The 60948-nt window shown below is 38.7% G+C and overlaps 2 protein-coding genes across 4 annotated transcripts in view; both read left to right on the top strand.

The window, feature by feature from the left end:
• Positions 1-232: 232 nt before the first annotated feature.
• On the top strand, positions 233-32960 carry LOC128702386 (ATP-dependent DNA helicase RecQ). Of its 3 annotated transcripts, none has more exons than XM_053796627.2 (19): positions 233-454; positions 2874-3086; positions 3528-3671; positions 7081-7221; positions 9302-9419; positions 11379-11490; positions 12451-12558; positions 15862-16058; positions 16421-16506; positions 18920-19107; positions 19409-19588; positions 20967-21078; positions 21890-22031; positions 23201-23363; positions 24004-24129; positions 26879-27038; positions 28040-28181; positions 30558-30682; positions 31427-32960. In XM_053796627.2, the coding sequence occupies exons 2-19, from the start codon at positions 2886-2888 to the stop codon at positions 32300-32302; spliced, it is 3321 nt and encodes a 1106-aa protein (XP_053652602.2). In that variant the 5' UTR covers positions 233-454; positions 2874-2885; the 3' UTR covers positions 32303-32960. The 3 variants fall into 3 exon arrangements, with proteins under 3 accessions (XP_053652602.2, XP_053652603.2, XP_053652604.2); XM_053796628.2 differs by lacking the exon at positions 233-454 and adding an exon at positions 2069-2157; XM_053796629.2 differs by lacking the exons at positions 233-454; positions 2874-3086 and having other exon boundaries at positions 3535-3671; positions 7066-7221.
• A 14997-nt stretch (positions 32961-47957) lies between these two features.
• LOC128702441 (serine-rich adhesin for platelets) overlaps positions 47958-60948 on the top strand; it is a 405069-nt gene continuing 392078 nt past the window's right edge. Inside the window, exon 1 of the mRNA XM_070102124.1 lies at positions 47958-48893. Coding sequence (XP_069958225.1) covers positions 48160-48893 — 734 coding nt within the window. The 5' untranslated portion in view covers positions 47958-48159. The remainder of the gene's footprint in view (positions 48894-60948) is intronic.

The raw sequence follows: 60948 nt of genomic DNA, 5'->3' as shown, positions 1-60948 counted from the left end.
AAAATATTATAACCTTTATATTATAATAATAAGGTAAAAGGACCCCAATGGGAATAAGTCACTCTGTCTGACTTTTTGGGTTATCCTAGGTTCTCTACACATATTCTGCTATGTATGATAATTCTATGTAACTGTATTTGTATATACCTGAATAAACTTACTTATAATACTGACACAGCTCACAACCCTTGTGGTTTAGCGCTTCTTTTTGACTATAATAATAATACTGCCACAGCTCACACTCACCTAGCCAGTAACACCAACACTGGGTTTATGTTGAGTTTTTATGTGCCTTTTCGTACACAAGTTTGATTTATTTTTACAGTGATTCTGTATAGAATTTAAGTTGAGGAAACTCATGTGGAGCCAGAAACACACAAACACTTACTGAAGAGATTATTTCAGTTGTACGTCTCAGATGATCTTCAGCAGTGAACTTCTCGGTTGGAATTAAGTAAGTTTATTCACCTTTACACACCCTTGAAAGAAGGTTCCTTGATGCTGGTGAGGGGCTCTTGATCTAGGGAATTGGATCTGTTCTGCAGTTCCCTGAATTAAACCTGAATATCTTCAACATCCCCCCACAGGCGCTGTATAATCCTACGGGTTTAGCGCTTTCCCCTTGATTATAATAATAATCAGGTATACACAGTTAACATTGATTATCATATATAGCAGCATATGTGTATTATTATAGCTGTATAGCCCTTGTGGCTTAGCGCTTCTTTTTTATTATAATAATAATGTGTGTTATTATAATTAAACAAAGCGCTAAACCGACAAGGGTCATGCAGCAGCATGTGTAGAGATCCTGGATGACCCAAAAACAAGTCATAGTGACTTATTTCCACTGGGGTTCTTGTGGTGGTTATTATTTATATTTAAAAGTTAAAAGCGGGTAAAATTAGTCATTTTCATAAAAGAAATCGCTCTCCTTCCTTTCTGTAGCCTTATTCATGAGGTACATTTTGACTCTTCTTGAACTGGCTCATATTATGACAAGTTTTGACATGTGCTGGCAGTCTGTTCCACTGTTTTATTGCTAAATAGAAAAATGGTCTTTAAAGCTAAGATTTTGTTCAGATTTTTAACCCAGATTGTTATCCACCCGGGGTAACCCAATAAAGTCAGTGTGTCATCAAGGACTGTCCTTATTTCCATTGTGGTTTTGTAATCTTGCCCCCCAGGATGCAACCCACACCAGTCAACTGACACCCAGGTACCTATTTACTGCTAGATGAACAAGGACAGCAGGTGTAAGGAACATGACCAATGTTTCCACTCTTGCCAGGGATTGAGCCACAGTCGCTCATTGTATCAATCGCAGCTGCTAGAAAAATGACAGGATGGATAATGAGAACCTTCAAAACTAGGGATGCCAAGCCCATGATGACACTCTTCAGGTCACTTGTTCTATCTAGGCTGGAATATTGCTGCACACTTAACAGCACCTTTCAAGGCAGGTGAAATTGCTGACCTAGAAAATGTACAGAGAACCTTCACGGCGCGCATAACGGAGATAAAACACCTCAATTACTGGGAGCGCTTGAGGTTCCTAAAACTGTATTCCCTGGAACGCAGGAGGGAGAGATACATGATTATATACACCTGGAAAATCCTAGAGGGACTAGTACCGAACTTGCACACGAAAATCACTCACTACGAAAGCAAAAGACTTGGCAGACGATGCAACATCCCCCAATGAAAAGCAGGGGTGTCACTAGCACGTTAAGAGACCATACAATAAGTGTCAGGGGCCCGAGACTGTTCAACTGCCTCCCAGCATACATAAGGGGGATTACCAACAGACCCCTGGCAGTCTTCAAGCTGGCACTGGACAAGCACCTAAAGTCGGTTCCTGACCAGCCGGGCTATGGCTCGTACGTTGGTTTGCGTGCAGCCAGCAGCAACAGCCTGGTTGATCAGGCTCTGATCCACCAGGAGGCCTGGTCACAGACCGGGCCGCGGGGGCGTTGACCCCCGGAACTCTCTCCAGGTAAACTCCAGGTGTGAGGCGAGTATATTTGAGGAAGATAATATGTAGCATCTTATCTTTTAGCTCCTGGAGTTACTGTGCTCTCGTCTGTAGTTCAGTCCTCGGCTGAGTGTAAACGTTGGACATATTTACTTACACCTGTTGTCCATGTTCACCTAGCAGTAAGTAGGTACCTGGGTGTTAGTCGACTGGCGTGGGTCGCATCCTGGGGGACAAGATTGAAGGATGGCGCACTGATTTTCCTTGGGTTAAAAATCCAAACAAATCTTATTTTATTTTTTCTTACATACTTAGCATTTTGTGGAAGTTGAGCTGCAGCTACTGGAGCTGCTGTATGTCTTATTTTGAGGGAGTTGAAATACTAAATCATACTAATTGGCTTTGTTGGGTTATCTTAGGTTTAAGAGTCATTGTATTATACTGTAAGCCTGTAATGTAACTGTTGTAAAAATTTAAAAATAAATATTTAAAATATGTTTAATTAATTTAAAATAAAGCTTATCTTTGTATTACAAAATGGGAATTTTGCAACATGGTCCGTGACCTGGTGGCAAAAGCTCTTGCTTCACACGGTGAGTGTCCAGGTTCAGTTCCTGACAAAGGTTGAAACATTACGCATGTTTCCTTACACTGGTTGTCTATGTTCCCCCTCAGTAAAATGAGTACCTGGGTGTTAGTCAACTAGTGTGGGTTGCATCCTGGGACAAAACTGACCTAATTTGCCCAAAATTCTCTGCATAACAAGTGGCTTTCTAGATAGTAGTATGTCATTGATGTCAGCTAGTCTTGTATACCTTGTACATGTACTTGTAGAAATAAAGATATTATTTTATATTATTATTATTATTATTATTACTGTTAATGCCCTATTCCATAGGTAATCACCAACATGACAGCTATCGAAGACGATGAGGAAATAGCTGGAGCTGTAGATGCTCTTTTAGAGGATGACTATACAGAGGAGATGGCTGAAGAGTTTGGTGATGAGGGGAATTACCAGGATGACATCCCTCAAGATGAACTGGAGAACATCTTTGCAGATTATGATATAGACATGCCTGATGCTCCAGAATATGATGAGCTAGCACTGGTAAGTAGAGTAATGCACCCTTCAAGGGGGTTATCTTGATATTGGTGAAGGGTTCTTTTGATCAGAGGAATTGGAGCTACTTTCCCATTCCATGGACCAACCCTGATTGCCTCCTGTTCCCCAGGTGCTGCATGCTCCACAAGATTTTAGCACTCCCCATGCTTACACACTCACTATACAGTGGACCCCCGTTTAACGATATTTTTTCATTCCAGAAGTATGCTCAGGTGCCAGTACTGACCGAGTTTGTTCCCATAAGGAATATTGTGAAGTAGATTAGTCCATTTCAGACCCCCAAACTTACACGTACAAATGCACTTACATAAATACACTTACATAATTGGTCACATTGGGAGGTGATCGTTAAGCAGGGGTCCACTGTATTAGTAAAAAAAATTGCATTGATAATAATGTAAAATGAATGTCTTTTTATTATTTTAGAACCAGACAACAGTATGTGATGATGATGCTCTTCCTCCCGGAATTCCCGCACCAACTAATGACCACTTACATGTCCTTCAAGAATCATTTGGTCATAGTGCCTTTCGCCCTATGCAGTGGAAAATAATCTATGCTGTATTGCAGGTACATACATTGTTATTTTTCCAGTTATAATTTTTACTACCAAGCACTTTATTGTTGACAAACCTGAAGCATTACTTTTCTGTTGTTCATTTTTTGTGTCAAAAGGTTGAAAATTGTGAATTACTGTATTTTAATTGTAAACAGTTCTTTGAAAGTTGACTGCAAATTCATACACATAATCGCATAGGTAACACTGTACATATTTATGAACTTCTAAAAAATAATGCATGCCATTATGTGAACAGGTAAAGATGACTTAAGAAATCGTAATGACACGATTGCAAATAAACCATACCCCCGGCCGGGATTGAACCCGACGGGCTGGAGTTTTGAGACTCTATGACCGCGGGTTCAATCCCGGCCGGGGGTATGGTTTGTGAACAGGTAAACTTTGGTCATTGTCTGTTTTCTTTTAATGCAACTTAAAACAAACTAATACTGCAAGCTTATTAATTTACTGTAAAGCACTGGGCAACATTTAAAATTTTGGAACTCGAATGATATGTAAATACGGACAAAGTAGACTAAATGGTACTTAGATGCAGAGGATATCTTTATTAATGACATTTCATCCACACAGTAGGCTACATCAGGTCAGTAGATAATGAATAAGGAAGAATTTTTGTTTTTAACACACTGACCATTTCCCACAAAGATAGCGTGACCCAAAAAAGAAACTTTTTCATTATCATTCACTCTTGCCAGAGGTGTGCAGATGCTGCAGTTCAGATGCTTCTCCAAACTGCGATTATATATACATATAAAAGAAGAGTGTATAAATCTGTAGGGGAAGGAAGGCTGGGTAGGGGTCATCCCCAAAAAGGTTGGAGGGAGGGGGTAAAGGAGGTTTTGTGGGTGAGGGGCTTGGACTTCCAGCAAGTGTATGTGAACATGTTAGATAGGAACGAGTGGAGACGAATGGTTTTTGGGACCTGATGAGCTATTGGAGTGTGAGCTGGGCAGTGTTTTGTGAAGGTATTCAGGGAAACCAGTTAGCCTGACATGAGTCCTGGAAATGGAAAGTAAAATGCCTGCACTTTAAAGGACGGGTTTGGGATATTGGCAGTTTGGAGGGACGTCTAAGTCGTATCTGAGTGTCTCTGCAAAGACAGTGATTATGTATGAGTGATGGTGAAAGTGTTAAATGTTGATGAAAGTTTTTTTCTTTCTTTTTGGGTCACCCTGCCTCAGTAGGAAACAGCTGACGTGTTAAAAAAATAATAAAAAATAAAGGAAGGTGAGGTGCATGGGAGTATCTCAGTGTGAGGATGTGCACTGAAGAGTGTATGCTGGATACTATATTATATTGGCTCCTGGACACCTGGATGACTTGCAAGTAAGGTGTAAGCTAAATGTTTGGCTAACATGAATCTACTCTGGTTTTCTGTAATAGTATTAGAGGTGCTGATAAGTGCAGATTTTAACCCTTAAACTGCCAACACGTAGATCTACGTGCACGTGCACGTGCACAGCGCTCCGAGCGTAGATCTACGTTTTTTTACATGCTTTCAAATGGAGAAAATAAAGGTTGGAGCACTATGCATGTAAACATAGATCTACCTTTGGACAGTTTAAGGGTTAAACACCTTGTGTCTGTCTCGTTCTTTGACAACAGGTATAGCATCTGCCCATATCATGAGGTGGTTGTCGGTGTTTCAATGTATAATGCATGCATTATTTGTACTTATTGCATTCTGCATACATTATTTGCATTGTGTTCTGTATACATACTAGTATTCTTTGACCCATGTGACAAGGTCCTGTAACATTTGCCACATCAGTTGCATGGAATGATGTAGACTACTGCTTTTTCTATATTATAGTGTCTGGCTCTTAGTAAGGTCCTTGATGGTAGTGGAAGTTAAACCTTGCATTCAATTCACCCTGTAGGAGGAATGCAACGTGCTCTCTTTTGTAGATGTTCTGTCCTGCAAATCAGATACACAGCTGAAATTCAAGGTTTACCAGAACCTTACTAATTGACATGACCTTGTCCATTCCATGTCCCACCTCAATGATAGAAACAAGAGAGGGATGCTAATAGGTTTCTTCAGAGTATACAGAGTATACAGTCTGGAGTATACAGTCTGAAGGAAAAGGCTGCTTTTAAATTATGAGTACATCCAAAACGAATGGATAGGTACTGTACTTTACTCTTCACACAAGTAATATTTGCACCAAACACGCCAACATGCTGTTCAAAAGCAACGTTACAGTCATCACTTCCATGGCCATCAAGGATGACACTGGGGCTAAATAAAGCCACCATGATGCAGGAAGAGCAGAAGTCTGTTTCATTACTAGTAATGGACATAACAAATGTTACATAGGGAAAATTTCACAGAACATTACCACACGAGTCTGAGAACATCAGTGTACATGCAGAACCCACAACACAGCACAAACAAGGCATGTGTTATACATATGGATAGACTTAGAATCTGCCCATATCAGAACCAGGATATTTTTTTTTTTATTAACACATCGGCCATTTCTCACAAGGCAGGGTGGCCCAAAAAAGAAAAACTTTCATCATTCACTCCATCACTGTCTTGCCAGAGGCATGCTTACACTACAGTTGTGATGAATGGTTTTGAAAACTGACAAGTTGAAGAATTGAGACATTAATGCAACATATGGGAATCTTTATTGAAGAAACGTTTCGCTACACATTGGCTTCATCAGTCTTATACAAAGCAGGAAGATTAACATTAACATGAACACCCCTCCTTCAGAGTGCCAGCACTGTACTTCCCATCTCCAGGAATCAAGTCTGGCCTGCCAGTTTTCCTGAATCCCTCCATAAATGTTACCTTGCGTACACTCCAACGGCACGTCAAATCCTAAAAACATTTGTCTGCATTTGCTCCTGTCTAATATGCTCACTCACGCTTGCTGGAAGTCCAAGCCCCCTGCACGCAAAACCTTTACCCCCTCCCCTCCAACCTTTCCTAGGCCGACCCCTACCCCAACTTCCCTCCACTACAGATTTATACACTCTCAAAGTCATTCTAGCTTCTTGTTATCCAAACGTTGACCTGACATCATACTTTCAAGTTATCTAGGTGTCTGGAAGTCAGTAAAATAGACTGGTGTCCTCCTTGCAGTGACTTACACTCCAAGATAATCCTATTTACCTCACCTTCCTTTGTACCTGTATACATATTCCTTTTTTGCATTTGTTTTCTACTGACTTGATAAAGCTCACTGTGTGGGCCAAACATTGTTCTTAATGAAGATATCCGTGCATCTAGGTGTTATTTAAAATTATGATATAACTTTCTTACATAGTGACAGACAAGCAATATAAATTCAATTTGTGTCTAACTTATTGTGACTAAAGCTGTTTTAGATTTGTTGAATGTTATATCAAGTTTCTACAGTGCTTTTTTAGCATCATTTATTCTAGGGTCGTGATAACTGTGTAGTAATGGCAACAGGATATGGCAAAAGTCTTTGCTACCAGTTCCCTGCAGTGTACACTAGTGGAGTGGCAGTAGTTGTGTCACCACTCATATCTCTTATGCAGGACCAGGTGTTGGCCCTCAAGGTAAGCATTTAATCTTTTATAATTACCTATGCTGTATTTGTTATCTGTATGGGTGCCTTGTGGAGTTTTATAATGCTGTTTCCCATTGATATATTGAAAATTGATTCTTTGTATTGATTTAAAACTTGAATGATGTGACATTGAATAAGTGAACTGATACCAAAGTCACTACAAACAGATCCTTCCACCACCCCAATTTGTGACACATATCCCTTTGATGACATTTTTCTTCTCATAACTATCTGCCTTTTTCTCTCAAACAGAAAGACTCATCCACTTTAATAATTTATCCTTTATTCCTCCTATCTTAAAGTTTCCAAATTAGTCTTTCATGGAAAACTATGAAAAACATTCTTAACATCTAGATAAATGCAATCTGCCCATCCATTCTGTGAACAATTTCTGAGACTGTCATAATAACTTATTAGATTTGATATATACTGTACATGAATTTCCAGGTGGTAAGTTACTAAATGCTGTAAAGAGCTTTTATGAGGATAGTGAGGATCAGGTTAGGGTGTGTAGAAGAGAGGGAGACTACTTCCCGGTAAAAGTAGGTCTTAGACAGGGATGTGTAATGTCACCATGGTTGTTTAATATATTTATAGATGGGGTTGTAAAAGGAGTAAATGCTAGGGTGTTCGGGAGAGGGGTGGGATTAAATTATGGGGAATCAAATTCAAAATGGGAATTGACACAGTTACTTTTTGCTGATGATACTGTGCTTATGGGAGATTCTAAAGAAAAATTGCAAAGGTTAGTGGATGAGTTTGGGAATGTGTGTAAAGGTAGAAAGTTGAAAGTGAACATAGAAAAGAGTAAGGTGATGAGGGTATCAAATGATTTAGATAAAGAAAAACTGGATATCAAATTGGGGAGGAGGAGTATGGAAGAAGTGAATGTTTTCAGATACTTGGGAGTTGACGTGTCGGTGGATGGATTTATGAAAGATGGGGTTAATCATAGAATTGATGAAGGAAAAAAGGTGAGTGGTGCGTTGAGGTACATGTGGAGTCAAAAAACGTTATCTATGGAGGCAAAGAAGGGAATGTATGAAAGTATAGTAGTACCAACACTCTTATATGGGTGTGAAACTTGGGTGGTAAATGCAGCAGCGAGGAGACGGTTGGAGGCAGTGGAGATGTCCTGTCTAAGGGCAATGTGTGGTGTAAATATTATGCAGAAAATTCGGAGTGTGGAAATTAGGAAAAGGTGTGGAGTTAATAAAAGTATTAGTCAGAGGGCAGAAGAGGGGTTGTTGAGGTGGTTTGGTCATTTAGAGAGAATGGATCAAAATAGAATGACATGGAAAGCATATAAATCTATAGGGGAAGGAAGGCGGGGTAGGGGTCGCCCTCAAAAGGGTTGGAGAGAGAGGGTAAAGGAGGTTTTGTGGGCGAGGGGCTTGGACTTCCAGCAAGCATGCGTGAGCGTGTTAGATAGGAGTGAATGGAGACGAATGGTACTTGGGACCTGACGATCTGTTGGAGTGTGAGCAGGGTAATATTTAGTGAAGGGATTCAGGGAAACCGGTTATTTTCATATAGTCGGACTTGAGTCCTGGAAATGGGAAGTACAATGCCTGCACTTTAAAGGAGGGGTTTGGGATATTGGCAGTTTGGAGGGATATGTTGTGTAACTTTATACGTATATGCTTCTAAACTGTTGTATTCTGAGCACCTCTGCAAAAACAGTGATAATGTGTGAGTGTGGTGAAAGCGTTGAATGACGATGAAAGTATTTTCTTTTGGGGGATTTTCTTTCTTTTTTGGGTCACCCTGCCTCTGTGGGAGACGGCCATCTTGTTGAAAAAAAAAAAAAAAAAAGAATTTCCAGAGGGAAAAATGAATTGTTTACTCATTAGTGGGTGTTCTCTTTTATGTGTTTTATCCACTTTAATAGCTTTTTCCATTGTTTTTACAGCAACATTTGTCAATGAAACTGGCCTGTAATTGAAAGGGTCTTCCCTGTCACCTTTTTTCCAATAATGGCTCAGAGTGTGCCATTGTGAATCATAGTCACATCTTTTTAATAAAGCATTATCATTCCTAGTTGTGTATATGACATTCTTTGCTTTCAGGCATCCAACATTGAAGCATGTTACCTTGGAAGTGCCCTTAAGAATAAAGGGGAAGTGTATTCCGACATGTTTACTGGCAGATATAGAGTCATTTATATAACTCCAGAATTCACTGATGGTATGTGTAATTATGTTTTGGTATACTAGAAGATAACAAAACATTAACAGGAAATTTTGGAGATAATAATAAGGTGTTTCTTTTTCTTGGGTTACCCTACCTCATTGGGAGATGGCTGGTGTGCTAAAAGAAATAATAATAATAATTCTTAATAATAATCAGAAATTGTAAGAGCTGCTAATTAATTCTATAGTTATGAGGTAGATACATGCATATGTTACATGCACATACTGTACTCGTATAATATTATTAGTATGTGGAGATGATTTCCATGTTTTTCCTGGTTTGGTATGTTTGTCTCTAGTCTTAATAACCCTTTAAAAGGAAATACTGTTCAAAATTATTTTCTTTCTTATAAAGTGTTTTATTTATAGGTAGAGCTGAAGAAAAATTCATGTGCAAACACTCAATACAGTGGACTAATAAGGGGGACTGTCTGAATATCTGTTAAATCAGAATAATGTATAAAGAAAAAAAACTGTTTTCTGTTATATTGCAGGAAACCTTGGAAATAAAGATGTTAAAGGTACAAGTTACCCAGTGGATTTTGTCTATTATTTTAACAATTTGAAGGTCCAAGCCAGAGATCTGTCTTGTCCACAGGGTAAAGGCCATAGTTCTAAGCCATGAGCTCAACTCACTCAGATTAGCTGTGAGCAGTAAATTTGGGCCTAGATATGAGAGAATGCATTTATGTGGTAAGTGTGCACCATATAAAACAAATCTGCAGCATGTAGTGCATAATGAGATAAAAAACCAACCATGTTTTTCGATTAAAACACTGAGTTTGCAGTGCATTTTCATATGGTTTTTACGGGTGTATTTATGGTTTCTTGGTCTTATTTGATAGAATGGAAGATATATTACAGAAACAGAGATGATTTTGATTGGTTTTGGTGCTGAAAACAGCTTGAAATTGAGCTCAAATTAGCAGGAATGTTTGATTTTCCCCAATGTTCATGAGTAAACAAATGACGTCATGTGTCCAGTACACACCAACTGGTGGGTCTAATATACATTCATGAATGCGCTGATATTATTTATACAATTAGTATTATAAAACTGCATAGCAGTAAATATTCTATTATTTGGTGTGAATAAAATTCCTTTATGTAAATAAAAAATCAAAATGAAATTCATCTGTAAAACCTGGAAATGTAACTGATAAACAGTGGAAATGTTATTTTAGTGCCAGGAATGCCTGCATTGTTTATTCTGGACCTTATTTTGAAATTGGAACATTTTGAACTTTGTGTGAAATTGGGCAAATTACCAATTTCTGATCATTTTATTGGGTAGTTGAAATAGTTGATTAGGCAGTTTCTTGTGCTCAATCGATAAAATAGAAGTAATACTAGCAAAATAGCTAAGAATTTGGTCAACTGGAGTAATGTAATTGGCCTAAAATAGGAGTCAGAGTGGGCAAAATTGCCGACGTGTAAATATCATTGATGCAGTAAAATTTGCATGTGTAATTTCGTCAATTTTCCATCAAATTTTGTACTTTTTGTTTATTACCTTCAGAAAATGATTCTCTAACATTTCATAAGAAAAAATAAAAATTATTTTTGACAATTCTTGGACCCTGTGGACAAGGTGTAGATCTACGGCTTGGACCCCTCAAACAGTTAAATGTCTGTTATATCGAGATTTACTGTACAGTACTACAGACTAATTTGATAGAATTTAGAATTAACTATAGAGGTCAAAGAATGGATAAAAGAGTAAGCATTCTTGTGCAAATTGATGTAAATCTTATGGGATGAAGAATGTATATTTCTTTTCAAATAAAAGTTTAATTAAAAAATTATTTTCAGATTATTTTTACAGAGTTCTTAGTAATATTTTGTCTTCACTGAGTATATACAAAAATTATTTTATTTTCTGTGTAACATTCTGAAATGTCATTCATATTACAGTAATAAGAATAAAGCAAAATACCTTTTTCTCTGTGGGCAGCATGTTCAGATATCCTGGTCACACTCAAGAACAGAGTAGGGATTTCCCTCTTTGCAATTGATGAAGCTCATTGTGTCAGTCAATGGGGACATGACTTCAGGGCTGCTTACAGGTTAGTTACTCTTTAGTAGTGTCAATTCCAGTAATTTTTATCCTAGAGTTATGGGTTATAATTTTCTTTTTGAAGAGACTATAAATTGATATGGTCTGCTTTGTAGCATGAATTCCCCATGACTGTTTTAAGCCTTCCATGATTGTATGTTCTAGCATTGTCTTTTTTTGTTTGTCTCCTCCACAGCTCTCCTTGTTATTTTTCCCAGCTTATTTAGCATTTATGTATAGAATGTTTAGAAAAGAATCATTTTTAGCATTACAAAGTTTTGTAATTTTTTCTTAACATATAATTTATATATCCACAGTAGCTTCATATATATGCCGGGAGCAAGGGGCTAGTAATCCCTTCTCCTGTATTGATTACTAAATTTGAAAAGAGAAACTTTTGTTTTTCTTTTTGGGGGCACCTTGCCTCGGTGGGATACGGCCGGTTTGTTGAAAAAAAAAAAGCTTCATATATATGTATGGTGTATTGCATTGTAGTAGTATTTTAAATTCTAATTTAAAGCTTACCTACTTTTAACAGCTACCAAAATTATTGTTCTTAAATTTTAATAAGAAAATTTGCCCTCAATTTTGATTAACCAGTGAATAAAGCATTTGTTCAGCATTCATATTTTTAATTGCAAAAAAATTCAAGATTAAGGTTTTAGAATTCACTCCTGGCTACTGAAGAAATTTGACTGACTAGGAGGAAGCTATCTTGCTTCTGCAAAATAATGACCTATACGGGTTTAGTGAGGTGGGAAGTACATTGCCTCTACTCTGAAGGAGGGGTTTGGGATATTTGCTGTTCTGAGCGATATCTAAACTGTCGTAACTGCGCACCTCTGGAAAGACAGTAATAGTGCGAATGATGGCAGAAGTGTTTCTTTCGTTTTTGGGTCACCCTACCTCGGTGAGAGACGGCCAACTTGTTAAAAAAGAAATAATAATAATCATACATGTACTTCCCCAGGCGGCTTGGAACTTTGAGAAAGCAGTTTCCCAAAGTCCCAATTTTAGCGCTAACAGCCACTGCAACTCAGCGTGTACGCAAGGACATATGTTCTTCACTTGGACTGCGGTATGTTTACTATTATATTTTTCTTTTTTGTTTATGCATAAAACTATGTACTATATACATCTTGAGATTTTTCTGTATCATTTTAAAAGCACTTGTCAACTTCCTGCAAATACCAGTTGTCAGCAGTCTTGCCCACTCATCTGACTGGACGTGTATGTGTTGTCTATTTTATTGCACAACAAAATTATGTATGTACCATAAAATATCATTTGATTCAAACATTGCACATATTATTCTTTAAAAGTGCACTTACTAATATCATATGTTATTAATTATTCATGTTTGTTTTTATTTGTGGCACATGAAAAATTTTGCCATTCTTCAACCCAGTGAGATCAAATAGAATTTTGAAAGTTCTTTATATCCAACCTATTATTTTCCTTACAGCTATGATCAGTATACATTGGAACCTCAGCACTTGAACTTAATTGGTTCCAGAGGGCTGTTCAAGTGCCAGTCTGTTTGAGTACAGAACAAATTTTCCCCAGTTAATTTTCTTTATGGTTGGCTGTTATCACTAACCCTCTTAGGCCCCATGGTGACTTCTTTATACAAATAATATAAAAAACATGAAAAAATGCGAAGAAACACGAAATAGTTTACCGCGAAGTTCTGGCAGATTGTGTTTGTTTGGATGAGTGTTGAGCAAACGGTTGACTACCGAGCGATTTGTTTACTGAACAAAGAATACGAATACCGAATTGTTCGAGTACAGAGCTGTTCGAGTACTGAGGTTCCACTGTAAATCGTGGTATACAATACTGACAAGTAGATAAGTAAGACACATGTGCAATAGTTAGATATCTTTATTCCAGAAAGATTTCACCTACATAGAAAGCTTCTTCAGTCAAGTGATGAGGAGATTAATTTGGAGAGGGCAGAGGCATTGGAGAAGTAAAGATAATGTGATCAATCCATCAACCTTAGAGCCTACTGTGTAAGCAAAACGTTTTGAATTAAGATACTTAACTGTTGCACAGCTGTAATGATAACATTATTTTATTCTCTGAATGAAGTATCTTCCAACATGTTTACCCTTAAGTCCTTTATTTATCTCCTTTGCTATTATGAGTGGTTGCCCTACATTTTGTATACTGTTTCAATTGAAATGGTCTAGCAGTTATCAAGTTGAAGGAGTGTCCTACTGAAACTCCATGTTTTCCTGGGTTGTGTAATTGTTATAATGTCATGCGTACGGCAGCTTCTTAGCAATCTTTCAAAGATTTTGATAAGGTGTGATGTCAGTGCTATCAGTCTGTGGCTTTGTGCAAGTGCTTTGTTACCACTTCTGTGGAGGGGGCTATGACAGCGTTTTTTTTTTTTTTTTTTTTTTTTTTAAGCTTGAGGTGATGTTGAGTTCGTAGGCTATCTCCATGGTATATTTAAGGTAAAATGGGGGTTAGAGAACCAGTTAGTGGCTTACTACAATCTGGTTATTTCAGATAAAAAATCATTACCAAGGTTCTAAACTTTTCATGATTCATTTGGTAATTTCATTTATTTGGTATTTTCAGTATAATAGAGGAAAAGCTGTTGCTTGGCATTTCTTTGTGTTACAGAAATAATTGGCTCAGTGTTTTAAATTTTCTTTTCGCTCTATTTCTGCTTTTGGCCAAGAGTTTATATATTTTATTTTAATCCTAAGAATTATTCAGTTGGCATTTTTAGTTTTTTTATGGCCTGGTTTATTAAACAAATTAAAAAGGAGAAAATAAAAGACTTCATTTTGAATTCTGATAATTTTGCAATAATTTTTTATCACATTGGCTGTTTCCCACCAAGGTAGGGTGACTTAAAAAGAGAAATATTCACAGTTATTAATTCAGTAGAGCTGTTACCAGAAATGCACAGACATCACAAGTCGTATGCTCCTCGAAACTGTAGCATCTCCACCTTTCCTTTAGAGTATAAGCATTTTACTTCCCACTTCCAGGTTCCAGACTCAAGTCTGCCTAACTGATTCCTCTGAATCCCTTCATAAAGGTTACTCCTCTCACACTCCAACAGCCTGTGAAAGCCTTAAAACACCACATGTGCCCACTCACACCAGTCTAACATGCCTACATATGCCAGCTGGATGCTCAAGCCCCAACTACGTAAAACCTTCTTCAAATCCTCCTTCCAGCTTTTTCTGGGATGACCCCTATTTCTCCTGCCTTCTACCCCTGATTTGAAAGTTAAGACACATGTGCAACATCGGGATATCTTTATTGTAGACGTTTCGCCATCCAGTGGCTTTATCAATACAGATTCTTGGACATACTTAGAAGAAAGTAGAACTATATACAAAAGATGAGGTAATGAGTTCCTCAGCCTTGGAGTTGGTGTTGAGAGCGCCGTAGCGGTGGAGAATCTGGAGCAAAGGCAAAGAGACTGGTGGTTATATAGGCGTCAGTGGATAGGGACACGTAGAAGATGAGGGCATAGACTATGCCCTCGTCTACTACACGTCCCTATCCACTGATGCCTATATAACCACCAGTCTCTTTGCCATTGCTCCAGATTCTCCACCACCACGGTGCTCTCAATACCAACTCCAAGGCTGAGGGACTCATTACCTCATCTTTTGTAGTATATAGCTCTACTGTCTTCTAAGTACGTCCTAGAATCTATATTGATAAAGCCACTGGATGGCAAAACGTGTACAATAAAGATATCCAGATGTTGCACATGTGTCTTAACTTTCATATTGTCGGTATTGTATACCTTTCTTGCACTACCCCTGATTTATATACCTTCTTGATTATCCTATTCTTTTTCATCTTCTCAGAAGCCTCAAACCACCTACACAATGCCTCTGCCCTCTGAATAATACCTTTTGAAACCCCCACGCTGTCTTTTGATTTCTCATAAAAACACTTTTAGCAAAGAAAAAGTGATCATTATTATTGTGAAGGGATTCAGGGAAACCAGTTAGCCAGACTTGAGTCCTGGAGGTGAGAAGTACAAAGCCTGCACTTTAAAGGAAGGGTTTGTCATATTGGCTGTTTGGAGTGACATTTAAACTGTTGTATCTGAGTGCCTCTGCAAAGACAGTGATTATGTGTGAATGATGATGAAAGTGTTTGTTTTGTTTTTGAGTCAACCTGCCTTGGTGGGAGAGAGCCGACGTGTTAAAAAAAAAATTATTGCTCCACATCATATGAGCTCTCCAGCTGTAATAAACACTGTGAGAGTCCACTGGCACCATAACTATAGTCTGACTGCCAAGTACATAATTTGATTGCCAATTGTTTTGTATGTTTTGTGGACTGTCAGCAATACCTAATGATTACTTATGTATATATTTTGTTTTATATTTAGATCACCAGAAGTGACTATTACAAGCTTTGACCGACCAAATCTCTATATTGAAGTGAGGATCAAGAAAAAAAACATTTTATCTGATCTTCTTCCCCTCATGGCAAAAGATTCATGTGGAAAATACTATCCAGAGGGATCTACCATTATTTATTGCCCCACAAAGAAAGCAACAGAGGAAGTAGCACTAACATTAAGAGGTTAGTGTTCAATAAAAACAAATGTTTATGAGTGATGAATGTGTGCGTACAGTGTTAATTATATATAATTAGGGAAACAATATGATGAAATGGAGTGTAGAAATTATTACACAGGTAAACTGGTTGTATGAAACCTGCCTTGAAATTTTGTCGTGCGAGGGGTTTATATAGTTTTACATGCTTTATTTGCATCAACTTTTCAGAGGTGACGAATAATCACATTGACTTTAATATATTTCTTCTATTGATTGATATACGTATTAGTTTAAATTTATGTATACTTTATATTATGCTCTTTGAGCTTACTTTTCTTGTTTTAGAAGCTTTTAGTGATGATTATTTATAATGAATTTATACTGCAGGTTCTGGAATAAATTGTGAGATGTACCATGCTGGAATGACGCCAGATCAGCGAAAGAAGTCTCATGAAAGATTTGTTTGTGACAAGGTAATGCTAAAATTTTAAATTAAATGATTATTTGATTTCACCTAAAGAATGTATTAATGTATCATAATGCACTCAGTAGAAATTCAATACTGCATTTACAGTCTTGTCATTAACAACTCCTAGGTCAATTATCTGCATTAAATCAAATCATTTTTTGGAACCTTTTATGAATGTTAGTAATAAATAGATAATAGTCACTCATCATAGTGTACCATCAAGGTTTCTGGAAGCTGCAAGTTAGAAACCTTCTTAACCCTTTCATTGTAAGTGCCATAGTACTATGGGTTTGAGGTCATTGTCTGTGCTGTAGTTCTACGCCATGAGCTCAGCTCACTCAGATAAGCTGTAAGTGGTAAAATTGGGCCTAGATATGAAAGAATTGGTTGATGTGGTAAGTGTACACCATATACAAATAATCCTGCCCCCACATAGTGCTTAATAGGGAAAAACTGCAACCATGTTGTTGGTAAAAATAGCAACTTTGTGGTGCATTTTTGGGTGTTTTTTATGGCTGTATTTTTGGTTTCTTGGTTTCATTTGATAGAATGAACGATATATTACAGAAATAGATGATTTTGATTGGTTTCAGGAATGAAAGTAGTTGAAATTAAGCTCAAAGTAGTGAGAATGTTTCATTTTTGCCAGTATTCTGGAGTATGTAAATCACCTCACTCATCCAATGTGCAACCAACTGGTTGGTCTAATATGCGTTCATTAGGGTCTTTAACCCTTTGAGAGTCCGTCCCATAGTTCTACAGCTTTGAAGCCTGGGTCCAAGCTGTAGAACTACAGCTTGAGCTCAGCTCACTCAGATAACCTGTGAGCTGTAAATTTGGCCTAGATATGAGAGAATACATCTGTGTGGTAAGTGTGTACCACATAAAACAAATACTGCAGCACACAGTGCATAATGAGAAAAAAAACTGCAAATGTATTTTTAGATTAAAGCATTTGCGGTGCTTTTCGTATGTTTTTTACAGTTGTATTTGCGATTTCTTCATCTCATTTGATAGAATGGAAGATATATTACAGAAATAGAGATGATTTTGATTGGTTTTCTTACTGAAAATGGCTTGAAATTGAGCTCAGAGTAGTGGAAATGTTCAGTTTTTGCCGATGTTCAAGGGTAAACAAATGTCCTCTCACGTCTAATAAACATCAGCTGGTGGATCTAATATATGTTCATGAATGTGCTGATATTATTTATACAATTATTACAATATTGCATAACAGTAAATCTGTGAAATTATGTGAATAAAAAATCAAAATGGAATTCATTTGTAAAGCCTGAAAACGTAACTAATAAGCAGAGGAAATGTTAGTTTAGTGCCAGGAATGCCTGCATTGTTTATTCTGGACCCTATTATAAAGTTGGAATATTTTGAACTTTGTGTTAAATTGGCCAAATTACCAATTTCTGATCACTTAGTTGGGTAGTTGAAACAGTTGACTGGGCAATTCCTTGTGCTCAGTTGATAAAATAGAAGTAATACTAGCAAAATAGCTAAGAATTTGATCGATTGGAATAATGTAATTGGGCTACAAAGGGAGTCAAAGTAGGCAAAATTGACGATGCATAAATATCGCTGATGCAGCAGAATTCACAAGAGCGTAATTTCATCAGTTTTCCATCAAATTTCGTACATTTTGATTTATTACATTCAGAAGAAGATTCTCTACCATTTCATAAGAAAAAAATAAATTTTTTTTTTGAAAATTCTTGGACCCTGGCTGTCACTCTGAGATTTGGCCTGTGGACCCTCAAAGGGTTAACTTACTGGTTATATCATTATGCTAAGAACTTGTTAACTGTGCTATCTAGGATGCCTTAAACAAGGGTAATCTACTATTGTAACTAATGTACAGTATCTCCTTGAAAAATAGTTATCTGTCTTAGCTAACTACTGATTCAGACTTTGAATAAAGGCATCATTTAGATTTTTACTCTCTTTGGTTTCTCAGTGCCTCTAAATTAGACTTAGTTTTCACAAAATGCTGCTTGACAAGAATTCTTGATTGCTCTTTGCCCATACCTGAGACTAGGAGCTGACTGGTGCAGTGAGTTCCTAGTCTCAGGAATGATATCATGTATATTTTTAAACCAATGCAGGTTTACCTCAGTACTATGCTTCAGTACTCTGAATATCTTTTACACCAGCTTCATTTCACCCTTTACCTTACCTGTAACATGAGATTCAGCTGCTTTAGTTTCTCTTAGTAGTTCATGTTCCTCAGCTTAGAAGCCAGTCTGCTGTAAATCTGTGTAATGTGGTACAACATATTTACATGTTGGAAAGATACCTGGGGATCTTTCTGTCAGTTTTTGTGGTGCAGTATATTTTTAGGCAAGAAAGATATAGTATACAATGCTGTATACAGTATAGTACTTGAATTTTTATTCTTTCCTATTTAGGTAGACCTCGTAGTTGCTACGGTTGCCTTTGGAATGGGAATAAATAAACCTGATGTGCGACGAGTCATTCACTATGGAGCACCAAGTAACCACGAGTCCTACTATCAGGAAATAGGTCGCGCAGGAAGAGATGGCCTACCATCAGTATGTTCTGTAATTTATGCCCCAGGGGATTTTGCAGTCCACAGGTGTGATATTATTCATAGACAAAATTAAAATATAAAATTGTCAATCAGTATTTTCCATGGTCTGAATATTACCTTTTTTTCTATTTTTCCAATTTAAGTTATTTGTCTTCAGAGTAATTTAGTGGAAGTAATTGAAAGTTTACATTTTTTTATTTTCATCAAATTGACCATACTGTGATAAAAAATTGATAAATGCTATTTTCTATGAGATGTCATCAAAATTATTGTCTACGGCACATTTATAAAGAATTTATTTACAAAACCATCTGTAAGAGTTCTGATAATATATATTATTTTTCAGGTTTTTTTTGCACCAGATAAAATCAGATGAGTATCGAAATCATCGCAGAATGATGATGAACAAAATGGAAACATACCTGAATCTCACCACCTGTCGTCGAGCTGATATTCTTTCTCACTTCACTTCCAACTCTCCCAGCAGTACACCAAAGAAAGATTGCTGTGACAACTGTACCCAACTGTAAGGGCTTCTTCTGTGCTGTTTGTTTTTTTAATCACATAAGCCATTTCCTACCAAGGTAATGTGACCAAACTAGGAAGCATTCACCATAATTTATCCAGTAGCTGTCTTGGGGACACTACAATTCAAATTACCCTCTAATTGCAACACATCCCTCCCCCTTATCCTTCAGAGTGCTGACACAGTATTTCCCATCGCCAGGATTCAAGTGCTATATAGTTTAAAACTAAATTTTTTCGCATTTGTGCATAGATTTGAATGCGCTTCAACAGACATACTTAGAGTATTATACAGCATGCATACAGTTAAGCTTTTATAAATACAGTATGTGTATGCAGACATAAACAAAGGAGCATAATTTGCTGATTGGTGAATTATGTCTACACAAACTGGCCGCATGTTCGAATTGCAGCAGCCTGGGAGCTTTCATGAGAAAAGTGAAACTTGAGAGGTATTTATGTGTTACCTATTTTATTGCTGCTGAAGTAATAAGATGGTGTGACACCAGTAGAGCAATTAAGAAACAAAACAGCAAGTGAACTTGTATAAAAAAAATTAAGGAATTGTGTGAGATCACTTGAGTCATTGAAACTTGTGTTTGTTTTAGGGATATTCATGGGTGCTGTAGCACTCGAGCAGAGCTGAAGACTGGGTTACTGGGGAAAGAAATAGAACTAAATACAGTAAATAAGAAAAATATAAGAAATAATAGAGCCCAAAATTAGAATACCAGTGACATTTGACTATGATAGTAAACTGCGCCTCAATGGGTTTTGAAATGCCCATTGAGATAAAAGTTATTTTCATACACAAAACAGATGGGTTGAATATTTAGTATCTTGTACTAAAATATTGGTTTGTGGCATAAGATATGGAGACTGTCTCTACAATCTTGTTTGTGACAGTAGTATTTATAGATTCTAATCCTCGCACCCTAGTTCTATCACGGCACTGCAGCTTCTATGAGAAGCACTTGGACACTGCCTGGTGAATTTTCTCAAAGGAGCTGGCCTCACTAGCAGAAGTTATAGTGGGTGTAGAGACCATTATAAACTAAATAACAAAAAAAGGCACAATACCGTGACTGGAACGATACACAAATAACCCGCACATAGAAGAGAGGAGCTTACGACGATGTTTTGGTCCGACTTGGACCATTTACAAAGTCGCACTAACTGTTAGTGTGACTTTGTAAATGGTCCAAGTCGGACTGAAACGTCGTCATAAGCTCCTCTCTTCCATTATAAGCTTGGGAAAAAGTAGCTAAGATAAGAATTTGGTGGCGGTCTCCTTATCTCATTCCTAGATGACAGAAGAGTAATGTGTAACATATAGAAATTTTTTAACATTTGTATTCTTTATTGATTAACCTTTACAGGTTGTCTGGCCGGAGTGCTAATAAAGGAGTGTCTCGAGTAACTTCTTGCCTTGATGATGAAGGGAAGTACGACTTTACTGAGGATTCCTTGAATCTCTTAAAGACGGCAGGGGTTTGTACCTGTCTCAGTAATATGTGTATTTACTCATTGTTATTTATTCTTGTGAAAAAAATTAAATTAATCTGTAGTGTATCCCTATTTGGAAATTATCCAATGATATTATAACTTTTTCTTTGATCCATTTACAGCCTCTCCTCACTTAACCCTTAAACTGTCCAAAAATGTAGATCTACGTTTACGCATGTAGCGCTCCGACCTTGATTTTCTCCATAAGAAAGCATATAAAAAAACGTAGATCTACGTTCGGAGTGCTACCCGAGTGAACATAGATCTATGTTTGGACAGTTTAAGGGTTAACGACGGAGTTCCGTTCCTAAGACCACGTTGGTAAATGAATTCCTCGCTGAGTGAGGAGCATATTATAATGGTAGTAGCTTTGTGTCAACTATCTTTGATATTGTTTTAATATCACCTTTGTACCATTTATAACATTTCTGGTATATTTTTAAATGTTTGCACAGTAGTGTACTGTATATTGTAATAAACGAATAGAGAAAATCAGCTCTAGTATACATTATTAAGGCATGCATACTGGTCAGAGAGCCCGTCATAAGTCCGAGGCGTCGGTAAATGAGTACGTTGCTAAGTGAGGAGAGGCCGTATTTTACTTTATATTTTATTTCCATTGGGCATTATGCTAACAGTGAATGAGTGTAAATGACAGTTTTATAATTTTTTCATTTTGTCTGTCTGTTATTGCAGACTTTTTCACATGGTATCAAGTCATCCATTGATTATAAGGCTTAGAGATTTTTAACACATTTTACATCCATCAGGGGTACATACATTTTTATTTTCACAGGGAGTCCATGGAAATTGTTCCATTGGGTCGCTGATATTAATACTTCGAGGTTCCAATTGTCAGCGAGTAAAGCCCCACTGGAAAAGACTGTCAACATTTGGTGCCGGAAAAAATCGCAGTGAATCGTATTGGAAAGCACTAGGTAAATATCATAGCATGTTTGATAAAGAAAATGTGTTTGATTGGCTATTTGTGATTACCTATTTGTAGCTACGGGAAGAATTATGATTGTGGTGTCCTATCTTCAATATTTAATTTATCAGGAATTTGTTTGTATCCAATGATTGTAATTCTGTTGCCTCTTGGATAGTATACTATTGTTCTACCACTTTTGTTTGTGAATAATAATATTTTAGTATCCTTGCTTTTAGCACTGCATTTTTTCAGTTTACAAATGTGATCTTTTGTTCTCCCTGTTCGTGGTACACTTATCTGTTTTCTTGTATATTTTTATGATCTTGTATTTGATAACCAAGTCAATTTTTTCCCACTGATCACCTAACAAGGCATTTTTAGCATTTTCAGGTTTTCTATCTGATTTTTTGATTCTGGGAGTTATTGTATAACCTCAGACTTTTGTTATCTTATCCACATTTATTTAATACAAATGCCTCATCACCACTGCACATAGAAATTTTAGCCTAATGTTCATTGTGAACAGCTTTTTGGGGGAAATTTTTGCATCCCCATATTTCAAGGTCATTTTAAAGTTTGTCAGTATAACATGAGTGTCTCACACTAACATAAATGATATTGATATATTACAGTGATGATCTTTTATTCATGATGGCTCTAAAATCCTTCTGCTGGACATGATATTTTAATACAGTATTTTTAATTTGGTCTGTTATTACTTTCTCTTATTTTCATTATATGATAATTATCTACAATGAATTTCATCCAATTGTCACTTCTTTTGTTCGATTTACAGTATACACAATTTTTTGTTTTAATCATCTTTATTGCTTAATCTTTATTTAGTCATCTTTATTGTTAAATTTACATAGAATCTTTGAATAATTTTTCTTAGTAATATGCTCCATTATTTGTTTATTCTTTCATTCAAATCATTAATATAAATTAGAACAATATCAAGACAAGCAGCAATCCTTTTGGAACCCCGCAGATGACATTTCCCTGAAGGAAATTTTTTCTCTTATCACTGCTTATATGTATTTTATTTCAAACAGAAAATGTCCACCCAGTAAGAAATTTCATATTATTTTCTCATGTTTTTGTATTTTTTTAGTCTTTCATGAATGAATAACTATTATAACTTCTTTCATTATTATACTTTGTTTTTTGTTTCAGGCAAGATGTTAGTTTCTGCTGGATACATCTCAGAGACATCTGTGCGTGCTGGAGGCGAGGGAAGAGGTCGAGGGAGACGAGGCTGGGGTCGATATGGTTCTGCTTTCTCATACGATGCCATTGAGACAACTACAAAAGGATTTCATGTTTTAGAGGATCCTAAGTTAGTAGTTGTACATTTATATATATTTTTGTTTAGGTTTACAATACTTTACAGTATGTACAATATATTAAACTTCCATTATGAGGCATAAACAACTTTTTAACTACAATATACAGGTTTCATTGAGAATGTAGGTAGGACTAAAAGATAAATAGATATATCTTAACCACGATAGTGCAGGCGAGGAAAAGACATACAGTACTCTGTAGATCAAGCTTTTATCAGGATAACATATAATTTTTTTTTAACACAATGGTCATCTCTCACCAAGACAGGGTGACCCAAAGAAAACACTTATACCACCATTCACTCGATCAGTATTTATATCTTTATCAAGTCATATTTTGCATTACCGAGCAGTACATGATAGGAGCAGTATAAGAATTGGCATTCTGTGCTTTATAACTTGCATAGGTTTGGAGCATTTTTTGTAATATAGTACAGTAACAGAAATGATGTAGGAATATAAAGAACCTTGTTGCTTCCCGTCTATAAAGGGGTTGTTTTGATGTTGAAGAGCTCTGGCTCCAAAGATATAGAGCTTCCCTTTGATCAAGCCTGATTGCTTCTTATTCCCCAGGTACTGTACACCCCTACAAGTTTAGCACTTCCCATGAATATAATAATATTAAATTTACAGCTGCAAAATTCTTTTGGCACCATCATCTACAATGCTGGAAGAATTACGTTACGTCATCAAGAGAGTGAGACCTGTTACCACTGCCACTAATGGAGAGTTATCCCACTCCCGCATATTTAACCCCAGGTATAATAGACCTTTATGTTTATATTATGGTTTTTATTTTTAATTTTTAACACATCAGCTGTCTCCCACTAGGCAGGGTGACCCAAAAAAGAAGAAATGGAAGTTTCTTCTTTTTACATTTAGTAATTTATACAGAAGGGTTACTAGCCCCTTCCTCCCAGCATTTTAGAGTATTGTATTTGTGTGCTATAAACTTCTTTACAGTAGCGCCAGATGTGAATGAGTATGAGCTCTTATAAAAGACTTAAGATTTATTCTACAGAGGGCTTACACAGAACTGCTGTATATCATTAAACTATTACAGTTGTGGATCCTAGAGTACCTATGTTCAATTTTTTTATTCAGGATTAAAACTAACAAATACAATACTTCCTGTTATATTATAGTATTACTAGTAAGATTATATACAGTCTGTATTAGTAAAGCACTGTTTCATGGTGCTTCACTAATATGGACATTTCAAATCTACCCAAAAATTTGTTTATATAGCTCCTGATTCACTGTTTGGGCACCCATGTCCACTTGCCACTCTGTTTACGTCTTTTGTGAGCTCTGCATCTCTGTTATGTTAAAGTTATTGCATATTTTATATGTACTGTACTTTTTTTGTGTTACAATGACATCTAAGGGAAGTTGTGATAAAAAGAGAAGTCGTAAGGCTCTTACTTTATGTGCAAATTTAGAAATGATTAAACTCAGTGAGCATGGTATGTCTATGGCTGGGATAGTACTGAGATACTGCTGATAACCTAACAAATCCCTGTTTGCAAGGGTTTTAAAGGAATGTAAAGAGGAACTTAGCATAACTTTGGCTAATCTTTTCAATACACTACAAAGTGGCAAAGTGCCAGACAAGTGGAAAATGGCAAATGTAATACCTATTTACATGACAGGTCACATGTCCTTAGCTTCAGACTATAGACCAATAAGCCTTACCTCCCTAGTGGGAAAATTTATGGAATCAGTAATTGCCAAGGCAATTCATAGTCATCTTGAAAGGCATAATTTGATTAATGAATCTCAGCACGGTTTTACAAAGGGGCATTCCGAATTTACTAACTTTTTTCACTAAAGTATTTGAGGAGGTAGATCATGGTAGTGAATATGATACTGTGTATATAGACTTCAGTAAGGCTTTCGATAGAGTTCCACATCAGAGGCTATTGAGGAAACTTAAGGCACTTGGAATAGGGGGAGAAATTTTTTCCTGGGTAGAGGCATGGTTGGCAAATAGGCAGCAGAGAGTTTGCATAAATGGGGAGAAATCAGAATGGGGGGTACGTCACAAGCGGTGTTCCACAGGGGTCAGTGTTGGGCCCCTTGTTCACAATTTACAAAAATGACATAGATGAGGGAATAAGTAGCGACATAAGCAAATTTGCTGATGATGCCAAAATAGGCCGTCCAATTCAGTTTAATAAGGACATTAGAGCACTTCAGGATGATTTGAATAGACTGAGGCAGTGGTCGGAGAAGTGGCAGATGCAGTTTAATATAGACAAATGCAAAGTTCTAAACATTGGACAGGAAAATAACCATGCCACATATAAACTAAATAATTTTTTTTTTTTTCAACAAGTCGGCCGTCTCCCACCGAGGCAGGGTGACCCAAAAAAGAAAGAAAATCCCCAAAAAGAAAATACTTTCATCATCATTCAACACTTTCACCACACTCACACATTATCACTGTTTTTGCAGAGGTGCTCAGAATACAACAGTTTAGAAGCATACACATATAAAGATACACAACATATCCCTCCAAACTGTAGATCTTAATATTACTGATTGCAAAAAGGATTTAGGAGTTCTGGTTAGCAGTAATCTGAAACCAGGACAACAGTGCATAAGTGTTTGCCTAACAGAATCCTTGGCTTCATATCAAGAAGTATAAATAATAGAAGTCCTCAGGTTGTTCTTCAACTCTATATAGCTTTGGTTAGGTCTCATTTAGATTATGCTACACAGTTCTGGTCACCGTATTACAGAATGAATATAAATGCACTGGAAAATGTACAAAAGAAGATGACAAAGTTGATCCCATGTATCAGAAGTCTTCCCTATGAGGATAGACTGAGGGCCCTGAATCTGCTCTCTCTCTAGAAAGGTGTAGAATTAGGGGGTATATGATTGAGGTGTATAAATGGAAAACAGGAATAAATGAAGGGGATGTAAATAGCCTGCTAAAAATATCTAGCCTAGACAGTGCTCACAGCAATGGCTTTAAGTTGGAAAAATTCGTATTTAGGAAGGATATAGGAAAGCACTGGTTTGGTAATAGAGTTGTGGATGAGTGGAACAAACTCCCGAGTACCGTCATAGAAGCTAAGAGATTGTGTACAGTAGTTTTAAAAATAGGTTAGATAAATGCACGAGTGGGTGTGGGTGGGTGTGAGTTGGACCTGACTAGCTTGTGCTGCTAGGTCAGATGCCGTACTCCTTCCTTAAGTGAATGTGACCTGACCTGACTAGATCAGGGCGTTGGCTTAAGCCAGTAGGAGAATTGGACCTGCCTCGCATGGGCCAGTAGGCTTGCTATAGTGTTCCTTCTGTCTTATGCTCTTATGAATGTGATGGAAGTAATTATTAGAACAGATTGCTTGTAGGCTTTAGGTGCAACATCCTTTACCAGTAAGTTGCAACTGGATGCTGCTACATAATGTTTCAGAGTTTTTAAATTGTTATTATTATGTAAATTGTCAAGACACTAGCTATACAGAAGAAAATTCTACATTTTTATATTATTTTCCAGTGACTTCCTAAGCCAACAAGCCAGAAGGCAAATGTTGCCCAAAACACAGGGTATTGCATCTGCCTCTGAATCACTTGGAGTGAGACCTGAATCTTCAGGAGGAAAAGCAGAGTATCAGACACAGGAAGATCTTGTAGATCCAGAAGAAGAGAAATTGAAGGTTTGTATTTTTGAGATACAAGTAGAATTTAAACATTAATATTTTGCCTGTTTACTGATGAAAACAAATAACATGCAGCATAGTCTTACTGGAGTGACATTCACAGAATCAATTGTTATACTGTACATGCAGTTGTTAGTTTAATGTGTTCATAATTTCTGTTTAATGATGATAGTAGTTTTGCATATTTGAAAGTTTAGGCATGAAAGGCTTCATTATCTCAAATTATTTTAACATTTTGTATTACGATATCTGTGCAGTTCTGGTAAAACAATTATGAATTGAATGATGGTGAATGTTTCTTCTTTTGATTTGACTGATCTAATAAAAATATAGTCGGACTTGAGTCCTGTAAATGGGAAGTACAATGCCTGCACTTTAAAGGAGGGGTTTGGGATATTGGCAGTTTGGAGGGATATGTTGTGTATCTTTATATGTGTATGCTTCTAGACTGTTGTATTCTGAGCACCTCTGCAAAAACAGTGATAATGTGCGAGTGTGGTGAAAGTGTTGAATGATGATGAAAGTATTTTCTTTTTGGGGATTTTCTTTCTTTTTTGGGTCACCCTGCCTCGGTGGGAGACGGCCTACTTGTTTAAAAAAAAAAAAAAAAAAAAAATAAAAAGATTACATATCTTTTTTGTGTTCCAAAATATGATTCAAATTACTAATAAATATAATTAAAATAAAACTGTTTGGGTAGGTAAATTGAAATTAATAAACTAGAAAAAGCAATGAAAGTAGATTAATTAAAGTCTTATCCAAATGTAAACATTGTCAGTAATAGGACTTAGCAACAGTTCTTATTGGCTCAAGCTTTGAACAGATACTTTAAGTGGTGGTAAAAACATTGATTGCAGTGGAGTCCTTGACTGATACATTTCACCCACAGGTGGGCTTGAAAAAGCCCACCCGTAAGGAAACAATGTCACTGTAATCACCATTTGTTGGTGTTATCCCCCCAGTTGGCAACAGTTACAATATATTATTTTTTCTTTCAGACTGAGCTATACAAGTCACTGCTACAGCTACGGAACCGTCTAGGAGAAGAAAATGGGTTCATGCCATATTTGGTTGCCACAAACAGAGTATTGCTTTTACTTGCACAGAATAGGCCTGCTACATTGAATGCCTTAAGAAAAAGTTAGTTTTTGTTGGTAGACTAGATCAATGGTTCTTGAACATTTCTGGGTCATGACTCCCAAAATATTATTTTGCAGGTCTGTTGTATATTCCCCTATGATACATTTCGTCTACTATGCATGCATATTGCTCATTTTGCACAGAGACCATAAAGCCAGATGTGTTGCTGTTGATTATTTTAATTTGTTTAATTGTGACTTAATATATATATTGTTTTTATTAAAAACAATCACAGGAGGAGTTGAATAATAGCTCCAGGTCTTTTGTGTTGCAATCAACACATTAGGAGCTTGCAAAGTTGCAGAAATGAGTAAGAAATCTCAGGAGATTCTTTCCAAGGGATGATTGCTGCAACCATCCCTTGGAATGAATCTCCTGAGATTTCTTTCTCATATCTACAACTTTGCAAGTTTCTGATGATATGTTGATTGCAACACGAAAGGCCTAGAGCTATTATTCAACTCCCTCAGTGGTTATTTTGCATAATAACAATATATTAAGTCACAATTGCACAAATTAAAATAACCAGCTGCAAGCATCCCTTGGAACGAATCTCCTGAGATTTCTTACTCATTTCTGCAACTTTGCAAGCTCCTGATGATGTGTTGATTGCAACACAAAAGACCTAGAGCTATTATTCAACTCCTCCTGTGGTTGTTTTGCATTTTATATTGTTTGTTCGCAATTTTTGCACATACTGTTTTTGTAAGTACATATGTAACTTGCCATAACCTAACCTGAGCTAACCTGTTATTGAAAAAGATAATTTTTTTATTGCAAGGAACATTCAGAAATTGACATTGAGACTTACATAAGAAAATGAATGATGTAAAATGAAAATAGTTTATTTTTTAACACACTGGCTGTCTCCCATCAATCGTAGCTAAGTGGCGAGAGCTATACCTCTTAACACTGAGGTCTGGGAATTGACAATAGGTTGTATCTTAACAAAATTACATAGGTTAAAAAATTTAGAAAAAGCTAGTAAGTATAAGTGGATATAACAAATTGAAACATAGTTTAAATGTTTATAAGAAACTTTTTTAGTGAGATGAATGTAGTTGTAGGTTTGTGTAGTAGAAATTTGCTTCCAAGGTACATTCGAAAGGCCTTTCTATTCTTTTAGTCCCCTTAAGGGAGGTTCTTTGGTGCCGGTAAGGTCCTGTATGACCCCTACAGGTTTAGAACTTTCCCCCATGAATATAATAATATTCCTTTAGTAACATCAGTGAAAGAAATGCATTTACAATATATATTGAAACAAAAGGCATAAAGTGATTATGGTTACCAAAATTTTGCTATCAGTCATTTGTTCTGGATGATTACTGGAAAACTGTTAGGTCCTCAAGCTAAAAATTGCTGTAGATTCAAGGATAATTAATGAAGAGTAACCAAATTATGTATTATGGTTGGGGTTAAATTTTTGTTGAGTTAAGGGCTATACTGTAATATTTTTGAGAGTTAGTATCAAAATTTTTTATTTGGGAATGGTGTGAAGTTGTTTCATGACTACCAGATGTTTAAGATATGGGTCCCATTCAACGTATTGTTTGTGGAAGGAAATATAAAACACGCTATTTTTATGCAAATAAGAATGTATACGATGGTAGGATTGCTGGTGTCTTTTTCCGTCTCACAAACATTCAAGATCTCAGGTACATCTTGCTACTTCTACTTACACTTAGGTCACACCACACATACATGTACAAGTACAGTGGAACCTCAAATATCGAACTGCTCCCAACTCAACCAATTATGTAAGTGTATTTTTGTAAGTGCTTTTATAAGTGTATTTTTGAGGGTCTGAAATGAACTAATCTAATTTACATTATTCCTGAGTGGAATTTATTCGTTCGGTAATGGCACTCGAACAGCCGTCTGGAACGAAGAAAGTTTGATATTGACACACCCCTCTGAGTTTTCTTCTATTTTCTCAATAGTTCTTGTTCTTGTTTATTTCCTCTTATCTCCATGGGGAAGTGGAACAGAATTCTTCCTCTGTAAGCCATGCACGTCATAAGAGGCGACTAAAGTTAAAAAGAGAAACTTGTTTTTCTTTTTGAGCCACCCTGCCTTTGTGGGATACAGCCGGTTTCTTGAAAAAAGGGAAGAAGATTGTACGTGAAGGTGAGAATGCTGTAAGAGGGAAGAAAAGGTAAAAGGAATGGGAAGGGAAGAAATATTTTTAAAATGAAGTATGACAGATATTTATCTTTTTTTATTTGTTTTTTAAAGCAGAAGATGCTTCATTATGCCATAAGAGCTCACTGTGGAGCACAGTTTAAGAATCACTGCTCTGGATAACCCAGTACTCTGAATATTTGCTAATATTTGCTGAACTATTTGTGTCTTAACATAACTTTATTTTTTTGTCAGTTGAGGGGCTGGTCGAAGCAAAAGTTCAGAAGTTTGGCCCTGCTCTTGTGGAACACATCCAGACTTTCTGTAGCAAGACTAATCTAAAATGTATGGCTGAAGAGGGCGAGATTAATAAGATTGAAGTAAGTTTAAATGTATGACTCCTCTAAGGATATTATAGGAACTTAGAATGCTGATCTCACCAGAGTTAATTGCTTTGAGAGATGGCAGCTAGTGTGTAATTTTGTTATTGAGGGAAATGTTGCCTTTATTCACCACGCTCTAGGTGGCATGACATAATATATAATTCCTACGTTTCTTTGAATGAATCTGTTAGTCATTTTTACTGACATTATTACTGTAATTAGCCTAAATGAGCAAGTATGCTATCAGTTGCATTTCATACATATTTGCAATCATATTGTGCTGAAGAATTTTTGTATTATACTGTACTTGAGGTGTATTTTGTATATATCACTGTTTTGTTAATGATATTAGTTAAAATGACTTGTAATATTTTTATATTGCTAATTTTTAATTACACCTACCATCCGACATACGACCTGCTCGACTTACGACCACTCGACTTACGACCGTGTTTTTTATGCCAAATTTCTGGGAAACAAACAACTATTTGTGTTGTACACAGTGTTTATCCTAAACCTTACAGTATAAAATACAGTACTAACAACATAAAAAGTAAAGTAAAACATGAAATACCAAAATAAAACAATAAAATAAAGTCATTACAAAAATGTTCTGTTGATATTCAGTAGTAAAGTTCGACTTATGACCATTTCGACTTACGACCGGTTTCTCGGAACCGAACTCGGTCGTAAGTCGGATGGTAGGTGTACTGTATTTAAATATTGAAATTTTATTTCCAGTCTTGTGTGAGTGTGGAGCCACAACCCTCTACAAGCAGCTGTATTAATAGATTTATGCCATCAAGAGTAACTTGCAATGATGACATTAGTGCTTCATCAGGATGGATATCTGCTTCCAAAACCAAAGCCACAACAACCAATACAACCAGATCATTTTCCCCTGACTCAGCAGAAAAATCTGTGAATAAGAGTACAAAAGGCCCCGAAAAATTTAGAATACACAATAGAGAAGGCCCAGTATCCCCAAAGGAACAAACACATCTAATAGATCATTCTACATCAGGCAAATATATGAATGTAAATGAGAATACTAGAACATATCAAAGTGATTCAATTCAGATGAATACAGACAATGAACATCCTGAAAATTCATTGGCAAAATATAAAGACAGCCAGCATGCACCAAAATATACTGTACCCAAGCTGAGTGGAAAAGATTTTACTACACATTCTGGTTTGTTGTCAGATGAAGACACAGAGATATTTGACGAACTTGATGAAGAAAGTTTTATGAATAATATGTCCATATCTGTTACGTTAGATACTAAAATAAAGTTACCAGACTCAGTTGATACCAAAATTGTGCCAAAACCAGACATGCCAAATGCAGAAACATGCATGACCAAATCTTTTGAAGACACAAAATTGCTTAACATATTCCAGTTTTCTTCAGCACCAGAATGTAAATCTAGCAAGAAAAAGGGAGTATCTTACAGTGATTCGGATTCTGAGGGTGAAAGTTCTACTACTGAGAATTCACAAGAAAAGTATGAGCGCATAATTTCAGATAATAAAAGGAAACTTAAAAATAGTGGATGGATTGATTCTCGTATGATGAAAAAGAAAATAAAAAAAAATTCACTCTTCACAAAGTAGCACAGTATTGAAGAGATTTTAGAAATTAAAAACTATATTGTTTTGAGGCATAAAATATGTTACAAAATAATATCATATAAATTATAATTTAATTAAAATATACTTTTTTGTTGTAAATAAAAGATGTCATAATTCTTTAGGTTCTATGAAATATATTCATTATATGGCATGTAAGCTGTAATTTAATTAGCATACAACTTTTTGTTTTATTTAAAAGATTTTGTTAGAAAATTTGATACCCTTGATATAGATTCCTTGAATGTCTCATCATTTCATAAGCGAATTGTTATTTCATTCACACTTAAGAAAATAAAGTAAGAAATTTGTGTATATTTTTTTAGTGTTTTTAATGATGTATTAGGCAAGGAGTATGCAACTATCTTAACCCTTAAACTGTCCAAACGTAGATCTATGTTTTTTCAACATTTGAAAGTATGTAAAAAAAGTAGATCTTTTCTTTTTTAACATTTGAAAACGTGTAAAAAAACTTTGATCTACGTTTTTTTTTTTTGTTATACTATTTGAATATATGTAAAAAAAACATAGATCTACTTTTGGAGCGCTACGCATGAAAACATAGATCTGCTTGGACAGTTTAAAGGTTAATGGTAAGATATGCTGTATGCAATTCAAAATATAAAGTAGTTCTTCCTTTATATTAATTGTTTGCAATAATCCCCCTAAAGGGAGGTTCCTTGATGTTGGTGAGGGGCTCTTGCTCTAGGGAATTGGATCTGTGCTCCAGTTCCCTGAATTGAGCCTGAATGCCTTCCATCGCCCTACCCCCTCGCAAGTGCTCTATAATCCTCTGGGTTTAGCGCTCCCCCATGATTATGATAATTTATTATTATTAGCACACTGGCCGATTCCCACCAAGGCAGGGTGGCCCGAAAAAGAAAAACTTTCACCATCATTCACTCCATCACTGTCTTGCCAGAAGGGTGCTTTACACTACAGTTTTTAAACTGCAACATTAACACCCCTCCTTCAGAGTGCAGGCACTGTACTTCCCATCTCCAGGACTCAAGTCCGGCCTGCCGGTTTCCCTGAACCCCTTCATAAATGTTACTTTGCTCACACTCCAACAGCACGTCAAGTATTAAAAACCATTTGTCTCCACTCACTCCTATCAAACACGCTCACGCATGCCCGCTAGAAGTCCAAGCCCCTCGCACACAAAACCTCCTTTACCCCCTCCCTCCAAGTTTTCCTAGGCCGACCCCTACCCCGCCTTCCTTCCACTACAGACTGATACACTCTTGAAGCCATTCTGTTTCGCTCCATTCTCTCTACATGTCCGAACAACCTCAACAACCCTTCCTCAGCCCTCTGGACAACAGTTTTGGCAATCCTGCACCTCCTCCTAACTTCCAAACTACGAATTCTCTGCATTATATTCACCCCACACATTGCCCTCAGACATGACATCTCCACTGCCTCCAGCCTTCTCCTCGCTGCAACATTCATCACCCATGCTTCACACCCATATAAGAGCGTTGGTAAAACTATACTCTCATACATTTCCCTCTTTGCCTCCAAGGACAAAGTTCTTTGTCTCCACAGACTCCTAAGTGCACCGCTCACCCTTTTGCCCTCATCAATTCTATGATTCACCTCATCTTTCATAGACCCATCCGCTGACACGTCCACTCCCAAATATCTGAATACATTCACCTCCTCCATGCTCTCTCCCTCCAATCTGATATCCAATCTTTCATCACCTAATCTTTTTGTTATCCTCATAACCTTACTCTTTCCTGTATTCACTTTTAATTTTCTTCTTTTACTTTTTTTTTTTTTTCAACAAGTCGGCCGTCTCCCACCGAGGCAGGGTGACCCAAAAAAAGAAAGAAAATCCCCAAAAAGAAAATACTTTCATCATTATTCAACACTTTCACCACACTCACACATTATCACTATTTTTGCAGAGGTGCTCAGAATACAACAGTTTAAAAGCATATACATATAAAGATACACAACATATCTCTCCAAACTGCCAATATCCCAAACCCCTCCTTCAAAGTGCAGGCATTGTACTTCCCAACAAATTATTATTATAATCAAAAAGAACCGCTAAGCCACAAGGGCTATACAGTCACACTCCAGCAGATCGTCAGGTCCCAAGTACCATTTGTCTCCATTCACTCCTATCTAACACGCTCACGCACGCTTGCTGGAAGTCCAAGCCCCTCTCTCCAACCCTTTCGAGGACGACCCCTACCCTGCCTTCCTTCCCCTATAGATTCATATGCTTTCCATGTCATTCTACTTTGATCCATTCTCTCTAAATGACCAAACCACCTCAACAACCTCTCTTCTGCCCTCTGACTAATGCTTTTATTAACTCCACACCTTTTCCTAATTTCCACACTCCGAATTTTCTGCATAATATTTACACCACACATTGCCCTTAGACAGGACATCTCCACTGCCTCCAACCGTCTCCTCGCTGCTGCATTTACCACCCAAGCTTCACATCCATATAAGAGTGTTGGTACTACTATACTTTCATACATTCCCTTCTTTGCCTCCATAGATAACGTTTTTTGACTCCACATATACCTCAACGCACCACTCACCTTTTTTCCCTCATCAATTCTATGATTAACCTCATCCTTCATAAATCCATCCGCCGACGCGTCAACTCCCAAGTATCTGAAAACATTCACTTCTTCCATACTCCTCCTCCCCAATTTGATATCCAATTTTTCTTTATCTAAATCATTTGATACCCTCATCACCTTACTCTTTTCTATGTTCACTTTCAACTTTCTACCTTTACACACATTCTCAAACTCATCCACTAACCTTTGCAATTTTTCTTTAGAATCTCCCATAAGCACAGTATCATCTGCAAAAAGTAACTGTGTCAATTCCCATTTTGAATTTGATTCCCCATAATTTAATCCCACCCCTCTCCCGAACACTCTAGCATTTACTTCTTTTCTTTTACATACCCTACCAAATTCATCCACCAACCTCTGCAACTTCTCTTCAGAATCTCCCAAGAGCAGTGTCATCAGCAAAGAGCAACTGTGACAACTCCCACTTTGTGTGTGATTCTTTATCTTTTAACTCCACGCCTCTTGGGATTTTACTTCACTTATAACCCCATCTGTAAATATATTAAACAACCATGGTGACATCACACATCCTTGTCTAAGGCCTACTTTTACTGGGAAATAATCTCCCTCTTTCCTTCATACTCTAACTTGAGCCTCACTATCCTCATAAAAATTCTTCACTGCTTTCAGTAACCTACCTCCTATACCATACACCTGCAACATCTGCCACATTGCCCCCTATCCACCCTGTCATATGCCTTTTCCAAATCCATAAATGCCACAAAAACTTCTTTAGCCTTATCTAAATACTGTTCACTTATGTGTTTCACTGTAAACACCTGGTCCACACACCCCCTACCTTTCCTAAAGCCTCCTTGTTCATCTGCTATCCTATTCTCCGTCTTACTCTTAATTCTTTCAATAATAACTCTACCATACACTTTACCAGGTATACTCAACAGACTTATCCCCCTATAATTTCTGCACTCTCTTTTGTCCCCTTTGCCTTTATACAAAGGAACTATGCATGCTCTCTGCCAATCCCTAGGTACCTTACCCTCTTCCATACATTTATTAAATAATAGCACCAACCACTCCAAAACTATATCCCCACCTGCTTTTAACATTTTTATCTTTATCCCATCAATCCCAGCTGCCTTACCCCCTTTCATTTTACCTACTGCCTCACGAACTTCCCCCACACTCACAACTGACTCTTCCTCACTCCTACAGGATGTTATTCCTCCTTGCCCTATACATGAAATCACAGCTTCCCTATCTTCATCAACATTTAACAATTCCTCAAAATATTCCTTCCATCTTCCCAATACCTCTAACTCTCCATTTAATAACTCTCCTCTCCTATTTTTAACTGACAAATCCATTTGTTCTCTAGGCTTCCTCAACTTATTAATCTCACTCCAAAACTTTTTCTTATTTTCAACAAAATTTGTTGATAACATCTCACCCACTCTCTCATTTGCTCTCTTTTTACATTGCTTCACCACTCTCTTAACCTCTCTCTTTTTCTCCATATACTCTTCCCTCCTTGCATCACTTCTACTTTGTAAAAACTTCTCATATGCTAACTTTTTCTCCCTTACTACTCTCTTTACATCATCATTCCACCAATCGCTCCTCTTCCTTCCCGCACCCACTTTCCTGTCACCACAAACTTCTGCTGAACACTCTAACACTACATTTTTAAACCTACCCCATACCTCTTCAACCCCATTGCCTATGCTCTCATTTGCCCATCTATCCTCCAATAGCTGTGTATATCTTACCCTAACTGCCTCCTCTTTTAGTTTATAATCCTTCACCTCTCTCTTCCCTGATGCTTCTGTTCTCCTTGTATCCCATCTACCTTTTACTCTCAGTGTAGCTACAACTGAAAAGTGATCTGATATATCTGTGGCCCCTCTATAAACATGTACATCCTGAAGTCTACTTAACAAACTACTGCCATTTCGCCCTACATCATATCTTGTATGCTTATTTATCCTCATTTTCTTAAAATATGTATTACCTATAACTAAACCCCTTTCTATACAAAGTTCAATCAAAGGGCTCCCATTATCATTTACACCTGGCACCCCAAACTTACCTACCACACCCTCTCTAAAAGTTTCTCCTACTTTAGCATTCATTTCCCCTACCACAGTTGCTCTCTCACTTGGTTCAAAGGTTCCTATACATTCACTTAACATCTCCCAAAATCTCTCTCTCTCCTCTACATTCCTGTCTTCTCCAGGTGCATACATGCTTATTATGACCCACTTTTCACATCCTTCAAGCTATATGACCCTTGGGGGTCTGGCACTTTTTCCTGAACTTAATGATTGATCACCCCTTTTGAAGGATATATTAATGCTGATGAATTGCCCTTCATCCAAGGAATTGAAGCTACCTTTCTCCCTCCTGAGATCAAATCTGATTCTCTCCACTTCCCTAGGGGCTATATGATCTTTTTTCCATCAAAAATTTCTTGATATTGGTGAGGGGGTCTTGATCCAAGGAATTGCACTTCTCCCTTATATTGAACCTGATTGCCTCCCATTTCCCAGGCTCTCGATGACCCCCTTTTAACAATTCACCCTAAATATAATAGAAATAATAATATATGACTTCTATAGGTTTAGCACTTCATCAGTGTAACAATGGTTTGATATATGTATTTATAAATAAGAAAAATAAATAAATAAATATAATCCAGCATCATATCACTGATTTATTGTACTGTATGATATGAAATTTCATTAAACCAAACAGCCTCTCCTTACTTAGCGACATACTCAATTACCGATGACTCGGACTTACGATGGGCTCTCCGACCAGTATGCATACCTAAATAATGTATATTAGAGCTATTTTCTCTATTCTGTTTATTACAATATACAATACACTGCTGTATAAACATTTAACCCGTAAACGGTCCAAACGTATATATACGTTTTTTCAACATTTGAAAGTATGTAAAAAAAGTAGATCTTTTTTTTTTACATTTGAAAATGTGTAAAAAACTTTGATTTACTTTTTTTTTGTTATATTTGAAAATGTGTAAAAAAAACGTAGATCTACTTTTGGAGCACTACACATGTGAACGTAGATCTGCTTGGACTGTTTACGGGTTAAACATATACATACCAGAAATGTTATAAATGGTGCAAGGTGACATTAAAAACATGATCAAAGATGAATGGCACAAATCCATTACCATTATAGTATGCTCCTCACTTAGCGACGAATTCATTTACCGACGTGATTTTAGGAACGGAACTCCATCGTTAAGTGAGGAGAGACTGTATTGTACATACAGTACATGCATGTCATAAGAGGCGACTAAAATGCCAGGAGCAAGGGGGTAGTAGCCCCTATCTCCTGTATACATTACTAAATTTAAAAAGAGAAACTTTTGCTTTTGTTTTTAGGTCACCCTGCCTTAGTAGGATACGGCCAGTTCGTTGAGGAAATTTACCAAGGGTGCACAAATCAGACGAATGAAAAATTGTGTAAGACAGTAGTTTACAGTATGGGTCAGAAACAACAGGCAGACTAGACAGTCACACTGAACAGGTAGAAAGTTGAAAATGAATATAGATAAAAGTAAGGTGATGAGAGTATCAAATGATTTAGATAAAGAAAACTTAGATATCACATTGGAGGAAGGGGGTATGGAAAAAGTGAATGTTTTCAGATACAGTGGGGAAGCTGGAGGTGCTGTCCTGGGAGACAGTAATGGTGAAGCTGGAGGTGCTGTCCTGGGAGACAGTAATGGTGAAGCTGGAGATGCTGTCCTGGGAGACAGTAATGGGGAAGCTGGAGATGCTGTCCTGGGAGACAGTAATGGTGAAGCTGGAGATTTTGTCCAGGTAGTCGGGAATTATACGCAGGAAGGAATACATATGAATGACCGCATAGGGGACAGGAGCCATAGTAGGGAAACAAGTGTAGTCAAAGATAAGATAAAACCAATATTGCAAACTAGAAATACCGCAGGAAATAGCAAACAAGAGGACTCCACTAGCAATAGTGAGGATATATTACCAAAAACAAATGGTGGGAGCTCCATTGTTGGTGCTAGGGAGGATAGAAGTAAGACAGGGAAACATGCACCAACAGGGAATACAGTCACAGAAACCCAAGGCAAACGGAAACCAAGCCTGTGCACATACTATGCACTCGGTATCTGCTGGCATGGGAAATCTGGAAAAACAGATGGGACGTGCAACTATGACCACCCTAGGAAATGCCATGCCCATATGACAACAGGAAAATGCAAACTCCCTTCCTGTAAGCTTTTTCACCCTGAACTGTGTACCTCTTCAGTACAGGAAAGACTGTGCTATAACTTAAATTGCCAGGCATACCATCTAAAGGGGACAAAAAGATACAAAACATCCAGGCCATGGAAAAACCTGGGTAGCCACAGCCACTCAAGAGGGAGAGGTTTTTTAGTGCCAGGAAGGAAAAAAAACTGGCAGGAAATGGCAGAAATCGTACACCAAATCCAGTCATTCCTGGAGTGGAACCACAGTCGATGGCCTCCACTCCAAACCAACAGATACAGATACTAATGCCGGAAAAAAAATCCCCCCCCAGTACCAACAATACCACCAGTCCGATAACATTCTTCTTTGCAAATATACAGGGTCTAAAGCCAGCAACAAACAACAAAATACCTTTCATCCGTGGACTGTTTGCAGAGGCAAAGGCAATGTTCGCGGCTTTCACTGAGACCCACATAAAGGATCACTTGGACAACGAAATATGGATCCCAGGTTACAACCTATACAGATGTGACAGAGTGAACAGGCAAAAGGGGGGGGTTGGCCTGTACATTGCAGAGTCACTTGTTTGCACAGAACTGCTAAATGCCTCAAATGATGTAGTGGAAGTTTTAGCAGTAAAGGTCGAGAACCAAAACCTAGTCATTGTGATAGTCTACAAGCCTCCGGATGCAACATCCCAGCAATTCCAGGAACAGCTGTTAAAAATTGACCACTGTCTGGAAAACCTTCCAGCTCCTGCACCCAACATCTTGCTCCTGGGGGATTTCAACTTAAGGCACCTAAAATGGAGGAATATAGCAAATAATATTGTTGCAGTAATAACACCAGGAGGCAGCTCTGATGAAAACTCACACTCACGCGAGCTTTTAAATCTCTGCACAAAATTCAATTTAAACCAGCAAATAATGGAGCCTACTAGACTGGAGAATACACTAGACCTCATCTTCACTAACAATGATGATCTGATAAGAAATATCACCATATCAAAAACAATATACTCAGATCACAACATAATTGAGGTTCAGTCATGTATGCGCGGAGCCCCAGACCGACATAATGAGATTAGTCACGAGGGAGCATTCACCAAATTCAACTTCAATAACAAAAACATAAAGTGGGACCAAGTAAACCAAGTCCTAACCGATATAAGCTGGGAAGATATACTAAGCAACACAGACCCCAACTTATGCCTAGAACAGATTAACTCGGTAGCACTCGATGTATGCACAAGGCTTATTCCTCTAAGAAAAAGGAGGAGTAGATGTAAAACAGAAAGAGACAGGCGCTCCCTTTACAGGCGACGGAAAAGAATAACAGAGCGGCTAAAAGAGGTCAATATATCTGAAATGCGTAGGGAGACACTGGTCAGAGAAATAGCAAGCATCGAACTTAAGCTAAAAGAATCCTTTAGGAGTCAGGAATCGCGGGAAGAACTAAAAGCCATAAATGAAATCGAAAGAAACCCAAAGTATTTCTTCTCCTATGCCAAATCAAAATCGAGAACAACGTCCAGTATTGGGCCCCTACTTAAACAAGATGGGTCCTACACAGATGACAACAAGGAAATGAGTGAGCTACTTATGTCCCAATATGACTCAGTTTTTAGCAAGCCGCTAACCAGACTGAGAGTCGAAGATCAAAATGAATTTTTTATGAGAGAGCCACAAAATTTGATTAACACAAGCCTATCCGATGTTATCCTGACGCCAAATGACTTCGAACAGGCGATAAATGACATGCCCATGCACTCTGCCCCAGGGCCAGACTCATGGAACTCTGTGTTCATCAAGAACTGCAAGAAGCCCCTATCACGAGCCTTTTCCATCCTATGGAGAGGGAGCATGGACACGGGGGTCGTCCCACAGTTACTAAAAACAACAGACATAGCCCCACTCCACAAAGGGGGCAGTAAAGCAACAGCAAAGAACTACAGACCAATAGCACTAACATCCCATATCATAAAAATCTTTGAAAGGGTCCTAAGAAGCAAGATCACCACGCATCTAGAAACCCATCAGTTACACAACCCAGGGCAACATGGGTTTAGAACAGGTCGCTCCTGTCTGTCTCAACTATTCGACCACTACGACAAGGTCCTAAATGCACTAGAAGACAAAAAGAATGCAGATGTAATATATACAGACTTTGCAAAAGCCTTCGACAAGTGTGACCATGGCGTAATAGCGCACAAAATGCGTGCTAAAGGAATAACAGGAAAAGTCGGTCGATGGATCTATAATTTCCTCACTAACAGAACACAGAGAGTAGTCGTCAACAGAGTAAAGTCCGAGGCAGCTACGGTGAAAAGCTCTGTTCCACAAGGGACAGTACTCGCTCCCATCTTGTTCCTCATCCTTATATCCGACATAGACAAGGATGTCAGCCACAGCACCGTGTCTTCCTTTGCAGATGACACCCGAATCTGCATGACAGTGTCTTCCATTGCAGACACTGCAAAGCTCCAGGCAGACATCAACCAAATCTTTCAGTGGGCTGCAGAAAACAATATGAAGTTCAACGATGAGAAATTTCAATTACTCAGATATGGTAAACATGAGGAAATTAAATCTTCATCAGAGTACAAAACAAATTCTGGCCACAAAATAGAGCGAAACACCAACGTCAAAGACCTGGGAGTGATCATGTCGGAGGATCTCACCTTCAAGGACCATAACATTGTATCAATCGCATCTGCTAGAAAAATGACAGGATGGATAATGAGAACCTTCAAAACTAGGGAGGCCAAGCCCATGATGACACTCTTCAGGTCACTTGTTCTATCTAGGCTGGAATATTGCTGCACACTAACAGCACCTTTCAAGGCAGGTGAAATTGCCGACCTAGAAAATGTACAGAGAACTTTCACGGCGCGCATAACGGAGATAAAACACCTCAATTATTGGGAGCGCTTGAGGTTCCTAAACCTGTATTCCCTGGAACGCAGGAGGGAGAGATACATGATTATATACACCTGGAAAATCCTAGAGGGACTAGTACCGAACTTGCACACGAAAATCACCCACTACGAAAGCAAAAGACTTGGCAGACGATGCACCATCCCCCCAATGAAAAGCAGGGGTGTCACTAGCACGTTAAGAGACCATACAATAAGTGTCAGGGGCCCGAGACTGTTCAACTGCCTCCCAGCACACATAAGGGGGATTACCAACAGACCCCTGGCAGTCTTCAAGCTGGCACTGGACAAGCACCTAAAGTCAGTTCCGGATCAGCCGGGCTGTGGCTCGTATGTTGGTTTGCGTGCAGCCAGCAGCAACAGCCTGGTTGATCAGGCTCTGATCCACCAGGAGGCCTGGTCTCAGACCGGGCCGCGGGGGCGTTGACCCCCGGAACTCTCTCCAGGTAAACTCCAGGTAAACCCCTGGTTAACGATATTTTTTCACTCCAGAAGTATGTTCAGGTGCCAGTACTGACCGAATTTGTTCCCATAAGGAATATTGTGAAGTTGATTAGTCCATTTCAGACCCCCAAGCATACACATGCAAACGCACTTACATAAATACACTTACATAATTGGTCGCATTCGGAGGTGATCGTTATGCGGGGGTCCACTGTATTTGGGATTTGATTTGTCAGCAGATGGGTTTATGAAGGATAAGGTAAACCATAGAATTGATGAAGGAAAAAAGGTGAGTGGTGTGTTGAGGTATCTGTGGAGACAAAGAACATTATCCATGGAGGTAAAGAAGGAAATGTATGAGAGTATAGAGGTACCAACACACTTATATTGGTGTGAAGCATGGGTTGTAAATGCTGCAGCGTGGAGGTGGCTGGAGGCAGTGGAGATGTTGTGTCTAAGGGCAATGTGTGGTGTAAATATTATGCAGAGAATTTGTGTGAGAAAATTAGGAGGAGGTGTGGAGTTACTAAAAGTATTAGTCAGAGGCTGTTGAGGTGGGTTGGTCATTTAGAGAATGGAATAAAGTAGAATGACTTGGAGAGCGTATACATCGATTGGGGGAAGGAAGGAGGGGTAGAGGTCATCCCCGAAAAGGTTGGAGGGAGAGGGTAAAGGGGGTTTTGTGGGTAAAGGGCTTGGACTTCCAGTGAGCGTGCATGGGCATGTTAGATAGGAGTGAATGGAGACAAATGAATTTTGGGACCTGATGAGCTGTTGGAGTGTGAGCAGAGTAATATTTTGTGAAGAGATTCAGGGAAACTGGTTAGCCGGACTTGAGTCCTCGAAATGGGAAGTACAATGCCTGCACTTTAAAAGAGGGGTTTAGAATATTGGCAGTTTAAAGGGACATCTAAACTGTCGTATCTGAGCACCTCTGCAAAGACAGTGATTATGTATGAGTGATGGCGAAAGTTTTTTCTTTCTTTTTGGGTTACCCTGCCTCGGTGGGAAACGGCCAACGTGTTAAAAAAAAAACTGAAAGTTGGTAGTGCTAACAGATTATTATTATAATCGGGGAAGCACTAAACTTGTAGAGATACGTGTCATGGGAAGAAAAAGCAGTCAGGTTTGATCCAAGGAAGAGGAGGATAGGTCCACTTCCCTGGATCAAGTAGCCTCACCGGCATCAAGGTGCTTTCCTTGATAACAAAACATTGTGTTTCCAATGTCAGAGGTGATATTTTCACCACCACTTATGTTGCTATTGCTAGTAGGTAACAAAGTGTTAAAAATCCCATCCTTAATGCAGTCTCACTATGATTTCGTAACTTCCTCTGATTTACATCAAATTGACTTCTCTCCCTCCCTACCCGTTCCCTTTCCCTTTCTTTCTGCTAATATCCTTCCACAACACTACGACTTCTCATTTCGTTATCTCATAGAAAACTATACTAGTTAGTGTATTCACTTCATGCATAGTTGACTGAGGATTGAGCCTCCACAACATGGTTCATTGAATAATTCATACATATTTAGCAGTGCTGTATGACCCTTGTGGGTTTAGCACTTAGTTTTGATTAGCATAATAATAATCATAAATGTTGAGCATTTCCATCAGCAGGGCCTAGTGCCTAGGCCTTCTGTGTATCTATATGCTCTTGCACTACCGTCCACAGGATGGATATGATGTGCACAATAAACTAGCCACTTCGGTGGCAAAATCTAAAATGTCTGCCATGTACCAATGAATGACCATGACTGACATGAGCAAGGTAATATACATGGAAATGTTACACTTCTGAATGTTTTTCCTCCTTTGAGTCACCTTAATCTAGTGGGAAATAACCTTCGTTGTAAAAAAAAGTCTTATATGAGTTTAATGTTTTTTTGTGAATATAATAAACAATCGCCATTCTGACAAAATTAAGAGAAATAGTCTCAGGACTGTTTTCACATTCAATTCAGCACTGCCCCTCAAGGAAGGTTCCTTGATGCTGGTGAGGGGCTCTTGATCTAGGGAATTAGATCTGTGCTCCAGTTCCCTGAATTAAGCCTGATTACCTTTCACATCTGGAGTTTACCTGGAGAAAGTTCCGGGGGTCAACGCCCCCGCGGCCCGGTCTGTGACCAGGCCTCCTGGTGGATCAGAGCCTGATCAACCAGGCTGTTACTGCTGGCTGCACGCAAACCAACGTACGAGCCACAGCCCGGCTGGTCAGGAACCGACTTTAGGTGCTTGTCCAGTGCCATAGGCGCTGTATAATCCTACGGGTTTAATGCTTCCCTCTTGATTATAATAATGCAATGCTGTATGACTTTCAGGTTTAGTGTTTTATATGATTATTATTACTATTATTATTAATTATTTAATTATTATTATTATTATTATTATTATTATTATTATTCACATGCAATCAGACTGTGCAATATACAATACAGTATATAGAACAAGAAAGCAGCACTATCACTGCACAATTCTTAAGAACTGGCTGCCCAGAATGACTCACGAAATCGTAATAACAAGATTTACAAACAAATTATAGAACGAGTGGGGTTTGAATCCCACCCGTTCTGTGATTTATCCAGAATGCTTTATACTATACTGTAAATATGAAGCAGGAGTTATTTTTTTAGTTTAATATCTTCATTATGCACCACTTATCCATCCAGTGGGTGGTAGTCAAAAGATTACAAAGGTACAAAATGGGTCCGGAACTGGGCCTCAAAGTTTTGATAGTTGAACAAGTTACAGGGGTATTGAATTAAAGCAAGAACCAACGCTAAATACAGTACTGCATTATAGAGCCAATAAGCAGAAGAGCAAGGTAACATTTATCGAGGACTTTGGGGAAACGGGAGTACAGTGCCTGCGCTCTGAGGGATGCATAAGGATGTTCTGAATTGTGATATCAGCAAACTTCTGGAAAAAAGCATATGATTGATTGTATTTCCTCTCTTTGGGTCACTGCACCTCGTGGGAGACAGCCTGTGTATTAAATAAAAAAAAAACATGATAGAAGCAGAAGATACTTGAAGACGATGTAATCAGTCCATCACCCTTAAAGTTTTGAGGTGGTCAGTCCCTCAGTCTGGAGAAGAGCATTGTTCCATAGTATTGTTTCATACTATGGAACAATGCTCTTCTCCAGACTGAGGGACTGACCACCTCAAAACTTTAAGGGTGATGGACTGATTACATCGTCTTCAAGTATCTTCTGCTTCTATCAACTTTTCTGTACTTGACTGAAGAAGCCTACTGTGTAGGCGAAACGTTTCATAATAAAGATACCTAACTGTTGCATATGTGTCTTACCTAACAACCTGTCGGTATTTTATACCATTTTAATGTTCAAAAAAAAACATAAATCACACATCGTGTCTTATTGTCCACTCGGATAAATTCACATTTTTACTTGATGTAGAAGGGATATATAATACATGGTTATTGTGATGCAGTTCAGATGGGCTTGTGAAGTCTCTAGGGAGACCTAATTATATGGTCACACCTGCCTTATTAAATGTCGGGTAGTTACGCCCACGTCTGAGGTCTTTTGTTCTTGACGGCGTCAGACCTCGGCGTCAGGTCGTAACACGTGGTACATACCCCATTGTGGAGGGGGTACTTTGACTACGATATAAGCCCAGGGAACAGCAGAGCAAGGAGGGTTGTTGGTGACAGGTCCGGGGAGCGAGAGCTCTGGACAGCCGCGTGTGTAGTGGACCACGCATTGGGAATCTCGGGTCAGCTGGTCGGTGAATTAAGAGTACTAGTCCGTGTTACTGATAACATCTTCCCTTCTCCCTGGTAATAAGTCTCATAGGTCAATTGTTATATTATGTAAATGTCCATCAGTATATGTTATATTCTAGCCCTTTTATAATATTAAGTAAACTATAGCCATAGTTCCCATTTTTATTTGTACCTCCATATGCTATTCCCTATTCTGTTAAGCACTGGGATACACAGGAGACGTGCTCACTCGCTGAGATACCTCAGGTAGAGTGGGTAAAGGTCTCACATTATAAATGACCATAATTATTACAGGGGTGGACCGGTAAGCCAGCGGAAGGCCTCGGTCAGATGACCAAAGTTCCAAAGGCGGGTCATCATCTGACTAAGACCTGCGTCAGGAAACACTTGTCCTGTTTCCTGACAAACCTTACCTAACCTAACCTAATAGAAGGGATTAAGATTCTTTATTTCTAACGACTGAGCTACACTATACAGAATAATTAGGAAGCCCATAGCACACTTAGCTCACACAGTGAGGTCTGTGGTTCGATCTCCGATACGAGTGCTGTCTCTAGTACACCTAGGAGTAAATAGGTACCTGGGTGTTAGTCGACTGGCGTGAGTCACATCCTGGGGATAAAATTAACCTAATTTACCCGAAATGCTGTCCATAACCAGGGACTTTCTATATACATGTAGCATGACATTGATGTCAGCTAGATCTGTATACGTTGTACACGTATTTAAAGATTATTGTTGTATTACATTTTGGGCAAATACTGATTTTGGTGCTCCATTATTATTACATTCATTGGTAGGGTTAAACCTATAGGGGTCGCACAGCGCTTGGGAAGGATATGCAACCAATTATATTTATGGAAAGGGGTTATTTTGCATCAAGGCACCTCCCTATTATTGTATTTAGGAGAAAGCGCTAGACCCGTAGGAGTCATGCAGCACCTAAGGGAATGGGAGGCAGGTTCAATTACTTGTCCTGTTTCCTGGCAACCTTAACTAACCTAACCTTGAGGGGGACGAGCGGGCAGCAGGTATATAACATGGGCAGGACCTACTGCTTTAGCGCTCTATTTTTATGCTATTACATGTTCATGAGAGAGAACAGCATCCATTCAGAGTGTACCGCATTCTAGACGATTATTATTTTCGTAATTATTCGCATTTATGATCAGGCAATATCGAGAATGGTGCGAACTTGCCTGCATGACTCACTCAACTCCCCATACAACGTGGCAGACTTGATGTTTGCTGCTTAACTGCAGCTTCTCCCTCCCACATACCTCTATTCTTAATAAGTTATGGACTTACACGATGGTAAAAACTACCGTGCATCTATAAGAATGCCAAGAAGTTGTGTGAGTGAACGTGTTCATAGTAGCCGGGGGTGTCATTGTGTGCGAGGCTCACTGAGTGGCCCCAACATCTGCTGTCAACCCGTATCATCTGTGGACGGGAAATATCCCCGCTGGTAGGAGAGGGAGTACATACATACGGAAATATATATATATATATATAATGACTGCATGGAAGGTATACATTATAGCATCTAGGTATAGCTTTCCCTAAGCAGTGGCATATATTATGACTGTGATTACTTGATTCATACAATATAAAAAAATAATTTAGAATTGTTACCCAATTGCAAGATAAGGCAAAGATAACACCAGCATGCGCGCTGCCCATTTTCATCATTACTCGATTTATACTTGCGCATTTCAGCTGGGTAGTACACAAATTCTCTTATATAAAATTATTTTCACATTCGGTACAGTGACATGTCCTTACCGTAGATATTTTCCCAAGAAAATTGTAAAGTAGTACTGCGGGAAATTTCCCCAGATGTAGGAATGAAACACCTGGTGAGGGAGTGAGTGCCCGCATGACCCTCCGTCATGGCGTCACTCACAAGCTTCCCTTCTAGTTCACTGCCAGTGTGTGGCCTGACACCTATCACGCCTCGTAACCGTAATACAGCGCTCGCTGATGACCTCTCAGATTCTGACGATACATTTTTCGTGCCTCGTCCTCGTCGTCTTCGGCAGACATCTCATCTAGTGTCAGATATCCCAGCTAAGATGGTGCTCATCACTACCACGTCGCGCGCCTGGGATGACGAATTTTGCGATATTAGTCTTGAAAATGTTGGTGATCTGAAAAGTGCCAGTGGTGAGTGCTATGATAAAGATGCCGCCTCTTGCGGGAAGAGTAAGGTTAGGCAAAATTTAAAACATATCGCGCGTAAGATCACTAACAGAAGAAAGGAATTAAGTGAAGTCGCACTTGTGAGGAAAGAAGACCTCTCAAGTGGTACTTGTGAACAGGTCAACCTCCCTCCATTCGAGATATACTGTGACCATAACGAAGACATCCTAGGTCACAGGGATCCCATGTTAGGGCAGCTAGGTCACCAGGGGTATGTCTTGGAGGGAGGCTCCAGCAGGCACAGACGAAGGCAGAACTGTTCCTACCAGGTACAGGTGAACCCCCAGGCCTCACCTCACTCTTCAGCCTCACCTACTGCCTATTGTTCCTTCTCCAGCCTCATGAATGCTGCCGACGACACCGCCTATGGTGACTCCGACACTGCCACTGCTACCAGCGACAGGAGCAGACATAATAGTGACAGGCAAGTAGGGGATAGCATAAGCTAACCTTCATTTGGGATAATCCTTCATCGGAGGTACCGTGATGCTGATGAAGGGATCGCGATCCAAGGAATCCGAGTTACCATCCGCTGCCGGGGATCAAATTTGATTACCTCCCATTTCTGGGTAAGGTATGACCGTTAAATTTAGCGCGTCCCTATAATATAATGGGTAAATGTTTATTGTTTTTATGTAATTATTATATAATTATAATTATTATTATTTTATTATTTCTTATATTCCACCACACAGGAAGTTCAGGATATGTGCAGTTTGCTTAGAGGTTAGATTTAGTCTGCCCAAAATACCTCGCCATGATATTCTTTGCACTTATCAAATCAGTATTGTAATTATGCATGGAAATGTACTCCTTATAACATGTCAGTCACACATTGTAAACTTTGCAAAGAAATCAAAATTTGAATTTGAATGTGCACGAGTTATGAGAGAGTTATGAGAGAGCCACAAAATTTGATTAACACAAGCCTATCCGATGTTATCCTGACGCCAAATGACTTCGAACAGGCGATAAATGACATGCCCATGCACTCTACCCCAGGGCCAGACTCATGGAACTCTGTGTTCATCAAGAACTGCAAGAAGCCCCTATCACGAGCCTTTTCCATCCTATGGAGAGGGAGCATGGACACGGGGGTCGTCCCACAGTTACTAAAAACAACAGACATAGCCCCACTCCACAAAGGGGGCAGTAAAGCAACAGCAAAGAACTACAGACCAATAGCACTAACATCCCATATCATAAAAATCTTTGAAAGGGTCCTAAGAAGCAAGATCACCACCCATCTAGAAACCCATCAGTTACACAACCCAGGGCAACATGGGTTTAGAACAGGTCGCTCCTGTCTGTCTCAACTATTGGATCACTACGACAAGGTCCTAAATGCACTAGAAGACAAAAAGAATGCAGATGTAATATATCCAGACTTTGCAAAAGCCTTCGACAAGTGTGACCATGGCGTAATAGCGCACAAAATGCGTGCTAAAGGAATAACAGGAAAAGTCGGTCGATGGATCTATAATTTCCTCACTAACAGAACACAGAGAGTAGTCGTCAACAGAGTAAAGTCCGAGGCAGCTACGGTGAAAAGCTCTGTTCCACAAGGCACAGTACTCGCTCCCATTTTGTTCCTCATCCTCATATCCGACATAGACAAGGATGTCAGCCACAGCACCGTGTCTTCCTTTGCAGATGACACCCGAATCTGCATGACAGTGTCTTCCATTGCAGACACTGCAAAGCTCCAGGCGAACATCAACCAAATCTTTCAGTGGGCTGCAGAAAACAATATGAAGTTCAACGATGAAAAATTTCAATTACTCAGATATGGTAAACACGAGGAAATTAAATCATCAGAGTACAAAACAAATTCTGGCCACAAAATAGAGCGAAACACCAACGTCAAAGACCTGGGAGTGATCATGTCGGAGGATCTCGCCTTCAAGGACCATAACATTGTATCAATCGCATCTGCTAGAAAAATGACAGGATGGATAATGAGAACCTTCAAAACTAGGGAGGCCAAGCCCATGATGACACTCTTCAGGTCACTTGTTCTATCTAGGCTGGAATATTGCTGCACACTAACAGCACCTTTCAAGGCAGGTGAAATTGCCGACCTAGAAAATGTACAGAGAACTTTCACGGCGCGCATAACGGAGATAAAACACCTCAATTATTGGGAGCGCTTGAGGTTCCTAAACCTGTATTCCCTGGAACGCAGGAGGGAGAGATACATGATTATATACACCTGGAAAATCCTAGAGGGACTAGTACCGAACTTGCACACGAAAATCACTCACTACGAAAGCAAAAGACTTGGCAGACGATGCACCATCCCCCCAATGAAAAGCAGGGGTGTCACTAGCACGTTAAGAGACCATACAATAAGTGTCAGGGGCCCGAGACTGTTCAACTGCCTCCCAGCACACATAAGGGGGATTACCAACAGACCCCTGGCAGTCTTCAAGCTGGCACTGGACAAGCACCTAAAGTCAGTTCCTGATCAGCCGGGCTGTGGCTCGTACGTTGGTTTGCGTGCAGCCAGCAGCAACAGCCTGGTTGATCAGACTCTGATCCACCAGGAGGCCTGGTCACAGACCGGGCCGCGGGGGCGTTGACCCCCGGAACTCTCTCCAGGTAAACTCCAGGTATCTCGACTATTGGTTGATGTCTCTTGTTACTAGTTAGTTACTGGGATCATTGTATCTTATGTTTCTCTTGTCTATGCCGAGTAGATTCACTGTTTTATCGTATGTGTTTAGACATTACCGTTTTTTTTCTTTTTGGTTTGTAGGAAATGGAATCTTTTATGTAAACATGTGGGTTTGGGTCGATATGTGTATATATTTTGTAATAGTATGAAACGGGGAGGCTCGAAACTCCTTCCGAGTGTGACAACCTGACCCCGGAAGTGTATTTGCGTTAATTATTTCTGCAGATTTGAATTAAAGACCATTTTCTCCATCTTGCAGAAGCAGGGGGTAAAAGAGATTGGTGTAAATTTATGTAGCTCACCTGGTTTTTGTACGGGGACGGTGATTCATTAGTGATGATTCACATCTCCATAGAGTTTGTTAATTCCAAATGTATGTCAGTGCCATAATGCTAAAAGAGAAACTTTTGTTATACATGAAGTGGTTGACTGTCATCTGTAGCTGTAGTCTGTTATATCTGTTCAGCATGTTATTTGAAACTGGTGATCTGTTTCAAATAACGTGGAACAAAGCCAAACTAAACTTGTCTCGAGTTAATTTATTGTCCCCGTGTAACTATGTTGTTGTGATGGTGTGTCAGTATTCCTACTGTCCTTCACACTAGCATACGCATTCCATATACACCATAATGCCAATTACATACACATGTATTTACATATCTGTACTAGACACACCACCAAAGCTCCCACCCGTATAATCCCCGTATTACCTGATATCTACCCCGTACACCCTACATTCATCGCACACTCGCCGTAATAAAAATTAAGCATAAACCACCATATCTATTCCGCACCGCGGTAAATATCCCACACACCGCGATGTCTTTCTCACACACTACTGTAACAGTCTTACACACCACTGTAACTGTCTCACACACACTACTGTTACTTTCACACACTACTGTAACTTTCACACCACTATAACTATCTCACACCATTGTAACTATCTCACATCACTGTATCTCACGCCACTGTAACTCTCACACACTGCTATATCTTTCTCACACACCACTACCACTGTCTTACATCACTGTAACTCTCACACCACTGGAAGCTTCTCACACACCACTGCAACTATCTCACATACCTCTATATCTATCACACACCACTGTAACTGTCTCACACACACTCTGCAACCAGAAACAATACACAGCCGCTTGAACATTTCACCTGATCCCTTTTTAACCAAGAACTGTGTATTGAGCGCTGTTGCTGTGTCGTCAACAGGTGTTCCCTCCCTGCTGGTCCCAGTGTTATTGTCATGTACCTCGTTGTTATTGATGGCTTCGTGGCAGAGAAACTATGTATTCTTGTTTTACGCATATTCTCACATGTTAGCTTGTTTTTTTTTTATTGGAGCTTTGCTTGTAGCCAGTAATTATTCCCATTAGTTTGTCGTTGCGGGATGTATTGAATTTAGTTGATTTTCATTTTGTTTTATGACTCTGATCGCGGTTTGTATCTCGTCCCGTGGTATGGTTTGCTTTATTAAAAAATACTTAGTGTAGAGAGGGTACCTATGTAAAAATGATGATGGTAACGATGAGTGTGTGTGAGGATTCACCCCCTCCACAGGTGTTGTATGTTGCAGCTGTGACCCAACTGATAAGCTGACAACCTGCACGCGTTTTAAAAGCGAATGTAAGTGCTCATTCTGCGTTAATTATTTCTAGACAATCCTAATATATAATAATAATAATAATAATAATAATAATAATAAATAATCCTCATTTGGGCCTGGTAAATGAATTCTCTTGATCTTAATGCACCCTTCCCTAGATAGATAGATAGATAGATACATACATATATATATATATTTATATATATATATATATATATATATATATATAATATATATATATATATATATATATATATATATATATATATATTATGTGTGTGTGCGTGTGTGTGTGTGTGTGTGTGTGTGTGTGTGTGTGTGTGTACTTTCCATTTCCAGGACTCGAGTCCGGCTATACAAAAATAACCGGTTTCCCTGAATCCCTTCACAAAATATTACCCTGCTCACACTCCAACAGATCGTCAGGTCCCAAATACCATTCGTCTCCATTCACTCCTATCGAACACGCTCATGCACGCCTGCTGGAAGTCCAAGCCCCTCGCCCACAAAACCTCCCTTACCCCTTCCTTCCAACCTTTTCGAGGACGACCCCTACCCCGCCTTCCTTCCCCTACAGATTTATACGCTCTCCATGTCATTCTACTTTGATCCATTCCCTCTAAATGACCAAACCACCTCAACAACCCCTCTTCAGCCCTCTTACTAATACTTTTATTAACTCCACACCTTCTCCTAATTTCCACACTCCGAATTTTCTGCATAATATTTACACCACAAATTGCCCTTAGACAGGACATCTCCACTGCCTCCAACCGCCTCCTCGCTGCTGCATTCACAACCCAAGCTTCACACCCATATGATAGTGTTGGTACTACTATACTTTCATACATTCCCTTCTTTGCCTCCATAGATAACTTTTTTGTCTCCACATATACCTCAATGCACCACTCACCTTTTTTCCCTCATCAATTCTATGATTAACCTCATCCCTCATAAATCCATCCGCCGACACGTCAACTCCCAAGTATCTGAAAACATTCACTTCTTCCATACTTCTCCTCCCCAATTTAATATCCAATTTTTCTTTATCTAACTCATTTGATACCCTCATCACCTTACTCTTTTCTATGTTCACTTTCAACTTTCTACCTTTACACACATTCCCAAACTCATCCACTAACCTTTGCAATTTTTCTTTAGAATCTCCCATAAGCACAGTATCATCAGCAAAAAGCAACTGTATCAATTACCATTTTGTATTTAATTCCCCATAATTTAATCCCACCCCTCTCCCGAACACCCTAGCATTTACTTCTTTTACAACCCCATCTATAAATATATTAAACAACCATGGTGACATTACACATTCCTGTGTAAGACCTACTTTTACCGGGAAGTAGTCTCCCTCTCTTCTACACACCCTAACATGAGCCTCACTATCCTCATAAAAACTCTTTCCAGCATTTAGTAACTTACCACCTATTCCATATACTTGCAACATCTGCCACATTGCTCCCCTATCCACTCTATGATATGCCTTTTTTAAATTCATAAATGCAATAAAAACTTCCCTACCTTTATCTAAATACTGTTCACATATATGCTTCAATGTAAACACTTGATCTACACATCTCCTATATATATATATATATATACACTGGAAATTTCTCTTGTTGGCATACTGCCCCCAATACAGTTAATACAAGGGCAACAGTTCCCATTGTCTGTTCCCTCGTAAGAGATCTTCATGGCTATATTCCATTTATATGTTCTATCAAGTAGATGCACTTTATTTTGTTGTATGCGCTTGCGGAAAAGCACTTCGGAATTGCGTTTACTTTCGTGGGCTGGAGAGCTATGCACAATATTTTTAACTTCTTTTATGGGCGAAAAATATGTAGGGTAATTCAGGCCACAATGAGACCAAAGACACGGACTGTTTTGTAATCATGTACAGTGTGTGTTTGTCACTTTGATAATTACACAGCATGAGTCAGAAAACTTATTAATGTAGAATGTTATCTACTGAACAATCACTTTTAAAATAATAATAATAATATATAAATAATTTGGAAGTACTTAGCGGCTTTAGTTGGTGTGAAAAATACTCTATGGTTAATATTCAGAAAGAATTTTTGTGGTTCTCTCCCTCTCTCTCTTTTTTTTTTTTTTTGACACAGGGTTTGACAAGGTTAAGGATCCCTAGCTTTATTGACAAGCTATTTACAGGTTAAGGATTCCTAACTTTATTGGCAAGCTAAGAGCTGTTGCCTACATCAGCTCATTTGAAAGCATTTTTATTGTTATGAGACATACAAGTAGGGAACAGGATGAAGTTGGAGCCACTTGTGGGCCAGCATTTTCATTTGATCAACTGATTTTATCTCGTTGACATCATTATGCTCTTTCTCTCTCTCTCTCTCTCTCTCTCTCTCTCTCTCTCTCTCTCTCTCTCTCTCTCTCTCTCTCTCATGCTTAATGACCTTTAATAGTAATAAGGTCATATTTGTCTTTCATTGAAAAAAGCCACTTCGAGGAGCTCACGTTTTATGTCAATAAAAGTAAATGAAAAATTTATGCTTGCTTCCACGGGTATAATTGACCAGTGTTAATTAAATTGAGTTTTCCCTGGGTTACAGAAATTATCTCCCTAAGTTTATTATTATTATTATTATTATTATTATTATTATTATTATTATTATTATTATTATTATTATTATTATTATTATAACATCATATTCACGAGGAATCTAAACTCGTAGGGATCATTCAGCGCCTGAAGAATGAGAGGTGATCAGATTTAATCCGAGGAAGAGGAGGCATATTTCAATTCGTAGAATCACCAGCATTAAGACACCAGAGTCACAGTTTGTTAGGTTTAGACTCGCTGAGAGTACAATTTAACCTTGAAACCTAGGTTAAATTGTACTCTCAGCTTAGGCATAAACATCTGTCAGTGTAAATGCACCGATATGCATATCCCTTTCAGTGTGTTTGCAGTGAGATATATATATACATCTGCGCATATACAGAAATATACAGTTCTGTAGTGAGATATATACACTGAAATATAGTTCTATAGTGAGATGTATACACACGCTGAGGTATATACCGGTGTATATGCGCTGTGATATAAACCTCTCGGTATATATACACTTGTCATCGTCATCTTGAAGTCCAGCAGTAACCAACTCTTGGCTGGGCTTTCCCTTGTGGATTATTATGTTTATTATTTTGTATCATTTAATCAGACTTTTTGTAACGAACCGATCTGTTGTCTGTCCTCATTGGAAATTGAGACACATACGGTATAATGCGACTCTTGATAATGACCACTTTGTAGGTGTAACGTCGTAAATAAAAGACTAACATTACACTGCATTTTTCTTTCTATAGTTTAGGTACCATCTTCGCTCCAGGAACAGTAATCATCATTATTTCCCCTACTGTAAATTTAAGCTTATATTTTTACTTTGATTCACGTCATGTAGATAAACTCGAAAAGGCTTACAGACAGACTAATCCCGGAACGAGGAATTACAACGTAATGCATTACGAGGACCAGAGACAAAGGGACACAGATGTAAGCTAAAGACACAGATAGCAATAAATTGATAGAGTATATCGACAGGACGTAAATAAGACACAATGTAGGTTATGGCATTTTATTTTTGATGACTTTTCGTCAACATTAAATTGATAAAGTCCATGGCGGACGTAACGTTTTCACAAATGCTGTAACCCGCGCATTGTGTCTCTCATTAGTAAAGACACAGATGTTAGGTAGCTGTTCTTTAGTCTCAGTCTGGGTAAGTAGTGAGGCAAATTTAGTGTTTTATGAGTAAAACATACCCACACACAAACACACAATCACATACAGTGAAGAGGCGGGGCCAGGAGCTACGTATCTGCCCCTGCAACCACAAATAAGTGAGTACATGAACTGTCCTGCCATACACGAGCACCTCCAATACAACTTACAGCCAAAGGAAAACTTGCACACTTCACTGTTTAACAAGAATTCACAGTTCACATACCGCTCTTACTGACGTGAAGTCATCATGTAGTCACAGACCGGGCCGCGGGGGCGTTGACCCCCGGAACTCTCCAGGTAAACTCCAGGTAGCCTGTAGACATGAACTAACTCCTTGCTACATATATACCAAACGTGGTATATCACATCATAAAATTGACCTCTAATAATGAACCAAAACTGTAAAAAAAATATCTTGCACAGGATTAGGAATTAAAACTTTTATTGAAACACGCTGCAGCCAAAATAACGACAGCGGAATATTTACTAGTTAATTCCTGGTAATTAGGCCCGGGGAGGAAGGGTGAGCAAGTTTATTCTATTGTGAAGCCTCGGCCACAGCGCCATCATCTGGAAAACCCTGTCAGGTGCATCCAGAATCTATTTTCCTTAGTATTTCCAGGAGCTGTATATTACATAAGTATTTTTTGACAAAAGAAGGCACTGTCTGAAGCTCAGACTAATAATAATAATAATAATAATAATAATAATAATAATAATAATAATGATAAAGGCAAGAGCAACAGACAAATTTTTGAAAAGTTGCGCTGTAGATAAAATTTAACGGAATGTAAATACAGATTAAGAGACTTAGCTTTTTCATTTTAATAACATTCACACTGCGTAATATTAACTAATATTAAAAGTGATATCTATATATATTTATTATTAACACATCGGCCGTCTCTCACCAAGGTTGGATGGCTCGAAAAAGAAAAACTTTCATCATCATTCACTCCATCACTGTCTTGCCAGAGGCGTGCTTACACTACAGTTATAAAACTGCAACATTAACACCCCTCCTTCAGAGTGCAGACACTGTACTTCCCATCTCCAGGATTCAAGTCCGGTCTGCCGGTTTCCTTAAATCCCTTCATAAATGTTACCTTACACTCCAACAGTACGTCAAGTCCTAAAAACCATATGCTTCCATCCGCTCCTATCTAATATATATATATATATATATATATATATATATATATATATATATATATATATTTTTTTTTTTTTTTTTTATTATCACACCGGCCGATTCCCACCAAGGCAGGGTGGCCCGAAAAAGAAAAACTTTCACCATCATTCACTCCATCACTGTCTTGCCAGAAGGGTGCTTTACACTACAGTTTTTAAACTGCAACATTAACACCCCTCCTTCAGAGTGCAGGCACTGTACTTCCCATCTCCAGGACTCAAGTCCGGCCTGCCGGTTTCCCTGAATCCCTTCATAAATGTTACTTTGCTCACACTCCAACAGCACGTCAAGTATTAAAAACCATTTGTCTCCATTCACTCCTATCAAACACGCTCACGCATGCCTGCTGGAAGTCCAAGCCCCTCGCACACAAAACCTCCTTTACCCCCTCCCTCCAACCCTTCCTAGGCCGACCCCTACCCCGCCTTCCTTCCACTACAGACTGATACACTCTTGAAGTCATTCTGTTTCGCTCCATTCTCTCTACATGTCCGAACCACCTCAACAACCCTTCCTCAGCCCTCTGGACAACAGTTTTGGTAATCCCGCACCTCCTCCTAACTTCCAAACTACGAATTCTCTGCATTATATTCACACCACACATTGCCCTCAGACATGACATCTCCACTGCCTCCAGCCTTCTCCTCGCTGCAACATTCATCACCCACGCTTCACACCCATATAAGAGCGTTGGTAAAACTATACTCTCATACATTCCCCTCTTTGCCTCCAAGGACAAAGTTCTTTGTCTCCACAGACTCCTAAGTGCACCACTCACTCTTTTTCCCTCATCAATTCTATGATTCACCTCATCTTTCATAGACCCATCCGCTGACACGTCCACTCCCAAATATCTGAATACGTTCACCTCCTCCATACTCTCTCCCTCCAATCTGATATTCAATCTTTCATCACCTAATCTTTTTGTTATCCTCATAACCTTACTCTTTCCTGTATTCACCTTTAATTTTCTTCTTTTGCACACCCTACCAAATTCATCCACCAATCTCTGCAACTTCTCTTCAGAATCTCCCAAGAGCACAGTGTCATCGGCAAAGAGCAGCTGTGACAACTCCCACTTTGTGTGTGATTCTTTATCTTTTAACTCCACGCCTCTTGCCAAGACCCTCGCATTTACTTCTCTTACAACCCCATCTATAAATATATTAAACAACCACGGTGACATCACACATCCTTGTCTAAGGCCTACTTTTACTGGGAAAAAATTTCCCTCTTTCCTACATACTCTAACTTGAGCCTCACTATCCTCGTAAAAACTCTTCACTGCTTTCAGTAACCTACCTCCTACACCATACACTTGCAACATCTGCCACATTGCCCCCCTATCCACCCTGTCATACGCCTTTTCCAAATCCATAAATGCCACAAAGACCTCTTTAGCCTTATCTAAATACTGTTCACTTATATGTTTCACTGTAAACACCTGGTCCACACACCCCCTACCTTTCCTAAAGCCTCCTTGTTCATCTGCTATCCTATTCATCTGCTATCCTATATATATATATATATATGTGTGTGTGTGTGTGTGTGTGTGTGTGTGTGTGTGTGTGTTGTTGTTGTGAGTGCGTGCGTGCCTGCTGTATGGATATGTAAGTTTTTAATTAAAACATGACATATTTAAATGTTTTTCGTTTTGTGAATATGTAAATAATTAAAGATGAGGTGTAGCCATTTCTTTGACATACAGATCACGGAGTAAAAAGTATACTCCATAATCACAGAGCTGTCTGGAGAAGGGGTCGAGATCCAGTTCCAGGACCCGCCCCTTATCCTTCAATTAACTGGCTCCATTGGTTCCTAGCCTCTTGGGCTCCATTGTATCTCGAAGCTATGTATGGAGTTTGTTTCCACTACCTCAGCACCTAATTCCTCTTGTCTGGCGGCCCGTAGGTTAGTGGTCGCCCCATCGACTCACAAGCAAAGGACTTGGGTTCGATCCTGGTGCAGGTGGCGAGGCTGGGTATGTTTCCTTACACCTGTTGCCCTGGTTTACCCGACTTGTTGTGGGTCGCATCCTGGGGAAGAGGACTAAAGGACCCCAATGGAAATTAACTACACTGGCTTTCTTGGTTTATTAAAACCCTCAGGGTTAATCTGGGTAGTTTTATCCTTCTGCTTCTACTTGTCAAATGATGAAAGCGACTTCACACAAATAACCCTCACATAGGAGAGAGGAGCTTACGACGATGTTTCGGTCCGACTTGGACCATTTACAGTCACACTATAACAGTGTGCTTATGTGTCTCCTGGTTCCTGCCGTCCTCTGCCAAACTGCGTAATTACACCGCTGTGTTTGGTGGTTGTAATCCTGTTTGATCAAGTGGAGGAGAGGGGTAGTTCTAATTCCTTGGATCAAGAACTCTCACCGGCATTAGAGCTTCTTCCCGCACCTTAAAGGGCACTTATGACCTTCGCCGAAAGTTCAAGGTTTAAAAATAATCGATTACTTTTCCTCCCCTGTTCTGGTCGGGTCATTTTTAACAGCGTTTAATCGACGAAATCTTCAAGCACCCCATCCTCTACTTGGAAAGTAATTTTACCCGGAGTAATACACTCCATCAGTCTTATTCAGTTTTTTAATTATGGTAAATACACATGTTGTTATTAAAATTAAAACTTCTCTGGGGAAATCTTTCTTAATTGGCAGGGCTTACCTGGGGAGTCTCGGGGCGACGGTAACTAAGGGGGAGGCTAATTAATGTATATTATGGTACCCCGAGACCCGTCCCTGTGTACAGGCGTCATAATGGTGCACTGGTGGAGGAGAGTGCAGACAGAAACAGACAAAGCAGACAGACAAACAAAGATGGGGTTTTGTAATGGCCAGTTCAGTGGTGCCGTTGGCCTTATGGCAGGGCTCATCAGTCTGGTGAGATTCAGTGATGTGAACTAGCTGGAATGTACATGACATCGTGTTTATGTGTGTGGTTGTGTCTGCCAAATACACACTCAGTCTTGTCTGTGAAAGACAGAGGAGAGTTAGCATGTGGTATGAGAGTGCAGATTCTTGAGTCAGTATTCCTGTCACAGTTTTGCTGTGAAACTGCAAGGCTGGCAAACAATAAACTTGTAAACAAGTTATACCAGTACGACGATGATAGACTACATAGTAATGCTGCTGCAAACTAGAACCACGGGCGATGTGTGAGGCGATCGAGTTGCCAACTGAAAGTTGAACTAGACTGGTTCCTGC

This window comes from Cherax quadricarinatus, chromosome 80 (assembly GCF_038502225.1).
Source record: "Cherax quadricarinatus isolate ZL_2023a chromosome 80, ASM3850222v1, whole genome shotgun sequence".
In the NCBI taxonomy this organism is placed as follows: Eukaryota; Metazoa; Arthropoda; class Malacostraca; order Decapoda; family Parastacidae; genus Cherax; species Cherax quadricarinatus.
The sequence above is the reverse complement of the archived record's forward strand: the minus strand, read 5'-3'. Positions and strand labels throughout refer to the sequence as shown.

Bases quoted from the DNA above. Each gene is read 5' to 3' on its own strand.
- LOC128702386 (XM_053796627.2), top strand. From the start codon at position 2,886: ATGACAGCTATCGAAGACGATGAGGAAATAGCTGGAGCTGTAGATGCT. The intron at 3,672-7,080 runs GTACATACATTG...CATTTATTCTAG, and splicing joins TAATCTATGCTGTATTGCAG to GGTCGTGATAACTGTGTAGT. The intron at 12,559-15,861 runs GTATGTTTACTA...TTTTATATTTAG, and splicing joins TGTTCTTCACTTGGACTGCG to ATCACCAGAAGTGACTATTA.